Source organism: Saccostrea cucullata, unplaced genomic scaffold, assembly GCF_032062105.1.
Source record: "Saccostrea cucullata isolate Sc308-1 unplaced genomic scaffold, CSIRO_AGI_Scuc_v1 ctg3205, whole genome shotgun sequence".
NCBI lineage: Eukaryota > Metazoa > Mollusca > Bivalvia > Ostreida > Ostreidae > Saccostrea > Saccostrea cuccullata.
In genome coordinates, this window is record NW_026938243.1 from 23,887 (window position 1) to 95,975 (window position 72,089).

The window sequence follows — 72,089 nt, forward strand, 5'->3', positions numbered from 1 at the left end:
TTGGTCTTCCTTCCATGTTGTCCAACAACAACTGCTCACTTACATTCGGTGATGCTGGTTTTTTCCATCCCCCTGTTTTAGGTTTCAAAATCGCACTTCTTTTTTTCTTTTGCTACAATTAATGTCAATTAATTTTAATATAGATATTAGATAAAATGGTGACATATATAAATCTTAAAATCTCTTGGGCCTGCACAGCTATAAAATCAACTGCATGTATTTTAATTTGTACTTATAAGCCTAAATATCTTGTAAAAAAAATGTGCATCTAATAGTTGGGTATTTTTTGCATAAATACAAATTATCAGAAGAGTATCATTTACCTTTCTGTTTGATGTTCTGGTATTTCTTTTTTATTTCATTCACATCTCTGGAAATTATTGTACTTCCACTATGGGGAGAGAAAAAAAAACATGAATCTACTAGTATTTTAACAAAATTTGCTTTTCATTACAGCTGTGGTTGATTTTTAATATTCTATTTCAATGATTTATAAAGTACATGTATATGATACTTTGTAATTGTTATTTATAGCTTTCGGGTTTCCCCTTTTGTGAATTTTGTTATTTTAGGCCTACTGATGCACTATTTTGAAATCTTGAGACTGTTTAGTGGCTGTGCTGTGGTATGAAAACAACTAGGGCCTAGGGCCTACGCCTTGTACATGTATACATCAGTGTACATAGGTATAGCTGCATTGCTGGTAGTATGTTCAAACCCGTTGAAACTGCCACAGTCTTGTAATTTTTTTAAAACATCATTGGTTTTCTTTTCAATTGAAGATAAGTTTTTATAGTTTTGTGGAATTGTATGATGATTTGGGGAAATATGTTAACACTTACGCATTGATTAGGTCAGTGACCTCTTTCCAGGCTTTTGTCTTGTCTACTGTTGTCCTCCCTGGTCCGTCTAACTTTCCAAATAGTATCTTCTCCCGCTTTTGTACTTCTTCGACTAAAGTTATTTCGTCCCTGGGGTCCCAGTTTGATTTCCTCGACCTTTTCTTTGGAGTTACGGGAACTTCTACATCCTGGCGTTACTAATGTAAGCAGACGAAAATATTCTATCTCCTGAACATGAGAGAGTTCCACATTTACCGTTTACGCGCCAAACTCCGTGTGAGTTGCTATAAAAATTATTTTTATTTGACTAAGACGAATTTTGCTAAGATCGTTTTGTGATCCACTTAAGTACGTGATCTTAGCTAAGTCTAAATCTTAAAATTAAGACAAAGTTTTTGCTTAAATTTAAGACAGTTTCATGATCCCGGAGCCTGGTCTCCAAAAACCACATAGATATTGTCAATCAGAAACTCAAGCATCTTCTTGATGTCAACTTCAGAGTACTTGTGTGTGCAATCAGAATGTGTTTTAACAAAATAAATTTGCAAATGTCCAATGACCAAATAAGTAGAGAAGTAGAGATACGAGTTCCACTTTTGTTAAAAAAGCAAGAGTCATTGATATCAAAAAGCATGGACTTGATTTAATGGTGGAGAATGGTTGTGTATAACGTTGAAAAGTCATAAGTTTTCAAGCTCTTGATTTTGGTTAATTTTTTTTATGTCAACTTAAGAGTACTTACCTGTGCAATGAGCATCCGTTTTGACAAAATAATTTTGCAAATGACCAATTACGAGGTAAGTTAATTTACGAGTTCCATTTTTTATTTTTATTTTTATTGAAGAAGCATTTGAATTGGGGAATTTTTCACATTTTGATATAATTTTCAATTGAAACAAAATAAAAGGACATCGATTTTGAAAGAAGTGTAGTATAATTGATAAGTAAAGAAATGATAAAAATGACGGAAAGCTGCCTCCCCCCCCCCCCCAAAAAAAAAACAAATATTTAGAGAAGTACAACTATGTCATTTTCAAACAATATTATCACAGATAATTCAATTTATGCCTCTATGAGAAATATATTATATTTTTCACCTTAGGATTATTCCGCATATCCCTGCGCAGTCTGCAGGATATGTGCCTTTATCGCAGCGCAGTTATCATATAACCTTTCATTGCGAAAGCGCAAGCGTGTCCTTTCACGCAGAGTAAACAATCAAAATCTTTCATTTTGTTGCGCCATTTTTGTTAGCCTGGTAGTGCCTTGAAAAAAAAAAATGTTTGTGGAAAAGCCTTTAAGGGGACCTGCGTACATGGGGCCTCAATTATTGGTCAGCTTCTTAGCGGAGAATCATCGGTGCCTGTAATTTATGCAGTGGAAATTATCCCCATAGCGTGGAACCTGTTACGGTGGAGGCACAGATGGGTTTTGGCAGGGGTCGCTGTTTACCTCGACGACCCCCTATGGAAAATTGTGAAACAAGGGGACCCTTTTGCCCATGCATTTGAGAAGTTCTAGGAATGCAGTGATCGTGATTTCCTGTCAATTAAGGGCAGTATTGTTTTTGGTCATTATAACAAAACAAATAATGTTTTAACACTGTTTAACGTTGCATATTTGGAGCAGCTTTAGAATCATTGTTTATTTATACTCCATTTTGGTTAAGCTGCATGCCTTTATAAAATACAGGCTAACTGGCGGTGCAACAGCTAGGGCAGATCATTTTCATAACTTATATTTATTTACCATATGTTACTGTACCTGTTACCACTTCATGGGTTCTCCTTGTGATTTTTTCTTTCTGATGTACAGTAAATTCATATAATGGAAATAATAGCATTCATGTCAAAGTTATTTACGAAATAGTTATTTAACTTGTATCATTGCCCCGATTATGATACCTCCTTTTCATCGAGAGAATTGTTAGCTGTCTCAGCGAATGAAATCTCACCATTGCCTATCATGTGTACCTAATCTATTTACAGTCATTGTTATGCAGCTGCATCAAAATTGTGAATTTTATATGACTGTTTGATTCTACAATTTTATTTATCCTGTTTACACTGGAGTTAATAACCTGCCTGATCATGGAACCTGTTTACACATAATTTATGGCCGTGGTGCCCCTGGTGGTTGATAGAATCATTGTTTACACATGGAAATATTGGATTGTTTACAAACACATGCATGTGTTAAATCAAGTATTAAACTTTCTTCAGTGCACATGCACATGTTAAATCATTCCAGCAGATCAAACTTTCTTCTATAGTATATTCATAAGAATTACTAAATTAAGACATTTCTGTGTGTGCCATTTATAATAGCTCTATCATTGGAACATTGTTTTTCTTTTCTACTAATGGGAAATATATTTCATGTCATTGGGATTTGAAATCATTTCAATCTTCTGCATGATGCAGTGTGCAAATTTTAGATAAAATAAACCGAGAGCAATTGATTATCTGCACAAAATGTGTCAAAAGGGTTATCGGTAAATTAACCTGTCCGCTGATCTACACATATTTGCTTTTTATGAATCTGTGAGGTCAATTAGGTCACCACGGGATGTCAGCTGGAGTATCATGGATTATACTCCTGGCTCCGGATTGAGTCCATCTTCAGTAAACTCCATTTACTGTCCAGAGTATGTGGAATGTTATTTTGCTTGTGCATTTTATCATCTTTTCAAGGAAATAAGATCCAGTACACCATTTTATGTTCTAGAATATATATACATATATTCTTTGTTATATGCTCAGCTGAGGGCTATATGAAGAGTTGTGTACTGTTTCTTACAATATCTTGCATATCGAGGGAACAATTTACAGAATGTTTAACACAATTTCTCTAATGATGCGAAGATATCAATGCAGTTGATAACCATTTTTTGCAGCATTAAAACACACACACAAAAAAAAAAAAAAAGGGAACATTTGGTAATTGCCATATATCTGAACTTCTGAAGACATATTAAGTGTTTAACTAGCTGCCTTACATATCATTCTTAAAGGGCATTATCCCTGTAAGGAAGTCTCAGCAATGTTTAGTATATTTTAATTTAATGTTCAGCAAAATTCTTATTAGTGGGTTTTGAGACAAAAATGGTTCAAAAAAAAAAAAAAAAAAAAAAAAAAAAAAAAAAAAAAAAATTGCAATAAATGTCAATTACATTTTCAATATATCGTTTCACTCGTACAATGAGCAGTAGAAATTTTAGTAATGCTTTTTATATTTCAATTGAAATAATCAAACAGTACTATTTTCAACAGTATCATAGTATCAAAAAAAATAATAATAAAAATTAAAAAAAAAATAATAAATAAAATAAAAACAAAAAAAAAAAAAAAAAAAAAAAAAAAAAAAAAAGGAAAAAAAAATTAATTAAAATAAAAATTTAAAAAATATATATATATACATAATATGCATTTTAATAGTTAAATAAGTATACAGTAGAAAATTCAGAAAAATGTTTATAAACATTAAGATACTTGTGAAAACATTCAATATATTGTTCCTATATTTGTGAGAACATTCAGTATAACATCGATTAGTTTGGTTTGTTTTTTGTGAAAGTTTAAAATTTGGATTTATTGATTGTGTGTTGTTTAACGTCCCTCTCGGGAGTTTTTCGCTCATATGGAGGTGACACCACTTGCCAGTGGAGGGCTAAAAAATTTTGTCCTATGCTCGGCACTCAGGGCCTTTGAGCAGTGAGGGATCTTTTTCGTGCCAGCACCTACTGCGACACGGGACCTCAGTTTATGCGGTTTCATCCGAAGGACTGGTCCCAACGTCAGGCAGTGGGATTCGAACCCACGACGTGAGGATTGACTCCTTACTTCGCGTCTCTAGAGCAGACGCTCTAACCACTGCGCCACGCGGGCGACTTTAAAGTTTTGAGGGAAACATTCAGTTTAATGATTAAAAGTTTACCTGGGAAGATTAAGTTTAATTCTATTTAAAAATTTTGGGAAACATTCCGTTCAATGTTTCATTGTCTTTGTGCAAACATTCAATATAGGATTTCAAAGTTTCTGAAGAAACATACAGTGTGTTTCATTGTCTTTGTGAAACATTCATTATAGTTTTCATTTCAAAGTATTTGTCTCAAACATTCAGTATAATGTTTTAAAGTTTGTGTCGATACATTTAATATGTTATTTCAAGTTTTTGTGGAAGCATTTAGGATAATGTTTCAAAGTTTATGTCGAAACATTCAGTATAATGTTTTCAAAGTTAATGTCTGGGTATTCAGTATAAAGTTTCAAGTTTGTTTTAGAAACATTCAATATAATGTTTCAAAGTTTTTAATGGTAATATTCAGTATCATCCTTCATAGTCATGTATTAGTGTTTGTGGAAATATTCAGTACAATATTTCAATATTTTATGTTGAACAATAAGTATAATGTTTGAATTTTGATTTGGAAACATTTAGTATTATGTTCCAAGGTTTGATGGAAACAAGTATGGTGTTTCAAATTATTTGTGGAAACATTCAGTAAAATGTTTCAAAGTTTTGTGGAAGATGCAGTATAATGTTTAAGAGTTTTGTGGAAACATTCAGTATAATGTTTCAAAGTTTTGTGGAAATATTTATTATAATGTTTCAAAGTTTTGTGGAAACATTCAGTATAATGTTCCTAGTCTTAGTGGAAACATTCAGTATAATGTTTTAAAGTTTTGTGGAAGCATTCAGTATAATGTTTCAAAGTTTTGTGGAAGCATTCAGTATAATGTTTTAAAGTTTTTGTGGAAACATTTAGTGTAATGTTTCAAAGTTTTGGTGGAAGCATTCAGTATAATGTTTCTTATCTTAGTGGAAACATTCAGTACAATGTTTCAAAGTTTTGTGGAAACATTCAGTATAATGTTTCAAAGTTTTGTGGAAACATTCAGTATAATGTTTCAAAGTTTTGTGGAAACATTCAGTATAATGTTTCAAATTTGTTTTGGAAACATTCAGTATAATGTTTCAAAGTTTTGTGGAAGCATTCAGTATAATGTTTCTAGTTTTTGTGGAAGCATTCGGTATACATGTTATGTTTCAAAGTTTGGTGGAAGCATTCAGTTTAATGTTTTTAAGTCTATGTCAAAATATTCGGTAAAATGTTCAAAGTGGTTTGGAAACATTTAGCATAGTGTTTCAAATTTGTTATGGAAACATTCAGTATAATGTTTCAAATGTTTTGTGGAAACATTCAGTATGATGTTTCATTGTCATGTATTAGTGATTATGGAAACATTCAGTATAATGTTTCAAAGTCATGTATTAGTGATTGTGAAAACATTCAGTATAATGTTTCAAAGTTTATGTCATAACATTTGGTATAATGTTTTAAGTTTGTTTTGGAAACATTTAGTATATTTCAAAGGTTTTATGGAAACATTCAGTATAATATTTCAAAAGTTCTTTTGGAAACATTCAGTATAATGTTTCAAGTTTTTTGTGGGAAAAGTTCAGTATAATGTTTCATAGTGTTTGTGGAAACCTTCAGTATAATGTTTTCAAGTTTTTGAAAAAACATTCTGTCTATACTATTTTATACCTTTGTGGAAACATTCTGAACAATGGTTTACTTTTTAAAAAAAAAAAAAAAAAAAAAAAAAAAAAAAAAAAATTCATCTATTCAGTAGAAACATTCTGTTTCATATTTTGATTTGAGAGGAAAGAACTTTCAGTATTATGAGAAACTTAAAATAGATATTTAATAATTTGTTTCATGCAGTACATGTAGCATGTCATCAAGTCTGTTCTGAGAGTCTCAATATAAAATTGTTTCTCATTTTACTTGGGTTCCAGTATATATATATTCCTAGGCTTTAGTAGTGCATTAACTCATACACTATTTACCATGGTATTCTGTTACTTGTAGCAGTACATCGATGCTCAGGGCCAAACTGAACTATAAAGCGATCAACACCTAACTTCATGCAGTACCATCTAAGGCACAACATGGAGAGGCAATGGAGTCTACAAATTTCATATGGCGGAAATTGTGCATTATTGGAATGGTAACTGCAAAATTGTTGAAACAGTGCTCTCAAATCAAACCTCTAATGCTGACATATGATCAAGAGATCAACAAGATCATTCAAGAATTAAGGTGCTCTGGACATGATGTCAGCTGTCTTCATAGTAAACTATTGGAAAAATGATGCTACCAAAGTTTGAAATCCAAACCACCAGGAAGGACAAGCTACACTGCAATATGCTCAAGCCCCTCCTATGGATTCTATGTGGATATCTGTGTTGAATGGCAAATATCATTTATCTGACAGGTAATTCCAAGGAACATCATATAGAGTAGTCAGCATCTGTCTTTAATCTACTGTATAAATTAAGATGAGGCAATGCATTAGCTTCTTATGTAACATTAATTTTTGTATCATTAATGTTGTAAATCTGGTCATGAGGCCAGCAAATGGTTTATCATATATTGCAAAATGTACATCCTCTATTGTCATCAACTCTGTATAATTCAGCTCAATTTTTATGATGTCAACACTTAGTTGCTTTTGTAAAATGTATTTTAGTTACTGAGCTTAGTTTTGATGTACTTGTAATGTCTCCATAATCTGCTTACTAATGTCAATGAGCTCAGCATTGAAACCGGCCTGCATAGTCTTTGAGCTACATGTAAGATGATGGCTACTCATTAAAAATGTATGCTTAAATCTGCCAGCATAGACTTGAATTACTGTAAGTTTCATAGTTCAGCGGATAGCTGCTCATGTAAATTGTATGTTAAAATCGGCTTGCATAGTCTTGAGCTAAGATAGTATTACATAGTTCAGCGGATAGCTGCCCATGTATATTGTATGTTAAAATCTGCTTGCATAGTCTTGAGTTCAGATACATAGTTCAGTGGATAGCTGCTCACATAAATTGTATGTAAAAATCTGCTTGCATAGTCTTGAGTTAGATACATGAGTTCAACGGATAGCTGTTCATGAAAATTGTATGATGAAATCTGGCTTGCATAGTCTTGAATTAAGATACATGAGTTCAGCGAATTGGTGCTCATGTTAACTGTGTATAAAAATCTGCATGCATAGTCTTCGGTTAAGATACACGAGTGCAGCGGATAGCTGCTCATGTAAATTGTATGTTAAAAATTCTGCCTACATTGTCTTGAGATTAAGACCTTCATAATTGGCTTCCCTTGATCCACAATTAAACAGCTTACAGGTGAATGTTAATGTCTTTGTTGCATCAGAATTTGTTATTTGTCAAGAACACCTAGTCTTAAAAGTATGTGATATCATATGAACTTCAACTTTAATGTTGTTTTATAAAATGCTGTAATTTCTGTATTTTACTGATTTTATGAAATATTTTCTTTGATTTTTCTCCTTGTTTGGCGTCAACCCCTCACTGCGTGACACTACGTGAGGGCTTGTGGCGCAATTGTTTGGACGCCTCCAAGGATTTACTCATTTATGTTATATTTTATGCATATTTACATGTACTCTGATATGTTCACTGCATGTAAATTTCTAGTCAGTCTCAGGGGGATCACACTTGTACCTTTCACCTATGTACATGTAACCTGTATTGTTTAATATTAGGTGATCCCCCTTAATGATTTGTTTTACATTTTACTTTATGTCATTGAATTAAATGACATAATCGACAAAACTGCATATCTGTGTTTGGTTGTTTTTCACTGCACTATCAGGCTGATATTTCTTATAGGAGGCATAAAAAACAAAATGTGAATGTAGATACTTGGTAAGGGTTTGTTTTTGTGGAGGTAAGTTTGCATTTTAGTCCCTTGCAAGCAATCGTAAGTACTCGGTAATTTCTGTGAACATAAGTTATTTCTCCCATGCTTATATTCACGCTGTAGAAAAAAAGATGAAATGATGTCGTTGAATATATTCTCTGTAAATGCACAACTTACTTTATTATTTCAATATTTGCCAACATATACGTATATAAAAAAATATCGTTTTTCCCACAACAGCCTTATATCTTTTTTATAATGTATCTGATCATATAGATGCAATTTTTTTTTTTGGGGGGGTGACATTGAAAAACTTAAATACTGACCATGTAGAAAAAAATAATTTCTAACGAATACAAAAAAATTATTTAGTAATAATAACATTCCAAATATCAATAACGTTATGTGATGTTATTCAACGCTTTAAAACGTAATCTTTTTATAATTGCATTGCTTTTATTTTGAGTTTTAATAAGACTTTAGAAGGTATACAATAAAAAAAAATGGTATCAAAATATTCTTCAGAATCTGTTTTTTTTTCAGAATCGTTGAAAAAACGATTTTCCGACGCAACTCATATTTTAGAAAATATTTCCTTGGGTTTCTTAACGAGTTTTACAGCAGCTTTCATAGAGCGTTTAATTTCGCTCTTGATTACTCATTCTCAACGATTCATTTGACCCCCTCCCCCCGCTTGAAAAGTTGGAGGGTATAATGTACTCGGTATTTCCGTCCGTACGTTCGTCTATCTGTACGTCCGTATGTCCGTCTGCTACGCTTTAGAGTACCCATCTCTTATTTGCAAGTCTTCTTATACCACTGGGTGTTATTAAAAAGAACTTTCACAGAATCTTTATCAAATATTGCCACTGTGCACCTCCATTTTTACCTTTTCATCCGCCACATTTTTTGGTTTCCCGGCTACGTAAATTAAGGACTTTGTCTTCAGTTATAACCATTTGGGAGGCGGAGGTATTATTTAGTGAGCACATTGGTCACAGTACCTCGAGTTAATGCAGTGTCTCGAATAGCCCTTGTTTTTCAGCTTCTCACAATTAAAATATGTGATGAAAAGTTGTCTCATGAACTGTAATCAATTCACTAAAGATTCATTCATGACAGAAAGTCAAGCTTCATGTCATATGATTTCTGTGTTGTATATCATAGAGCTCAGGTCACTATTCATTGAACAAACTTTGTATTACAATGCACTTTTAAAAGTTACACACTTTATAAAAATTGGGAAGAAGGATAAGGAAATAACGAACATTATTCAATCTCAACGTCCATTTAACAATATACAAAAAAAGAGCAGAGCAAACACGGACCTCCGAAACATCAGAGGTGGGACAAATGGTCAGACATTGAACAAAAAGTGCACGAATTGATCAATATTTTAGCAAATGCCTTTATTATGTTCATATTTGCAGACAAGTTTAGGGAGGTTACTAAACCCCTTTACCCCCTCCAATCCTTCCGCCTTTGTTCCGTAGCTATTGTAGGTATGATGATATAATATATAATGAGCATTTTGGATGAACTGAAATTCATTGCTATAAGGACTTCCTTACATTTTAGTGTAGAAGTTTTAAGAAGTTTTTTTTTTCAAAAAAAAACCGTTAGGACAACTTTAACTAAAAATGCCAGAAACTGGGGTCTGAGTAAAATAATTATTCTGCAGAATATCAACTATCATTTTCCTTACCTTAACTAAGACGATACTTTAAAGAAAATTAAATTTTGTAAAAAAAAAAAGGAAAAAATCCATCAGATTTATCAAAAGGAGAAAATTTTATAAAGGATATTATGTAATTTTGCTTTATTGAATATATACAAAGAATCGTTCAGGGAAATCAAAGACAAGCTATTCTACTAACATTAGATCGAAAACGAAAGAAACAGTATGGAAAAGTCTGAAGCCCTTAAATGAAGTGTCAACAAGAAATGTGTGTCTTGTAAAGTTTACAATGTACATCATGCATTTTTTATTAGAAATATAGTATATGAATACTTCGATACAAAATCTGATACTAGGTTCTTGTTTTTGCGGCACTACACAGAAAGAAGGTAGTCCCGTGTTTAGGTGCACAAGGTTACGACACAATCAATAGTGGCACCATCTTCGATGCCAATTTCTTTTAGAGAAGCGTTGGACTTTTCCTCAGCGTAATGATACCCGTAATCGTTGATCCTGAATTCCATATCATTGATCTCCCATTTCGACGCATCACTCCATTTCTCAAATACAGTTTTCAAAGTGTCAGTCTGTAATTAAGACAAATCACATTCAATATCATTCATCTAGACTTGTTATAAGAAATAAGTGAATCCGTGCAAAATGGTATCTGATTACCACTTACGTTAATATTTCAGCGAAAAACTTTCATAGCCGTCCTGTGGAAAGTTTGATATGTGTTTATATCACCATGAGTTTTGAATGTCTTTAAAAAATGTTTTTAATCTACACGTTACACGATCTTACATGATTGCTAATGTGAACGCACGATTCTTCACTCAAAATAGTAATATTAAGGAATCGATGTTTTCAAAACGAAATACGTATGGCTTCATACTGATTATAGATTTCAAAGAATTATCAATATTATTTCAAAGACTTTTGGGAAAAAAACGAAATTGCTATTTTTGTAACTGAATACATGTAAGACTTATTTATCATTTTGGATTAAAAATTATTATCATTTCAATAGGAAATTCTTCGACCTTAGAAACGGATTTTTTCTCTCTATCAGAAGATGTACCGTAAAATTTGATTGAATTGGATATCATAAGATGCAGAAAATGGAAACTATTTAAAAAGTATGGCAGCATGGCATGATTTGAATTATGTGTTACATTTGTATATCCCTATGCTTTCATTGATTCAATGTTTGTGATTCAAAATAAACTCGCCAATTATTCCAAATTGAAACAATTTTTTTTAATGAAAGCAACAGAAATGAACACTGATAAACAAAACCCTGAAAATCATATCGAGTGCAAGTATAATTAATCGCCGACTACATGTTCATGTAAGCATTGAGAATTTTTTTTTTGATTATTATTTTTGTAAAACAATTTATTTTTGATAAATTGATTTTTTTAATACCACTATAAGCCGTAATCAAGAATGACAATCAGAGAAAAAATCTGTTAAACATCTATATCCAGCTTATTACAATAGTATAGGTCGCATTATTTGACAGCAAGCGGTAAATCTAGTCTTCCCGACGCCCGACTCTCGATGGTTGCAGTTTTTTTTTATTTTAATCGATTTCTTTTTTACCGCAGCACAGAATTTATTCAAATTTTCACGATTAAAACTGCAAACGATTGAGTCTGATACACGCACGATCTCGCACGTTAAACGAACAATCACACACGATACACGAAAAATTCTACACGATTGGTTTGTCAACAATAACGGTGCAGCCACTGTATTTCATTTCATTATCTTCTATATATATTCAATTTATATTCCGTTGTTGTGAAGATCGTGGGAAATATATTATATAAAATATTTTCTATAATATGAATATTTACCAGAAATTGTGATATTTAAACATTATCAATCTATAGAACTAACATTTTTGAGCAAAGTACCCACCTCTGAAACAGCAATTGTATCTGTTCTTCTGTCGGTTGTAGAATGAATAGAGATCTTCATTATTGCAGACTTGACTTTTTCTGCCCTTTTGGTTCAAACACAATTGGATTCTTCGGAGCGGAATTATTTGCTATAAACAATTGTCGCAGTATATATAGGACAGATTTATTATGCAGTGACGTCAATATTTAGGACCCTAAAAACAGGTTATGTAAATTAAGATGATCATATTCAAACGCAGTTTGCGAATGGAATGCACATTATCAAGGGTATATCAGCATAATTTTCTTTATTCAAATATGATTGCAAAACGTGTTTTAACATTCTAAGCTCACCAGAGCAGGAAGCTCAAGTAAGCTTTTCTGATCAAAACCTGTCCGTTGTCTGTCATTGTTGTCGTCATCGTTGTCGTCGTTTGTAAACTTTTCACATTTTCATCTTATCTAGAACCACCTGGCTAATTTTAACAAATTTTACCACACATTCTCATTTGGTGAAATCTTGAAAAATCGCAGTAGATATAAGACAGATTTATTATGCAGTGACGTCATTTGAATATCAATATTTTAGGACTCTAAAAACAGGTTACTCAGTATGTCAATTAAGATTGTTTGCGAATGGAATGCGCATTATTAAAAGAAGGTTTATAAAAAATCCTAAGTTTTTATCCTCTCATTAGAAATATATTGAATTTAAATTGACATTTTCAGCTTCAGCAAGGTCTATCAATAAGATAAAGGAAAGTTACTGAAACTTTAAAAAATTATCTTGAAAACGATCCATTCAGTACGAGGGTTGTACCAAAATTTTGTAGTCAAGCGTTTTGTAGGAACCCAATGTCATGTATTTATGAAACACCACACATATATCAAATTATCATTAACTTATAAACTTATGGACAAATATGGAGTAATTATTTACATTAACCCAATCTTAATGACACATTTCATTGTTTAGGTTGGTAAGGCGGCGCAATACCCTATAGTTGCTATTTGAAATTAGTATTATATATTTAAAATCCGACGGAAAACTATTTACTACTCTGTATTTTTTCGAAGGAAAGAAAAATTCTTAATTCTGTTTCATGAACTTTATTTCCTCAAATTTTAGCCATTATGCTTTAACAAATATGAATTTTATAACGTTTAATAATATACACCAGGTTGAAATCTGACTTTTGAAAAATGGCGGCTGCATTCGCACAAGCGCACTGGACTATGATCAAGTGTTTTTATCCTTAAATCACTCCTTCAGAAATGTACCAGTTATTTGTTTCTTAGACAAGGAAATGCAATTTTGTTTTAGTATTTAAAATGAATACCATGGTTTCTCTATGTATGTGAATAACGGAAACTTTGAAAAGGCTGGCCTAAAAGTTGGGCAAGAGTGCCACTGTGTAATTCCATTACAGATGACAGACGAAAAGCCCCGTAGAAATAAAGGTATTCAAATTATTATTATTTTATTAAGGTATATCAAATCTCGTTTAGTACGAACATGGATATTGCAAATTGACGGATATAGCGAATCTTCGATCTACAGCTATACAAATCTGATCAATTTCTAATATGGATATAAAGCACAAATTACGGATATAGCGAAGTTATTTAGTTATTTATATAGGTCCCAGTGACTTCGTTGTATCCGAGTTTTACCATATACTAAAATATCTTAAAAATAATCTGGAGAACAAATCCAAGATTATCATTTTTATAGGAAACTGATTGAAGCATCCTCAGGAGTTTTAGATTTAGGATTGTTCAAATTAAGAGTCTCAGAGTAAGGCCGTGACGACACTGGGTGAACAAATGTTTAAATAAGAAATAGGAAAAACCTTTAAAAATCTTTTTCTACAGAACCACCGGGTCAGGAAATACAAAACTCATGTGAAAGCATCCTCAGGTAGAGTAGATTTGAATATCCCTATTCCTTTTGCTTGTCCGATATGCACATATTCAAAAAAACGTTCCCTTTACATGTCCGAAGACAGAGTTAGAATTTATGAATCCTGTTTATATTGGACTGGCATAAGTTATAAACAAAGACAAATTAATGATATTTTGTGTGAATCTACAAGAAAAGAATGTCCACTCACTGAATTTTGCTGAAGGATTGAGCGTAGTTTCTCCATTTTAGTATTAATCGCGATAAAGAGTAGAAAAAAAAATTCTTATGTTGGTAAGTTGAATATAATTTTCGTAAATTATATTCTAAAAAAGTAAAAATTAAACTTTATCTTTGAAACAAAACTTTGCATAATATTTTTGTTTTGCACTTGTTTCGAAGCGTTTTATGTGTAAAAAATGGAAATATCATAAATCTCTGTCACATGATCAACACAATCATTTGACATCACAAAAAATGCTTTAAGATAAAACCTTATTTTCAATATTAACTCAAGTTGACTCCAATTTCAAACAAGGATTACATATTGAAATTGATATCTAGCTCAAAATCAAATGTATATTTTCAAAGCCTTCTAAGCCTCTTGACGACAGCCTTATCGTAACTGCGTTGTTCAAATAATGACCCCCGGGAATAGGATGGGGACACAATGCTTCTTCAAGTTTTACTTAGGAGTATATAACATAAGTCTTTAAAAAGTTTCTTCTCCAGAACCACTGGACCAGGAAAAATGAAACTTATTGTAAAGGAATCCTACGGTCGTGTATATTCATGTTTGTTCAAATCATAATCCCAAAAATCTGGTTGGCTAAAATGACTGATCAAAGTTTTACAAAGGAATACGTAGGAAATAATATACTCAAAATCTTCTCTTTAAGAACAACAAAGCAGTGATTGGTGAAAATAATATGGAAGAAGGATATGGAAATAACGAACAGTATTCAATCTCAACGTCCATTAAACAAATCTACAAAATAAGAGCAGAGCAAACACGGACCCCCGAAACATCAGAGGTGGGATCAGGTGCCATGGAGGAGTAAGCATCCCCTGCTGACCGGTCACACCCCCCATGTGCTCGTTGTCAAAATCAGGATATAACGGAAAAAAATCCGTGGTCAATTCAGTGTATAGATAATGGACTAACAATTGGTATGAAAAACGTCAGTCAGCATTTCATTCAATGATAAATTGTATTTGCTGACAAGGTCTTTGTATCGACGATAGAATTTACGAAATGATGACTTCAAACGAGACAATTGATATTCTTGTTTCATCAACTTGCTTGTCAATAATTTACCTCGTTTAAGAAATTGTTCATACGTAGAGCATGCTCTTGCATATCGAATCAACTGAGATATAAATACTCTGTATGCAGGTGATGAAGGTATATTGCTGCATAAGTAAGGGAAGTTGACGATAGAAAAGTGAAAGTCATCACGTTTATCATATAGCTTGGTTGTTAGATTACCATTAGTGTCTTTTTCAAGTAAAATATCCAAGAATGAAGCAGAAGTGTCGGACTCTCTGGAAACATCCTTAGTTAGAGTATATTAAATTTTATTCATATCATGACTTATTTTTATAAATTTGTACGCAGTTAAGGTGCACAGTAGAAATATGGACACTATTTTGTAATCAAAAATGTACTCATAATCGGGATAGCATTTATCTTTAGTTCAATATTTAAATAATTGTCATTATAGTTCATAACATTATATTGAGGATGATTAGATTTTAAATAAAGATTTGTCACGGCCTGCGACAGTCACTTGATTTTTGCACTTTTACTCGCAGTATTGATGTTGCCTATCAACTGCACTAGTGCTAGGGCAAGTTAAAATTTCAAGTTTAATGTATAAATATTTTCAACATGCATTGTAGTTTTTGGATAGTGCTACGATCCTATATAAATTATGGTCTGCGGCATGAAATATTGATTTAATTAAAGTATCACTAAGATTTCATCAGGATCCAGCACGTTTCATATATCTTAATTAATATTTCTAAAGTTGCATTTGAATAGCTTACGATGATCCACTGAGTGTATTCCCTTGCAAAAGATCGATTTATTAAGACCCCATGTAACCCTCATATGTGTTTACATTGTACATTAAAATATACCACAGTGTAAATTGAATATGCAATACACAGAAAATATATTAATAATATCGTGAAGAAGACATTGAATCCAAGTTAATTGCCTATAGAATTCTATAAATATTATTTGATATAGTTATAGAATATATTTTTCGCTGTGAAAATAGTAAATGATCTGACTCTCACTGCACACAATCTACATCATTTTTCAAAATGACGTCAAATTGACAAGTGGATTGCGATCAGTGACTTGTTAATAACTTGTTATGTGGGATTTCACTCACGACAAAACAGCATGCTGTAGTAAGATTTGATGTAACTTGATGATTTCTTACAGGTTAAATTAGCAAATCACCTCGTTTTGTGGTATTTTAAATAATTATTTTACGACGTATATTTTGCATGATGTCATAGTTAAGTTTTGTATTTACTAAGAAGTCAGCATTTGACTCAATGATAAATTGTATTTGCTGACAAGGTCATTGTATCGACGATAGAATTTACGAAATGATGACTTTAAACGAGACTTTTGATATTCTTGTTTCATCAATATGCTTGTCAATAATTTACCTCGTTTAAAAAATTGCTCATACATAGAGCATGCTCTTGCGTATCGAATCCACTGAGATATATATACTTCGTATGCAGGTGATGAAGTTATATATCTGCAAAAGTAAGGGAAGTTGACGATAGAAAAGTGAAAGTCATCACGTATATCATATAGTTTGGTTGTTAGATTACCATTGGTGTCTTTTCAAGTAAAATATCCAAGTAAGAAGCAGAAGTGTCGGACTCTGTGGTATCTTTTATCTCAAAATTACCAGGATATATCGTATCGATATCATTATTAATTGACAATATGTCGTCGATATATCTAAATGTCGAGTTGAAGGCCAAAGCAAGTTTTTTTCTTCTTTTCACGCACAAGATTTTGCATAAATTCTGCTTCGTAGGAATATAAAAATAAGTCTGCAAGCAACGGAGCGAAATTTGTACAAATAAGAATTCTAATAGATTGTTGGAATACCCGGTCTCCAAAAACCACATAGATATTGTCAATAAGAAAGTCAAGCATCTCCTTGATGTCAACTTCAGAGTACTTACGAGGGTCATTCAAAAATTACGCAGACTTGTTGCACAGAAAAAAATATTTGACGACATAATCGGGCAAAATGTCACACATATTATAAAAGAATATTTACTTATATGGCCCTGAAAATTTCATATCAAAATGTTGTTAATTGGTATCAATTTTGGGTGTTTTTACAGGACATATCATTAAGTCACGGAGCAGCAAAATATTTGACTTTATAGTCATTATTTGAAAATATGTGATTGATCTCTCATTTTCTAAATAACTTTCCCCTGAGTACCTGTACAGTTTGAGTTACCTTATCTTCTCAACATCCAAACACCATTTGTTGTCAAGCTTAATATGTATTAAACAAGTAGAGAATATTCATTTTTTTGTTTTAAAATCAATATCGCTGGTATTTATGAGTATAGTGTGATATTGGTGACTCTCAATCACGTTCTTTACAGTCCGGATGAAGTTTTTGTCATAAATCTTCTTCCAGTCCTTCCGTACAGCCTTTTTACAGAGGTCTTACGGTTTAAAATTGCAATTTACTTTTTGTGGACGAATGTCACAAATACCTTAGTTTACTACATATTTTATTAATATGCATATTTTCGATCTATTTTAGTGATATCCCGAGTATTACACATAATTTAACAAAAGTGTGATGCGCTGTCAGTTCAGGAAACGTCATATTCACAGTCGTTTTCAAGGGAATCGCATCAAAGAAAAATTACTATATTTCTGTTAATACTTTATATATCACGACGGAAATCTAAATACATAATAGCAGAATTATTTAAAAATATATTTGAGAGAACTGTTGAAAAATATCGCAAATGATAGTAACATAGTAGTCAAATATTGGATTCCGCATGCTTTTGCTTTAGATTTTTTCCATCATGCTCCGTACCTTTTCATCATCAATATCAATATACCGAACATTTTAGTAGAATGTTTTTGAAATACAGAAATTTTAACCAAATTTTTTTGGAATCTTTAAGATACATATTTCTGTGAAATCTTATAAATTTATGACGTCTGCAAGAGTAGACAATAGCACAGTCCGCATAATTTTTGAACGGCCTCGTATTTGTGCAATCAGAACCTGTTTTATCAAAATAATTTTGTAAATGAACAAAGACGAGGTAAGATAATTTACGAGTTCCATTTTTATTGAAGAAGCAGCTGTCAATAATATTGAAAAGCCTGGATTTTAATTTGTCGTGGGGAATTGTTGTGTATAAAGTGTAAAAGTCATAAATTTTTAAGCTGTTGATTTTTGCAAAGTCTTGTGATTTCAAATCGTCCAAAAGTTATTATAAGAATTTTTAAACATCCATATCTGATTCACACCACTTCGTGAATATATAGTTGCACAGTACTCTTGAAGTTTTTCTTTTACTACTGTCAATATCTTATTGAAAAGTAACGCAAGAGGCTTGGTTGAACATTTACTGGAACCTGCAATGTATATTTGATCGCAAGGATTCTTATAAAGTTTCGGAATCCAATATGTATAAGGTAGCTCAAAATCATTTTGGTTCTGTGGAATATTAAAAGAATTGAAACCTGACAGATGATTTTGAAGACTGTATTCCTTTGAAAGAGAAGTTTGAGTATTTGTAGGATTATCACTTGTAGAATTAAATCCAAGTTCTTCTAGAATGCAATTTATATAACGAGCCTTAGAAACGAAAACAATTTTGTTACCTGCTTTGTCGGCAGGAACCAGTACGCAGTGATAATATCTCTAATTCTTTTTTCATTTCTGGTTCATTGAACACAGAAGGATAGGTGGCTTTGATTTTGTCCTTCAATCTTTTAATACGTGACTTTAACATGGATCTGATACATTTAATCCATTCTAACAAGGTGTCAATGTCTTCTTTTTCATATCTGGCCCATCGTCTGGCGTAATTTTCAACACAATATTTAATATTTATGAAATGCCACGCCAGTTGAAGGAGCGGGGTTCCCTGTATTTATGCCCTTTTAAAATAAGTGATCTAAGGTCTCCATTACGCACTATATTTATATAACCTGTAATAACATGTCCAGCAGGACTATAAATTGGGCAAGAAAAAAATCAGTAATATTTTGGAAAAATCCTTAAAAGTTTTCTTTTAAAGAATGGTAAAGTTATATTTGTATGCTTTATTGATATAGTGACATACTAAAGTAATAAAAATTGAAATCCCACTCCCACAAGTACACTTTTCAATACTGAGCGGAATTGTGTTTCTTAACTCGCCAATGTGCTCAGGTTAGCGATGTAGTCTATGAGCCTCTTGTGTCACTCCTATCGAACTTATATGCTATTTTTTTTTTAAATCTTGTATAGTAGATTGTGATGCAACAAACTATATAAATATTAAAAGTAAGTCAGTATGTAATGATACCATGTCTCCTTTTATTGTTAGCATTCTGCGTGAATTTTTTTTAGCTAAGATTCACACGTCCCACTTTTTTGTCAACCTGTTATTTAAGCCAAAGAATGTATAAAGAGAGCCAAAATACGAAAAAAATGTATTTCAAAAAGATTAATTTATGAAAGAAAAATTCCTTTTTAGATTCTTTGTCAGATAAAGGTCAGTAAAGAACACTTTCAACTGTCTAGCAAAACAATGCTTTTGCTATTAACACATTAATCGCTATAGTTTTTATCAACAGTATTGAGCTGCAATGAATTTCTGCTGAATTTATTCCTAAGAATTTAGAAACATTGAGTCAATTTTCAAAGATCTAAATTTTGAAGCAGTAGTGCTACATTATATCGGTAACTGTACTCCCTTAGATTTAATCTAGGCCTATATAAGCTATACACATTAATGGCATGTTTTATTGTGTTGTAAAATAAATAGACTAAACATAACGAATAAAGTTTCAGAGACAGAAGAAATGAATATTATGTACAATGAGAAGTCAACAAAATATCAAAGTTTACATTTGGTATAACAAACTCAGAATATCAATGAAAGAGTGCTCATTACCTCTACGCACTGAAATGAAGATTTTTAAAAGATAAACTGCTATTTGTAAGTTTTATGTCATTGATCGGAACGGAAATCACTTTTTTAGATAAAGAAAATGCCTTGCCCTTTAGGTCAGATACATACAGATTTATATTGAAGTGAACTTTCAAGACCAATGCTGAATTATTGAAATATATTTTCAGGAATACAAAGGAAATATTTGCGTTGGATCTTAAAAACGAGGTTTGAGTTGAGTCATTTTAGTCAGTGGGTTGCAATAGGGCAACTATTAAGCAAATTTTTAAGGAGTCTGATACATCTTGTACCATGTGTGATATCAATAGGGAAGAAAATGAACATCATTTTATGAATTATCGTATATATATACGAGGGTCACTCAAAAAGCTTTATCTAACGTCATTTCATATCTAAATTCGGGTAAACATACATTTTTTTCCACAAGAAAATCGAATAAATAGAAAAAAATTGGAAAAAAATCTTCTTGTTTATAAATGTTAATAAAGATATAGAAAGGCAAAAATGGAGTCACGGAAGAACGTAAAAATTTACTAAATTTCTCTTTATAGTATCTACAGCTGTACTTCTAATAAATGGTGCAGGAACGAATTAAAATTTACGTGTAAAAAATTACCCGTTGGCGGCGGAATAGGCACGGCACGGGCACGGCTAAGACAGAGAATCCGTACGGTTTTTAAAAAAGCTGCACGGGTTCTGCATGTTCAATACACAGACACGGTTGGGGTCTAAAAGAGAGGAATCCTCACCCACAGACACCCGTGTGGAAGGATTCATGCTTATGAGCTAAGAATGTGTCTTTTTGCCGTAGTTAAACGATATTAAACTAATATGTGTTGATTTGAATTGTATTTATTTCAGTCTCGGATAATAACTTTTGAACAAAATGCAGTGAATATTATCAAGAATAAATAAGTAAATTTTCAATTTTCATGATCTTCCTGTATTGCAATGTTGACATTGAACATAATGAAAAAGTCAAAAATCTTACATGAATACGTCTATTTATTTTCTGTTAAAGATTTACTTTATCAGTTACAATCCAGGCTAGTTAAGAGTTTAGGCTAGTTTAATTAAGATTTTAATGATATTGTGCAATATTAATATTCAATTGTAATTTAATCTAGTAGCTAAGTTTGCACAATCTGAGAAAGAATTTAGTTAAAATAAAACTTTCACTAAAACAGTGATGTCACATATAATATAAACTAAAAAAAAAGATAAGTGAAAGTCCCACAAAAGTCATCCATATGCACCAAAACTTTTTGATTATGTTCAATGTCGACATTGCAATACAGGAGGATCATAAAAAAGACTCTTGCTTATAGGTGGGGAACAACATATGCAAGTTAAGTATTCTGTAACATGTTATCTATGTCTTCTTATATTATAAGAAGCAATGTCTTTTGTATTAAAAGAACATTTTAAAAAATATTTAAGAAATAAAGTATATTTTTGAACATTTATCGGGATATGAATAGGGGTTGGTCACGAGATCAAATTCTATGAAGCCTGAAGGGCTCTATGGTGTATTTGATCTCCTGTCAACCCTTATTTTAGCCCGATAGATGTTTTTAAATGAAACATTTATTTTATACATTTGTATTTACATAAGTAACCTTTTCATATTTTATATTTGTCTAATTACGGCTTTAAGGAGGGCGACTAAAGTTTTATTGTGTGAAAACAACAATAGCGGAACTCTTCATTTTTATAGCATAAATAAATAACATTTAACTTCAGTGTACATGCAAAGGGGCAAATCTACCGTCCATGTATTTTAAGAGGCCGTCTAAAAATACAGGTACATTTACTATAGGATTATATATGAAACTGTCAATTTTTAGCAATATAAAGCAAATTATACAAACACTACTGAAACGGAAAGCTAATTCCTATATGTTTATTATAGCGAAAGTTATCACCCTTCTTGTTTGTTTTTTAAATTACTTATAATATACATCAAAAATAAATACTTAATTAGAGTTGAATTTGATTTAAAGCTGTAAATTATAATAATTGTATGTTACTTTAGTTGGGTTACTAAAGATTGGTTGATTGGAAGCTTAATAAGTGTTTTAATTAGTTTGTAAATAAATAATCAATGTGTAATAAAGATGATACTTGAGATAAAAGGGTTGTTTACAGCTTGCGATGTTCACGAGGATCGGTTCTTGAGGTAAAACTCAACAAACTAGTGAGAGTGCATGTAAGTGTGCGGACTTCCCTGCTTTTACTGTATTGGGATAAGCAGTAAGTGTGTGGTCATCCCTGCTTATTGATTAACACAGTGTGTGGTCATCCCTGCTTATTGATTGACACATTGTGTGATCATCCCTGCTTTGTAACTGGCATCTAATAGAAGCAAGTGTGTGGACCTCCCTGCTCGTTGCTGCGCAACATCAGGTGTGTGGACATCCTTGCCTACATTTTGAGGTAGAGCATTGGTGTGTGGACATCCCTGCCTACATCTTGAGGTAGAGCATTGGTGTGTGGACATCCCTGCCTACATCTTGAGGTAGAGCATTGGTGTGTGGACATCCCTGCCTACAACTTGAGGTAGAGCATTGGTTTGGGGACATCCCTGCCAGTGTCTCTGGGCGAGAACCGTATTAATGTCAAGTGTGTGGTCATCCCTGCTTGTCACTGTACAAGGGCAAGTGTGCAATCATCCCAGCTTGTCTCTTGTGGAAGTGCGCTGGTGTGTGGACTTCCCTGCCAGTGTCACTTGTTTGTTAGCAGTAAACACCTTATTTACGCTGTACCAAGTGATAAAGACTGCGCATTGTACATATTTGCAGCATCTCAATGCTATCCGGTTTTTATTGCGGATACAACCCTGCGGGGGTTCACAGGCAGTGACCTTCCTTGCACGTTACATAAAATTTGGTAGCAGTGGTGGGATACCTTGAGAGAGCTGTGCCAGGAAGACGTAGACAAAGATATCTTATAGAGGAAAGGCCTGCGGAGCTGAAGGAGGAAAGTATCAGGAATAGAAGTTTAAAGTCGTCGACTCTAGTGACCCTGCGTGTAAAAGACAAAGTAAGAGACTCGGGTGTTGGCGAATCTCGCATCTGCGGAGAATTGCAGCAGTCAAAGGACTTTACAGAGATGATCAAGACGATTCTCTTCTTCCTGGGATAACAAGAAGGGGATCCATAGTTAGATTTTGCAAGTCCTCATAGGGGAGAAGACGCGCTAGCAGAGTTTCCAGCGCAAAGGCAAATGATAAAGCCAGCAACGTATGATGACAGTGGACCTTGGTTGGATTATCATGCGCATTTCGAGGCATGTGCGGAAATACGTGGATGGAAATATCATCAGAAAGGATTGTATTTAACAGTTTCTCTTCGGGGAAGTGCACAGGGAGGAGTGTTAGGTAACATGCCAAATGGAGAAAGCCCGATAATCAAACACTTGTTAAAGCCCTTGAAGACAGATTTGCACCCCCGAGTCAAAAGGAGCTATACAGAGTGCAGATGTGTGAGCGCGCCAAAGAGCTGGAAAATCTCTTCCGGAGTAAGAACAGGCTATTCACTGACTTGTCGACTTAGCCTACCCCAGTGCAACAGCTGAGATTCGGGAAACGCTCTGTAAAGACCAATGTGTGGACGCATTGGTCGACTCGGAAATGCGCATCTGCATAAAGCAGGCGCGTTCTAAACATCTTAATTGAGCTATACCATTGGCCGAATTAGAAGCTTACAACAGAGCTGAGAAAAAGAACTATGCGCCCTCAACTACCATTGAATCCACAGATGGTAGAACTGTCTCAATGCTTGAATAATTAAGTGCAAAGTTTGAATCTACTCATGTATGCTATACTTATAATTGAAAAAAAAGTTTATTAGGGTAAATAAGGGAGAGAACCTTTAACGAGGCTGGGGGTGGCAGCCATTTTCAGACTATTTCGATCTCCTATAAAAGAAGAGCTCTATATAAAGATATAAAAAATGGTAATATTCTAAAACTAAAATGTAGGAATTTTTTCTTTGCCAAATAATAGATGACAGCTTAATATACATGTACAGTTGTACCATATCTAAAAAAAATAAGTTAATTCTGGTGGTAAGTTTTTGGTTTATTTATTGACCCCCAGCCTTCTTAGCTGCCTATAGAAAAAATACGAATTATTTGCATATGTAAATACAGTTTTAAGTAATCACAAGGAACAAACTTTAGCTAAATTCAGAACATAAAATCATAAACTTCCAATTGAAACAGGAAGATCGAATGGATCTGAAAGAGTAAATCGAATAGTTTTTATGCAAAAATCATGTTGTTGAAGAATTCCATTAAACTTTATACTGTAACAAGTATTAAGATGAAAGAAAAATATATATTTATTAAAGCATCTCACTGCAGCGGAACCCTACTATTTTTCTTGGGTTCTCGTCCCTTTTTATAACTGATATTGTGTTCGCGATCTCTCGGAAACAGACCCAAATAAAAACTTTTCTTAACAAACCATGCCAAAATCACATACAAAACATATCAAACTCACAAATTAATGACTGTGAACTATTGTTTAAATATGATCCATTAATTGGATCATACTGAAATCATAGATGACAAATAAGGAAGAATGATCCTGATGTGGTTGTTTTTTGGTAATGATTCTGCTTTGATTTTCTTGTGATTCTGACATGTGCCATTAACTTAAAAAACAAAGGAACATGAGTTTGAAATGATTCGTTAACTTTTACTACTAAAAGTTTGTGTTATTGATATGGTTTCTTAACTTAGTCTTTAAACTCCATACGAGTTACAAATGATCTGTTACCTTCTCCGTTGAGAATTATGAGTTTTATATGATTTGTTAACTTTGTCAGAATTTGTTGTATGATCCTGATATGGTTTGTTAACTTTGTCATCTATGATAGGTGACAATGAAAGCTTTAAATTCACTTTAGCTGGGAGAATCAAACAACATGCATACATCAATAAAAGTCTTATTTAAAAGAAAACAGGAAAATTAAGTTTTTATAATTAAAATGCACACAGCATGCACAGGTATAGTTACAAAGACAATAATTTTTTGACGTTGTATGAAATGCCAAACAAAATCAATAATTCATATTTAAATTAGCACACATGTATTTTGTTTGAATAATGCAGCCAGGATTTTATTAAAACTCTTTCTCTTCATGTAATATTTGTGATCCACTCCCAACCTAGCTTTGAGGCATTAGATTAAGATTGGATCCCTGGTCAGTTTCAGAGTCATAGTATGCAATTCTCCTACGGGCAGCACGCTGTAGTACAGCGGTTTGCGGCTGATCTAGGTCAGAATTTGAATTCTGATAAGCAAGATGTGCGCGTTTTCTTGTCGCTGATTTAAAAGAAAAGCCTTTGCATCATATGAGCAATAAAAATAAGTGCTGGAATATTGACTCTATACTCGGTGAGTATAATTTATTAATTTTATTATTGACCTTTTTTAATTTTTTTGTTTCTACCAACAAGTGAATGATTTATTTTATTTCGTTGTAAATGTGTAGAAGAGACATAGAAAAGCTTTACTAAATTTGAATTGAAAAGTTAATTTAAGCATCAAATTGACCTCGTTGATTCAAATATTTGTTGTACATGTACATATTAATCGTTATATAAAATGTTTATTTATAAAAATGAAATTCTTTTGCAGCTATACCGCCGACATTTCCATCTTCATCATACAAGTGAGCTTCAAAAGATTATACCAGGATCATGGTTTTAATACGATCGAGTTGGTAGCTCTACAACAGATCATACCAGGATCATGGTTTTTTGCAAGTTGTTAAGTTTAACAGATCATCTCAGAACCATGATCCATTAGCTCATTTGCATGTGAAATTTTCCTATACCGAAATCATATCAAAACCATGATTTACATATGAGTTGTTAGCATGATCCGATAGGCTGTTTTTCTGTTTTGGGATCTCTTAATCTTCATGAAACTTTCAGATTTTATAATAAAAATCTAGTCATAAAATATTTTGTTTTGATTACGCCAATTCCGGTTCTGATGTCTGCATTTTTGTGAATTTTAGAGAGATAGTTTGTGAGCAAGTTTTCTCTACGTGTGAACGGTTTCTAGAACGGGGTGGGTTTTTGACGGGCGGGTTGGTGAGACCGGAGTGTCAGCAGTCTCGTTTAAAGTCATCTTTTGGTGGGTTCTATGGTGCGGTGACCTTGTCAGCAAGTGCAATTTGTCATTAAATAAGGTGCTGACTGACGTTTTTCATGCCAATTGTTGGTCCATTGTTTGTACACTGAATTGACCTTGGATATTTTCCGTTGTTTCCTGGTTGTGACAACGGGCGCACGGCGGGTGTGGCCGGTCGGCAGGGGATGCTCACTCCTCCATGGCACCTGATCCCACCTCTGATGTTTCGGAGGTCCGTGTTTGCTCTGCTCTTATTTTGTATATTTGTTTAATGGACGTTGAGATTGAATACTGTTCGTTATATCCATATCCTTCTCAAATCGGCTGAAGATAGACACTTGATATTTTCAGTGACAATAAAGCAATAAATATAAATGTGTTGAACGTATTGTATTTCGTATTCAAAGAAATTGCTCCGTATTTAAGCTCTCTGTGCCGAAAAAAGGCATTTCGAAATTTCAAAATTTACAAAGCTCCTCCTTTAATATCCCTTCACCTGTAGATAATTTGTTATAACATGTGGGGGAAAAATGGTGCACAATTGCAGGATCATTCATCCAATATCACAAAAGGGGCTGACTTCTAAAAGAAGAAGATCTAGAGTGACCGAAATTATTTTCTGTATAGGTCAAAGAATATTTAGAATTTGTAATACATCATTCGGGCAAAGTTCAAAAGGCCAAGAGGATGATCGTGAGAATTCAAAAGTCCAGAAGTTGTCAGAAAATACATATTTTGAGCTCAAAACAGGTTACTGGGAACATTGAGTCACCCAAAGCATCGCACTTATATTTCGTTCATCGTCGTCACTTTCATACTAAGAAAAGGCTTATGTTTTAGATATTGGAACTAATTTGAATGGTAAATGATTTTAAGTAACTAGAGACGTCCATAAGATAACTATAATTGACATTAATATCTAGTTTATACAGTGGACCTTCAGTTATCCGGACGCCAGATATCCGGATACTTCAGTATCCGGACGTTTTCGCATTGGAACGGAATTTTTTAAACGTTATTTTGTTTTGTTAAATGGTGATTCATATAACCGGTTGCTTCACATATCCGGACAAAGTGACTAGGAACCAAGGCGTCCGGATAAATGAGGCTTCACTGTATTACTAAATTTGAAAGTGATGATATGAACATTTTCTCGCTCAGCTTGTGAGGGCAAAATATAGGTTCAACTTGTATTCATCCTCTGTCCTTCGGCCTTAAAAGAAAACAATTTGTAAAGTTTAAAATATTTTACTGAAACTCTCAAAATTAAAAAGTAGCAATGACATAAAACATCCCGAAAATAAAGAAAATAAAACAATATAAGACATATAAATGATTGAATGTATAAAAAATAAAAGATATGCAAAAAATTGTTTTCTTCCAAAAAAGTTGAGCTATAAAGTAAACTTCGTTCATATATGAAAATAGTAAACGAAAGAGAAACCTTTTCGTTAATAACATTTATATATATATATTACTCTGTACACGATATCAAATACATTTTGTATATATGTTTTATATTTTGCCCATCAATGAATGTACAATTGTCATAAGTTGATTTGATATTTATGTTGTTAAATAATAATCAAAGAGATACTAATAAACTGAAAAAAAATTCTGTGGCGGATGGATTCGCCCTTTGTACCAGGACAGACCTGTGTCAGTCTAGAACTACAAGGCTTCGTACATGACGTTTGTCCTAATGGCGTACTTCCGGCCCTTAATCAGTTCCGATCCCTCGTGAAGGATGTCATGTTGGAAAATCAAAACTGAGCCTGAAAAGGTGGATGGATGCTATAATCAGATACTGTTTATTTACAGATTGTTGTCAAACTAAATCTTTTTGTCTTTTAAGTACTTTTCTAGGTGTGATTTAAAACACTCAGTAAAACAATTTTTTTAAAAAATGCTGAAGTTAGCATGTTTTAAAATATATCACTGTGTGAATAAAAATGTATAGAGCACTGTGATGTTTTTAAAGTCTGCTAATTTTAGCTCTTTTTAAATTTTTGTTGTAATGATCGTATTCAGACACACATTGATAAACACCAACACAAAATATACCATCCTGAAACCATATAAAAGTATATGTAGTTATACACAACAGATTGACATCATTTAAAATTTCTTTCTGTGAAAATTAGCGACATCAATCAACCAAATTTGTAAAAGATTTATTAGGACCCGACACTCCAAACCACACTTTAAGGAGATATGTTTTTTGCATAGAGCAGAATAATATCTGATTTGAATTATGCAAGTAGTTGTATAGTGTTTCGATTATTAAGAAGCCTCATCGGGGGTCACAGACATAAATCATGGTGATTGGTTTAGGTGAGACCGGATTATCTCGTCACCTATATTCTTGTGCTTGCTTAGCAATGATTGGTTGAGAATTAAATAAAGTGTTGCATTCTGGATCTCTAAGAATGGTGTTCCTATATTTTAGAATTTTTTTTTCAGACCTCCAACGCAATGGTTAAATTTAGTAATCAGTATTGTAGGTTTATGTAATGACTGTTCTTTAGTCTTTTTGATGATAAGTTTTGATCTATTTGTAATGACAGTTTCCTTGAAAATATGATCAATTTCCGAAGTAGAGTAGCCTCGCTTTGATAAGTGCGTTTTGAAGTCATTAAGTGTTGCATGTAATATTTCAGGGTCAGTGGTGTTTAAAAAAATATAAAATGTTAAAAAATGTTACCGATCCAAAAGTTGAAAAATTAAGTTACACAAGTCCTATAAATCAAGGCATAAGCTCTATGCGTATTTACTTTTCTTTTAAATAATAGGTTTAAGTAAATTACTCCAAACAGTGATTAAATTATACACTGTAATTTTATCCATCCTTCTATAGTTACATTGTACAAAAAAAATAGGAAAGATTGAGGATTTCTTTCTAAGTTGTAAAAAATATTATACTCTTATACTTTACCCGTTTTGGGTATCATCTCCACTCCGCCGACTTTCTTTCCCGAATAACTATCTAAAAATAACGTACTGCCTCCTCCAAATCCCTGCTCATTTTTTAAATAGAAAAAATATAGGAATAGAGAACTTTAAATATTCACATCAAATAATCTTCAGATCAAAACAATTTCTTTTTTAACCTGCCTGGTTAAGATATATTTGGATGGAGAGATAACTTTTGGTTCTATTGTCCTTCACTGAGGAGCCGTCAAAGTGAGGCTTGAAATATTCACCTGGATCATACCGCAAAAATATTAACCTGCTTGACAATGAAAAAAACTGATTTTAATTACTTAAAAGAGTTATAACTTATAATTTTATGGTTCTATGGTAATGGGTACACGGACCTTTCATCAATTTCTACAAGTTTCCTTCCTTTCCATTCTGCAGGTAAGAACTTCTTGATTCTACCCAGAATTCTTCCTGCTTCCTCTTTGGAGACCCAGCTATTTCTAGAACTATTTCTTACATGGCTTGCATAAATCTGCCTATTAGGTTTTGAAAGGGGAAAATTATATCAAGTCGTCACAATGCAAAAGTTTCTAGAACATTCATATCGAATGGTAAAAATTGACATTTAGTGTAAAAATAATGAATCAACGAGAGAGATTGTCTGGAAACATAAAACGTTTACCTTCCGCTGCCGACATTGCATTTGGCAAGTTCATATCCTCTCTTCTCCGAATCTATTATGTATTTGTTACACTCCTATTAAGATAAAAAAAATCAAGGTTCCTTTTTCGGGAAAGAACAATTCAGTAAATTGCTAGGCAAAGCTAATCGATAATCAAATGAATTTACGAAGCATGGTTCAAGGTGGGGTATGTCACTCGCGTTTTGCAGTAGTTAGAGTTGCGGAGTAGATAATCTACCCTTAAACTGGAACCAATGTCACAAAATTTTCAAACCTTTAAAAATAAAAAAAAGAAATAGCAACTGCTAATCAATCAGTTAAAAGCACGTACATGTATCATGTTTCCTTGTTATTAAATGTAGTGAAGCTTGTAAAACTTGGAATTGTAATTACATACTGCGACTTCATATTTTCAGTTATTTTTAGAGGTACTTTTCGTCAAGAGAATATGAAAAATCTGAAAAAAAACGTATCTAAACATCGCCGTTCATAGATTTATAGACTAAGCAGTACTAAATAGTATTTCTCCAAATATAAATTTTCAATTCTCTTGTATTCAATTGAAATATTACTGAAAAGATAAGTCCACGTTAAAAACAGATATAGACAAGTAAAATTATTTTATTTAATGTTCCGCCCTAAATTTATAACAATAAGCCTTGTATCTTTAATACATGAGAAAGTTTTGGGTTTGTCCACTTTATATCATTTAATTTCTATAAAATACTTGATTCTGATTGGTATAAAAATTCTTTTGAACCTGCATCAATAAAATCTAGAGTTCGCTTGTACTAAGCAGCCGGAACTACTTCTGCAGTCTCTACATGTATATATTTCGCGCTTCCAGATTACTTCTTGGAGGAATAATTAAATACTTTTACTTTAATAAATATATTCCTGAATTTCGAAAGCTGTCCGTTACGTTTTCGACTTGTTTTCTATTTCGTTTCTTTTTGAATTACCCCCCTTTGCTTATCAAATCAAATCGTCTGCATTACAACAATACAGTTTTGGGAACGAAGGAAAGAAATCGACATACTTTTGTTAAATGTTTGGCTTTGTGGTGTCTGGTATGAACAATAGAATTCTTAAAAAAACTTTTTTATGCTACCAAAGAGAGGAAAACCATTAATCTGTTAAATCTTAGGAAACGAATGATCGCGAAAAACGACTCTGCATGAATGAGTACAGATTCTTTTAGGATATTTAAGTAGCTTCCCTTTAAATTTACAAACTTGGATAACTTACCGGGGAAAATATACCGATGGGGATAACACAACACGTACGTTTTTCGTGTTAAAGAACTGTAAATTATTTCAGAGAATGTTGGTAATGCCACGACAATATTTGAGAACGTTTCTTCGTTTGAGCCATTTTGAATTTCAGCAACGTTAACGTTGTTGTGATGTATTCGTGCGCACTGTTTTGATACGTAAATTTCATAGAAAGGTGAAAGAAAGATTGATTTCATTAATTCAAAAGCATAATTAAATGATGAGAAATGAATGCAATGTTTTTCCTTTAATCGATGTATCAAAGAAAAATTTGAACGGAAAACTTTTTCAGTGATGAAGTTTTCCGTCCAAATTGTTTTTGATACATCGATCAAAGGAAAAAATATTACATTCATTTTTTTTTAAGTCAAGAAATCTGCCTACAGGCTACTCTTATTTAAAAAATTGTATCACTTCAATCAGCTTTTTCAAGCAAATATAAAGATTTATTATAAGTATTAATTATTAATAATATTTTGGTTTCCTTTAAAATTGAATGTCATGTTTTCAATATGCTATATTTTCTACACTTTCTGTAAAATAATTAAAACAAGATGTGTTTGTAAAATACTATGCGCCCGGCGGTAACAAAGTTCTGAAAAGCTATTTTCAGCATTAAGGTCACAGTCAAGATCTCAAGGTCATTGACCTTGGTGTCATTTGGAGGAACCTGATTAGTGGAGTTTGCATACCAAATATTAAGTCTCTATCTTTCATGATTCAAAAGTTATGGCGAATGTTAAAGTTTGCAGAAAACAGCTTTTTTTAGCATATAGGCCACAGTCAAGGTCACAAGGTCATTGATCTTGGTGTTATTGGAAATAGCTTAATTGGTGGAGTATGCATACCAAATATGAAATCTATATCTTTAATGGTCCAAATGTTATTGGGAAGGTTAATGTTCAGGACAAACCAACAAACAATCAAGCAAACAAACAGACAAACAGACAGAAAGCACAAAAACAATATACGCCCTGGATCTATCGATCCGGGCGCATAAAAAGTAACATTAAAGTGATTATGACATCATAGTGAGTGTAGCACAAGCTTAACACATGATGTCATACATCATTATTATGTACATTAAGTCGCCAGACCGAATCCCACTGCGGAGACCCACCCTTCGGATTGGAACGTGTAAATCGAGATTCCGAATCGCAGTAGGTACTGGCAAGAGAAACTTCTTTCACTGCTCAATGGCTCCGATCGCGAGTGCCTAGTATAGGCTTAAATTGGTACCCTTCATTGGAAAGTGATGGTATCTCAATATTATTAAAAGAAAAACTCAAATTGGGGCATAAAACAAATATTCAAAGTTGGAAGGACGGAAATCAATCTACAATGACAAAAAAAGCAAATAAAAATCAATTTTAATCTTAATTTTCATTTGATCTTTAGAAATAAATTTGAACTGACTTAAGAGCCAAATATGGTAAAAGTGCTTGCATTTAAGCGACACTGTGATGTACAAGGTGGAAATTTACAAATGTACAGTTTTTGCATGACCTTTTTTTTAATTTTGTTAAATTCCTTAAAGTATTAGTCTTCAGAAAATTACAGGTTTCAGAACATTAGAATTAATTTTTTAAGGAGAAAAAAAGTAAAAATCATTTAAGTATGCCCCAGACCGAAAATATTGCTCAATTCTACTTCCACCACATTGTACGCGTGTGCAGAAAAGTTGAATAAGTTTCCATAGTTACAATGGTCTCAATTAAGTACCAAGAAATGAATGTAAGCAGACCAAACAATTAAAGGCAATATTTTTAAAACATTGCTAAAACATATTTTTTACCTTGCATGCTCAAGTTGAATGTTGTTTAAAAGTTTGAGCTAAAAATAAAAAATGACGTGACCTTGACAAACACGAGGTACGGAAACAGCGAAACAGAAAATAACCCTTGTTTTTCCGGCACTTTTATCGTGCATTTTTTGCCTTGAAGTTTACTAGTCATATCTCAGTTATATACTCATAATTTTTACAAATCTTTCTCTGTTTGCTATAAATATCTTAAGAGAAAGATATGGTTTTTACTCATTTGTGTACTTTTAAAGGTTTTGTAATATTTTTGGATTTTTACTTTTTAAGCGGTTAGCTTCGCTAGCCGCTATATGGCATGTGTTGGCAACCGGAAACCTCCATAAGGCGCTACCTATCGACAACAGAAACTTCAACAAAGCCTCTACCAATGATTTGTTTCTAATACATATAACATATGTTAAATAAAACTAAGACTATCAAAACAACATAATCTTTCGGTTTTTAATTTTTATCTGATTTTGTTTGTCAATGAAATAAATTTACTGTTGTATTTTAAAATTTTATGTTTAGGAGCATTTGGTGTCGAGATTAAATTTCCGTGACGTCAGCTGCATGATGGCGATCGGGCCCTGTGACGAAATTTGAAGTCAGCATGAAGTTTAGCTGATAACATTATCAACGCGTTGGATTTAAACTTAAGGAAGAAATATATAGCGAGAAATATAATTTTGAACCCAATGCTACACGAAAACTAGTAGGCATATCCGATTTATGTGTTAAATTGAAGCCTGAGTTGAACAGGGGGTCAAAATGGCGTTGCACACCTTGTGTCTCTAAACTGTACATAGAGGGGTAGAATGTTTCGATATTTGGCTAATTTAGAAATTTACTGATAAAAATGCAGGTGGCTGTGATTAATTATAAGGCACCCCTCATGAACAATAAATATTTGATCGAATTATGCTACTGGCACAGAAAGGACAGGTTAATTACTGGCTTGAAGGTTAGTACAGACTGCAAAACATCGGAGAATCTCTCGATCGAGTTTCATTTTCCTTGCCAAAATATTTAGCCATCCCTTTAATAAACTTAAGTAATACTTGTACATGAAGAAAGCTTTATATATGAAAAAACTGAATACATCTGCAGGGCTCTCCATCATTTGAAATTTTACTGTGTTGCAGAGTTTACGTGAAGCACTAAATTTTTGCGCTATTTTCGAGATCAAATTCGCAACTGAATTACTTTTCATTAAACTTATATACATGTAGGAACATATGCGCACACTTTTTAAAATAAATCACTATTTCGATGTACAAATATTTTCGTCATACATATTGATCAAAGTAAAAACACGTGCTATGAAAAGCAGGGGAAATTCTGATCGATACAATTAAACTAATTACCACTTTTGAAAGTAAGTTTGTTGTACTTTTTTGTCAGTTTTTTTTTTTATCAAATTACCGAATTGCAAAGGAAAAAATAGGGAAACTTCAGGAAAGGATGATATTCTTACGAGTTCTTTAAAAATGTGTCGCATGCATAACATTTTAATCGTTACTGTGTCGTAAAAAATTTTGCTGTGTCGGGAGCAACATAGTAAAACAGCTCATGGAGAACCCTGCATCTGTAAGCTGTACAGTTATATATTACTTCCATAATGAAACGTTTGTTTCCCCTTTTTTTCAATTGAAATTATTTAAAAGATGATGAAAGCTTTGTTTCCAGGGATAAATTCTGTACTCAGTCTTATCATTACAAACGATTATAAACGTCACATTATTTAAATATAATTTGCCAAATACTCAGTTTATGTTCGTTTATATATATCGTGCTTACAAGACTCTTTTTTGAATTATTGTCATGTACCATTTACTAATTCGAACAATTATTGTATTTAAAGTCAATAGTGTACATTTCTTAAAACTTTACTATCTTGTTTACTTGTCTTTCTTCCTGTGAGAGAAATAGTTCATAATTTTAATAAACAGATGTACTCAGTATCTGTATCAAAATACAGAATGAATAGTGATCGGTCTCAAATGAAAAACGTATCCTTGAAAGTTCCGTTGCCTAGGAGAAATAAGCATCCCCAATAACGGGTCACGCCTGCTGACCCGCAGTGAGACTACAAAATTGAAGCCCTCCGAAATTAAATTAATTTACAAATTCTCTGCTAGTCCATCCGTTTTTCTCAGACTAGCCAGCTAAAGATTTATGTACAGAACTCCAAATATTTTAATCTTAAGAATTTGAATTATCATTACCGTCTTCCTTGGAAGACGGTATTGTATAGTTGAAGTTTTTTTACAGTCGTCGGACTATGCACTTCCTCTCTTTTGTGATTGGTAGAAATTGCATGATAACAAAATTTTTAATTATTTCATTGGTTGAAACGCTGTTCAAGGTAAGGGAGATATTTTTCTGATGATACATTTTTTGTACAATTCCAATCTTTAAAAAAATGACAAAACGAACAACAAAATCATCAGTAATTAATTCTTAATAACATAGCGTTTTTACTGTTTTATAGTGATAAAAGTGTTTTATAGTGATAATTAAAAAGGTCTCTTAAATTTCATTATAAATAAAATTTGATAGTTATTGCTTGCAGGCTTTACAGTTTTTTTATTATTCTTTTCCCCTTTCTTGTTTGAAGAGTGAATGGGAATCAGCCGAGGTTTGCCGAAAGCTCTCGTCCAGTCAACGTTTATGGAGATGACCGAGCGACAACCGTGGTAGGGCTAATGCCCATAAAAAAAGCTTATTTAGAAATACAAAATCAGGAAATTCAAAAGAAGTATAGATCTGTTTACTATTTAAAATTGTTGCTACAGACGGTAAGCTTTTTTGTAATGCTCTACTTGTTTTATTTTCTTTTTGAGTAGGCTTTACAGTTACCTAATTTCAGAGTCAATAGAGCATGAAAGACAATTAAATTTGCAACATCAACATTTTTTTTCGTTCTGAGCACACTTCGACGCCACCAATGAAGACAATTAGGAAGAAATTTTTGAAATTGAACTTCCTGTCTTTAAAACTGAAAATCTCAGGTTGATAATTTGAAACATACATTTGTGACATCAGTCTGATGTTATTTGTTTTTCCATTTAGTTAAGTACTACAAAAGTCAGTGTGTCTGCTTCTTCGCTGATGACATTTGACAAAGATATGCATGCTTACTTTAATATCATCACTGAATGCATTTTTTGTTATTCTACACTGTACAGTCAAATTCCATGAAAGCATGCTAACCGCTTTTCAGTACTTTCAGTACTTTGATTTAATATACCAAAAAACTATATCGATTCTTCATTTAGAGTAGAATTTCAAATTGTGTATAAAGTTAAAAGTCATAAGTTTTTAAGCTGTCGATTTTGGTATTTTGGTCAAATTTCAAATTGTCTTAAAGTTCTGTGGAATTTTTGAGTATCCACATATCATTCACACAACTTTTTGCATATGTAAATGCACAGTACTCTTGAAGTTTAAGCTTCACTTTTGAGATATATAAAGAAAGAAGCTTTGTTGAACATTTACTTGAAATTGCAATGTATTAACATGCACAAAAATTTGATATATAATGTTTGATACATACTGTTTCACCTTTTTAATTAAAGTTGGGATATCAAATTAGGTCTGTGCATTTCCTTAAATTTATTCCCCCACTTCATGTCAGTCTGCCCGTCTATTGCGCTTTTGGGAGTCCATCTCTTATCCAAAACTCCTGTCTTACATGTACCATTAAATGAAATTTAATGCGACTTCACAGAATCTTTATCAAATGATGCCCCTGTGACTTAATTTACTTTTTGGTCGGACTCATTTTTTGGGTTTTACATAGCAAATCATGGATACTGTCATCATATTCGTAAGGGAAGTGGAAGATTCATTAAAATTGTCTATTTTGATAAAAAATAATCTTCTCCCCAAAATCTTTTTTTTTTTTGGAAAAAGCACAATCACCCCCTTTCTCTGGTAATTTTCTACATTTAACTTACAGAACAAAAATATTACATCATAAATCCAAATACAATTGTAGGTTTTTTTTATATTGTTATAAGAGTCCATTTCTTATTTATCCTCGTTCACATGTGTGGATCTCGAAGGGATGGAAGAAAGTGTCCAGAACCTCCCGAATTTGCAGATTATTTAACATTTTAATGTACTGAAATAGAGGCGATGTTAATTATTATTCTAGGTATCTGGGACAAGTAAATAATTCTAGGTATCTGGGACAAGTGAAGTCCCCAGTGAATCTAAAACGCAACCTCAAGTCGCATAGACAAGAGATTATTAAATGGGGAAAATATACATTTATTATATCGATGTAATACGGTGATAATTACACAGTTATGTTCAAGAAATGAATTATTCCGTAAAAATATTTTTTTTCTCAGACAAACATTAATGCAGAAGACATCTATCTTTATTTTTTTTTCACAATTTCGTTTGATAGAGTAAATCATCCTCTGAGATAATCTGAGCACACGTAAAGAAAATATAGGATAACAATATACATGTACATTTTTTCATTTCCAGCAGTAACGTACATTTTTATGAAAAAACGAAATAAAGTCCAACAGTAACTTAATTTTAAAGACAAAGATCAAACAATACTGCAGAGAATTTATGTAATAAAACCTTTGTAGTCTATTTTTCGACTCTCTCTCTCTCTCTCTCTCTCTCTCTCTCTCTGTCTGCGTACTTGAAAAACGGTACATCAAGTTTAAGCTGCAGATTGTAAAGATTATAATTGTATGAACCTGCAGTTTAGTATTCGAATTTTTTTTATGAACCTTTGTGCCATTTTAATCAATAAACATAAACAATATTATAATGAATAATTTGAATTGCAAAAAAATAATGGACTTAGAAAGGATTGTCTTACGTACGTGTACCTTAATAGTTAGATGTGTAAAAATTATTACTTGATTCAATATGTGTACATACCACATATGTAAACTTTTTATACATCATTTTTGCTAGCAAATCTTATCAATATCAGAGTATGTTTACAGTACGGTCAACGCGGATTAGGCATTAAACCGCGCTCCCCCCGCGGTGTTTTGATCCTTTCCGCGATACACCCCCGCGGTTATTTCATCGCGGTCCTACCTGTAGCCAGGTATGGACCGCGGCGGTGTGACTTACCGTTGACTGGCACATCGGATTGATCTTACCTGTACGGCCGTATAAATCTATAACTGCATATTGTTCGGTCTGTAAAATTGCAGGTTTTGAGTAAAAAAAAAATGGTGCTGTTAAAAATATCATACAGTGATACATAAACGTACTACCCGAAGAATTTCAAAAAAAAAAAAAAATAGCGCATGATTGTTTTCCCAAATTATTCTGATGTTTGATAAATGTAAGTTTTTAAAACAGGTTTAAAAAAAAATAAATTATATCCTCAGCATAAGCATAAACTTTATTTCTCTAAATCAATGACTATATACCGTATATCACTTTTACAATGAAACGCATAGTATATGTTTCGATAAATATTCGATAAATGGAAGATCTAGATATTCTGAAACATGTTTATAGGCAATGTGCAGTAAATCTCTCTCTCTCTCTCTCGTATTATTATTATTTGTGTTTTTTTAAAATCGGCAAAATTCACTTTAAACTGCAGCGCATTTCCGCTTGAAAGCATACTTGTAAGTACGAACAATGTTCATGAGAAAAGCGTGTTAAATGAAAACACTGAGTAGTAGAAATATTTGTATGCATTTTAAAGTGTTACTTAATGAACTCTTAATGTGCAAATACAATAAGAAAAAAACTTTTTTAAAAAAATTCCGCATAATAATAGTATACAGATGAAACGGGGTGCTTTGATGTGCATACCGTTGTGCATAATAAATTGATGTATCGTCCTTTTACAATACATGCATACATATGTAAAGGAATTAATATTATTTCTACCATTTACATGTACACCTCTATAGCCACCCCTGTCAACGTATGGGATTAACTACGCAATGAAATACATGTACATGTAGCTTGTCGTAATTTTTGAGGGACATGTACACAGTACATGTAGGACAGCGTTAACATTCCTATTTTTTGTATTTGTAGAAGACCGACATGTATACAGGGAAAGTCATTAAGATCAGGGGGGGATTATAATCATGATAATCTAGCCGGTTTATGAGTTTATATTTTAAAACTGTCAAAATGTTGCGAAAATCCAAATCCTTTGTCTTTCACAAAGGTGTTAAATTATACCCAGTACAGTGTCACTGTGAGACAGGAAATCCCTCACCGCTTGAACGCGCACAATACACAGGAATCCACCAGTTACTAAGGAGACCACGATTAGTCCGTGCAGCTACTTGTACACTGTGTATACATGTACTAGATTGATCGAGGACAAAAAATTACTTACCAATGCAAAATGCACAAAAAATGTTGTTCCGATATTGTTTGTGGTGTAAATGAATTTCTTTTTCAGTAATTTTTTATTTACGCGATGTAAACAATGGTAAATAGTCCTTGAAAGAATTTTGCAGGAATAAGCTTGGTAGTTTTTTTTTTTTTTTTTTTTTTTTTGCACTGTTTTCGTTGAATTTTCATACATGAATACATTATTTTCTAAATCAACTTAGGCCTTAGCTATTTTCTAAATCAATTCATCTACTGATATTGGGAAAATAACCCCCCATCCAAAGTTGTGATTGTGCTGAGTTTTGTGTAAGACACATTAAGTGTCCCAGTAAATAAAGGGAGAAGGGGGGTGATTGTTATATCAAAATTAACTTTTTACACGAAAGTAATCATGGTAATCTGCATATCTTAAATTTAAATAATTAATTCAAATATGTTTTAAATTATATGATCAATGTAAATGTCATTGTGAAGTATGTATGACAGATGAATTTTACTGACCCGTTTTCGGGCACGCACGTGTACACCAGGGGTAGGGCTGGTGCAGGGGATCGCACCTTGTCCAGTGTACTGCTGTGAGGACCAAGTATGCGTACCAGGTCTAGCTCTAGACAGTATGTAATTTTATTTTATCTCCTACGGATTGGTAGGTGTCGCATAATATTCGTTCCGGGTATTTCACGTTCCGGCCGGAACCTTAAAATCATAATATTGGTTCCGGATTTTACTGTAATATAGGTTCCGGCCATGAGTTCAATCTTCGAATCGCGGTATCTGTCCAGATTTCATTCCACATTGAGTCATGGAATTAGTGGGGGTTTTTCTTGAGGTTTTAGCATCGCGCAGCGACATTCTATTTTCGTGCGTCGCGCAATGTTTTGTACTTAGCAATTTTAAAAAATAGATGAATAAATAGCCTGATGATACTCTTTCTGATACATATGACTTTGGTCCCATTATAAGGCTTTGTTTATCTTATGTATACAAATCGGTTATCTACAACTCAGTTCCTTTTGTTTATTTAGTGCATGCCAGGTGTGAATCTCTCGCTTTGAACAATGCACACAAACCCGTAAAGACAGGTTAAGAGCATGGTTAGGAGATAAACAATTTAAGACCGGGTTTACGAAAGACTAACATTTAAAGAAACACAATGTCAAAGAATTAATTAATTGATAATTTTTTTATTTCAGAATTCGATAAAAGTAAAGAACAAATATTGATAATTATATACATGTATTTACGGAATTAAATTCTCTGTTCAAATGATATTATACGTGTTGACAAGTCGAGGCTCAAACACGGCTTCCATTCCTCATAATTAAAGATTTTTTTTTCATAATTAGATATTATTGATGAAAAGGCATGATATATGGTTTATATTCCATTTGAAATATGTATATGATTCACTGTTGAAGAATGTTACGTATATGGTTTATTTTCTTCTAAATTAATCTTCATACTACATGTACATATTGTAGGTACAGTACATGTAGTTCATGATGATGTGATTTATTCTGTAATGAAATAAACATGAAAACATAAGAATACGAGTATGGTTTATTCCCTTTAATACCAAAAAGCCAAGCACGTGTAGTTAATGAAAATGATAATTTTTTTAATCGTCGGAAGAAAAAAAAACAGTAATTGAGATATGAAAAGTAAAGACAATATATGTTGACTAGCTCGGCTTTTTATTTAATACGATCAAAAAAAATATATATTTTTTTTCTTTTCTTTTCTTTCGTCTTTTTTTTTTTTTTTTTTTTTTGCTATCTGTTTGTTTTAAAGGAATTAAAATGCACATTAGTGTTACCTCGAGGAATGTCCTAACCACCAAACGCTTAAGATATGTGGTAAAAATAATTATTTCTGCATGGGTGTTTGAATACATAAAACACGATGAAGTTGGTAAAAATATGATCGTTTTATACATGCCATTCATAGGCATCGGAACCGGAGGGGGTGGGAGTAGGGAGGCTTAGCCCCCACTTTTTTTGCAAAAATAGGCATAATATAGACATCGTACATTGGGGCGTAGGTTTACCCCCCCCCCCCCCCCCCCCCCCCCACACACACACACACACTTTTTCAACCGACACGTTGTAGTGAGTTTAAAAAAGGGTAAATGGTAGTGTTTGGAAAAAATACTGGCACTGGAAGAAGTTCTATCATACCCCCCCCCCCAACCCCAACCCCCACGAAATAGAATTTTCGTGTTTAGACAATTGACACATTTTCCTTTTTTGCTTGTCGATTTTTTTTCTTTCACTTAAGCCCTCCCCCCCCCCCCCCCTTTCAATTTGCTTCTGACGCCAATGTCATTATATTGAAATAATCTCAACTGCTTCGGAGAAAAAATATTAAATAAATACATGAAGGTTAAAAAAAATGTACATTTACACAGGTACATGTAGGTTAAAGGTAAACTGCAATAATGTTCATGTAGCTGCGCTACGTGTTTTAAAAATCTCACCTCTTCTCCAATTTAAAAGAAAATGGAGATTATATTTCAACAGCCCCACAAAATGAAAAGTTGTTTATCAATATTCCAACATTTTGTTATGGGGGAGTTTCAATTATAACAGTTGCAAAAATGTAAAAGTTTTGTTTAATTTTTATTCATTAATTTGCAAAACATGGAATAGAGTTCTATTTATTTTTTTGGAGCATCACTGTTGTAAAATTACGTAGCAGGATCATGGCATATTGTAGTAGCTGCAGATCTGTAGCTCTCCGAAAATAATAGATCTGTAGCTCTCCGAAAAAAAATATATTGATAGAACGGAGAGCTACAGTGCCACTCATTGAAAAAACTGTATATTTATTGCGCACAAAAAGGTGCGCTCAGTTCTTGATTAATTCTTCCAAATTCTTACTTCAATTGAAAATAAGGAAAGATTTCAAAAAATTTCTTTTTCTTTATCTTCTATCAAGTACTCTCGTAGTTGACATCCGAACGAAGCATATTGGACCGAATTATCTTTGAAACCAAAATGGAAGTATAAATAAGTGAAATGTTCGATGATTACAATATCAGGGTCAGGAGGAATATTAACAACAACTATGGGGAATGTTTGGTTGTGGAAACAGCGAAAGAATATGTTAGGAACACACGGTTGGTAATATTTTGAGATTATTGTTTTAAAAACATAGAGAGATAAATCGAGAACCAAGCGCACTTTTTTGTGCGCAATAAATATACATTTTTTTCAATGGGTGGCACTGTAGCTCTCCGGTCTATCAATATATTTTTTTTCGGAGAGCTACAGATCTGCAGCTGAGATTGTAGATGCTTGTCTGCACAAATCGTGGCAATTGAAGGTAAGACGGGACCACAATTTATAGGGAATAAAATTATATTTTTTAATTAAAAATATTATACATGCAGAACAAAATGGATCCGTAGAACCAACTGGGATAGCGGAAACAAGTGTCTAAGGGGAGTGATTTTTGGGAAAACAGAAGCTAACATGGAAATACAAGTGTAAAGAAAGAATGTTTTAAAATGTTCTCAATAATACCCAAGGTCATGCAAACATGATTTATAAAACAAGCTAATTCAGAGAATCTATGTCCCCCGCATTACGGAAAAGAAGAGCATGCACGAACCGAAGGGGGGGGGGTTAAGACGGGTGTGTGTTAGGGAGTTATGGTATGACATTTTATTGCAAAATCGTAAACGCTTCTTGAGATATCGTCCATGGCCAGAAATGAAAGTTTTACACCCAGAAAGAATATACAAATACATGTATATGAATTAACGATGTTGACCTTTGAAATTTTGACCTCAAACCCAATAGTTTAGAGGCCTTCCTCATAATTAGGACATAGGTGGTTGTGGTATAAAATTCCGCTCAAAGGCTACTCTCCATAGATATCGCGTGGAAACGAAAATGTTAAAAATAATTTATGAATTCATTACCTTGACCATTGACCTCAAAATCTTTAAGGCTTTCTTTAGGCCATAGGAGGTTTTTAAAATTTCTTTTCTATAGCTCAAAGGTTTTTTGTCTGTATACCTGTATTTCGGGCTGTCTGTCTGTCTTTTCCAATCTTTGACTATGATAACTCAGACTGGAACCCAAATTATGGTCATATTTCTGGGTGACTATTACTGAGAGTTATTTTAAAAATCTTTTGCTATTTTGAAGTTTTTTTTCCACTTTGTGTCGAAAATAAGTTAGCCCGGAACCAAAATTATGATCATATTTAACGTTCCGGGTTAGCATTACTGCGTGCATTTTCAACTATTTTTTTGCTACTTTGATGTTTCTATTCCAATTAATGACGAAAATAAGTTAGCCCGGAACCAAAATTATGATCATATTTAACGTTCCGGGTTAGCATCACTGGGCGCATTTTCAACTATTTTTGCTACTTTGAAGTTCCTTTTCCACATTATGACGAAGATATGTTAGCTCTGAGCCAAAATTATGATCATATTTAACGTTCCGGATAATCGTTACTGGGCGCAATTTTAACTATTTTGCTATTTTGAAGTTCTCTTTCCTTTTTATGACGAAGATAAGTTAGCACGGAACCAAAATTATATGATCATATTTAACGTTCCGGGTTTGTTAGCATTACTGAGTGCATTTTCAACTATTTTTGCTACTTTGATGTTTCTTTTCCACTAAATGACGAAAATACGTTAGCCCGGAACCAAAACTTATGGTCATAATAAACGTTCCGGGTTGCAATTACTGAAAGATATTTCATATATATTAGCTACTTAGTTGTTTGTTTTCCAGTTTTTGAGGAAGCCAAGTTAGCCCGGAACCAAAAATTATGCTCATAATAAACGTTCCGGGTTGCAATTACTGACCCTGAAAGATATTTCATATATTTTAGCTACTTAGTTGTTTGTTTTCCAGTTTTTGAGGAAGCCAAGTTAGCCCGGAACCAAAAATTATGCTCATAATAAACGTTCCGGGTTGCAATTACTGAAAGATATTTCATATATTTTAGCCACTTAGTTGTTTCTTTTCCATTTTGTTACGAAGCTAAGTTAGCCCGGAACCAAAAATTATGGTCATAATAAACGTTCCGGGTTGCAATTACTGAAAGATATTTCATATATTTTAGCAATTAGTTGTTTGTTTTCCAGTTTTTGAGGAAGCCAAGTTAGCCCGGAACCAAAAATTATGCTCATAATAAACGTTCCGGGTTGCAATTACTGACCCTGAAAGATATTTCATATATTTTAGCTACTTAGTTGTTTGTTTTCCAGTTTTTGAGGAAGCCAAGTTAGCCCGGAACCAAAAATTATGCTCATAATAAACGTTCCGGGTTGCAATTACTGAAAGATATTTCATATATTTTAGCCACTTAGTTGTTTCTTTTCCATTTTGTTACGAAGCTAAGTTAGCCCGGAACCAAAAATTATGGTCATAATAAACGTTCCGGGTTGCAATTACTGAAAGATATTTCATATATTTTAGCTACTTAGTTGTTTGTTTTCCAGTTTTTGACAAAGCCAAGTTAGCCCAGAACCAAGATTCATGGTCATGATTAACGTTCTGGGGTGTAATTACTGAAAGATATTTCATATATTTTTGCTACTTAGTTGTTTCTTTTCCATTTTGTTACGAAGCTAAGTTAGTCCGGAACCAAAAATTATGCTCATAATAAACGTTCCGGGTTGCAATTACTGAACTTCCTACTTCAAGTTACCATCACGTGTAGATGTAGAAGGGGCGGGGGTGTTAGCTCCCCCTTAGTCACTTAAAGAATTTAGTTAAAACAATCGAATTAAATTTTGATCCACTCGCATACTCGCTTCCCTTAGTGTAGCTACTAGCGAGTATGCAAGCAAATCTAGCATCTAAAACCATATTCGAATACATGTTTTGTATAATCATATATGTGACCCCCCTCCCCCCTACAAAATCAGGTTTGGAGACGATTAAAGTTTTTATTTTCCTTATTTATTAAGAACATTTCTGAGTTAGTACTTCTTTATTGGGTGTATCCCTATTCCTTTTTTTAGAAGCATGTTTTAATTTAAGACTGACATGTTTAAGTATTTTTTTAAAATTCATTTGAATCGATTTCTATTGCATACATATATCTTTAGCAGATTAGTCCATTTTTATCCAAGTTTTGTGTAAAAAAAAAAAAAGAGATTAATATAATAGAGTTATTTGTGTACAATCTAGTTTACATTTAGCAGAAACAGAAAAACGGAGCTACATGACAATATACAAGTAACTTTTCTTTCCATAGTTGTTTGTATTATTGGATAAGTATTTTAGAAAAGATATAAGGCATACATGTAACATCTTTTCTTGTTCTTTGTCCAAGTTGATCAACAAACTCTCTCTCTCTCTCTCTCTCTCTCTTCCACGAAGAGGAAGTCACCTCTATAAACTTTCTTTAATTTTTTGAATATGTGTTGTTTCTCTGCTGTTTTTATTATTTACATCGGCTTAAACCAATAAATGCAGCAGATTGGTTTAGATCTTTTGAATGTATCCCCCCCCCCCCATCCCGCCGTTTTTGTCCCAATAAAAAACAATAAATTGTATATTTTTATCTACTTGGAAAGGGCTTGAATAAATCTTTTTTGATGTTTTAATCTTTAAATGCATACATGTCAATGAGCGCATTCTTATTAACTGTTCTCTCCATTTCTATTTGTACAGGTATATACATATATTCACACGGTATGATGTTCATAAATGGATTTAGTTCATTAAAGAAATCATTAATTTACAGTAAATAGTTGATTTATTTACACAAAAAACATTCTTAATTGTTTTCCTGACACCAGCGTTTCTTAAAATCACCTAAGATATGACAATGTCCGCAGTCATCTTAAAGTTAGGACTAAGATTAGGAGGTCTCCTAAGATAGGATAGCTTCGATGGCCTCACTTAAGACTAAGATATGTCGTAAGTTCGTCTTAAGAGATGTCTTAGTCCTAAGATAGCTTCATAAGCATTCCTGCAGGTTTTCATTTTAAATTAAGATTTTACATTCCCATCGAGTTCTAGAGCGGAAATACACGTTTTATTAGAATTAAAGAGAAACCTTTTCTTTTTTTCCAAATAACTATAGTTTTTGAAAGTTCGTAAAAAATCTATTATATCTATAGGAAAAGTCATTCAAAGATGTCTTTTGAAAAATCAGGTAGGCGATAGAACAAACGTTCGCGGTTGCCTTCCCCACTAAGACTCCTTTGTTTGTTGAACACATTCAACAAATTGTTAATTAAAATATAGAAAATTTTATACCAAGCAAATCAAGTTTTTTGTCAACTGTTCACTGCAGGGGAAGGGGTGGGGTGGGGTGGGGGGGGGGGGGGGGGGTGAGTGAGCAGACTTCACAATGCTATTCATATAAATAGTAAAATACAGATCTGTGTCTGTAATACATTTCTTCTTGAGTGTTATTTTTACTAATGAATACAAATGTACTTAAACTTACGTGCATAAATAAAAATGAGTTGAATTTTATTCAAACGTTTTTAGCCGTGTCATTGAAACATTTCCAAGTTGATCATGTGCATGTTTTGTTGACATATAACATTAAAATTTAAAAAAAAAAAAAAAAAAAAAAAAAACTTCACCTGACGAAGAAAAATAATCAACAAACGGGAAACACTTTTCCTTCGTATTAAATGCTTAAATTATAAATTCCCTTTTTAGATCCGGCATGCACTCGTTTCCCATTATGTTCTTGTATTTTAATTTATTTTATATTTGGTTTAAAAAACGCAACTACATGTATGGGTGTTTAAAAACTTGTAAGGAAATTAAAATATTATACCTAATAATTAAAGTATTTTATGGTAAATATAATTAATCTATCACCATTATCATCTGATCAGGGTGGTCATGTGTGCTTACGGCGATTCGCAAGACTGAGCAATTATTCGTATCGATAGAAGCCAAGTCTATCGTAAAACAGCACGATGGGGGGTATATCAATGTAAACAAGTTTCACACCTTCTTTTGTTTACAAAGAATCAAAATAATCAACTGGAATTTCATGGATTAATATAATATTTAAATCAGAGACATCAATAAATATATAATGTCTCTGGTAAAAAGACCGCATATTCTGACTTGAAAATGTAAACACATACATGTATGTATGTCTTACGATTAAATCCTGCTGTATCATATACGAAAGTATAAAAGAAAGAAGAAAATTAAAATTAACAGCCAATATTAAATATAAATAGAGAGTTTAATAGGGTGCTTGGTTGCCCGGAACGTTTTTTACGGCCGGAACCAATCTTACACGGGCCGGAACGTTTATTATGGCCCGGAACCAATATTATAGGTATTTAGCGTTCCGGCCGGAACGCCAAGTTACCCGGAACGTATATTATGCGACAGTAGGCCATCAAATTACACACGCATACACACCCTACTGATTTCAAGAACATTGCCCCAGAATAAAGGAATGAAACTTAACAGACGACTCGGAGAATGCTGGTTACATAAAATCTTCTGCGTATTGTACTCCTATATTTGAAGATTAATAATTTTAAAGCACTTTCATCATTTATGAAAAATTAATATGAAAAATTAATATTGAATATCATGAATAACACACGGGGTGTTTTATCTTGCATTGTCGTATAAATATATCACATACAGTAATTTATATCGAAAGTTGTGGATCTAAATAGAATGAACACATATTAAAAAAGTAATTCAAGAATTAGTAAACGCTGTTTGAAAATTGCTTTGATGATTTTTATAATTATTTAGATAAATGAGGGTGTATTTCTTTGAAAAATTAATTTTTATTTTGTACTTCAAATATTTCAGCTTCTATAAATTTTAAAATGTCATTAATTTCGTTTTATTTTGTTAAATGGTTGATATTTTCAAAGGGAGGTAACTCGCGTTTTAGACCAAGACTGTTTCTCACCTGTAATCGCTAAGATGCACCGCGACGGTGTGATTTACCTGGATTACTGAACCGCGGGGGCACGCGGTTTTTACCTGAGACACCTGTACTAACCGCGATGAGATTCACACCGCGGGGGTGTGCGGTAAATGCCTAAACCGCGTTGACTGTACTGTACATATGTAAACTGTTTGCATTTTATACATTATTTTTGCCTGCAAGTATACATTTCTTATAAAAATAATTTTAAAAAAATCTTATTATGTCTCAAACTTAATTACTAATATTTTTTTCAATAGAGTCAGTATGTATCGAATTATGCAATTTATTATCAAAGGTAAAGGCATTAACCTGTTTCAATTTCGGTAATGGGGGGGGAGGCTTTGATCAAAATTCCAAAACATATAGTTTAGCTTAATTCAGAAATACATGTACATGCACATGTACATGCAATCATTTTCTTACTTTCCAATTATGACTTATATCATTGAAATGTTGTAAAAACTAAAATTGATTTCTTGTAAGAATGATGCATATCTCCTAATCTCCTACAATACCCTATCAATCCATGCATTAATCCGTGCAAGTATTCATTAATCTATAATTTGTTTTATTCTGTACTTTGACGCACTTCAATATTACATTATATATGTTTGAGCACAGTGGACAATGTTTTTGCACCTGCGTAATGCTGCGTTGTCAAGGACTTAGTCCTGCGACTAAGAGTATATTTTACGACTAGACTTACGCCACTTGGTTAAACACAAATTACGCCCGACTAAATTTTGGCGTAAATCCCGGAAGTACGCCTAAGTTAAGGCTTAAATCTACGACCTCTGATGAAACGGGCCCCTGGTGTTTAAAAGAAAGAGACATTGCATAGTGGAAACACTGAACATATTTATTTCCGCTTAAATAGATTTCATTTAAAACATGATAAATAGCGTGCACCTTACTTATTAGACAATAGCTTCGTTATTTTAAGAGCGTGGTGTGGATTTTTACCCTAAAATTTGATTTCTAGACATTATATTTTTTTCCCTTTCTTGAAACGCCATAAATCGATCACCTCTAAGAATTTTATTTTACCACATAAGAATTCAAAGCCTGAATTCTAAAGTAAATCTCTTTGATTTTGAGGTCAAAAAGTCAAAAAAGAAGGTAAGATATTCATTAATTCTCGAGATATCGCTTGGAGAATTAAGTGTTACAGACAGAAATACTAAAAGTGGTGTACAAAAAGGAGCAAACATCTGCTCATATGAGACAAATTATGAAGAATTAAACATTTTTTTTTTCATATTCTTCTTTGATAAATGGATGCAACTTCATTGATGAATAATTTCAATCTTTTTGAGATGCATTGATTTGTGGAGATTTTACATAAAGTTTACATGTATATTTATATATGATAGTTTGTAATGATTTTAAGAGCAATGTCAAAGAAAATGGATATTTGAAATTGAATTTCCTTTCAAAAATAATTCAGGACAACCTTGATTGTTTGCCAACTTCTTAATGACTTACCTCCTCCGTAAACACATTATGAAGAACAAAGGCTAGTTTTTCTTTAGAGATGTCGGGTAATTTGAGGTCCTCTTTGGCTATTTCCATAATCTTATGAGAAAGCCCTGCGAAAGAATGATTTTGTACATACAGTAAAACTTCTCTAAACCGGCCAGCTGCCGGACTGATTAAAATGGCCGGACTAGAGGGTGGCCGGTTTCCTGAGAATCTAACATACTGAAGAATTCAAAAAAATTGTGACAGATGCTAGGAAAAATATATAATTGGTGTCAGTCATAATTATCTGTCGACTTTTATTTATTATCGGCAGACACGTAATGTATTCTAAAGGTTTTTAAAAAAAGCAATTATTATAATTGAGGATAAATTCGACATAAGTGCTGATTTTTATTTTTAAAAAAATCAAAAAAAGAACATAAAAAAACATGGAAAGTTACTTTTATAAACCGGTGCAAAGAAATAAACCATACCCTTTACCTTAACTAGACTATACATGTATACAGTATCCATGTACTGCATGTATCTTTCTATCGCTTACGTCATTAAAAATGTGTCAGTGAAAAGTAGGTAATTAAAACATTTCTCAGAAAAACTTCTCTTATTTTAAAATATGAAATGTATATTTTGATAATCATTTTATTTGATTTTCTTTTTTAGCATTTTTTAACAGTGTCCAATTCTAAGGCCTCTTATGTGTATTTAAAAAGATGATGCAATATGGCGTGCGATAATTTGTTGATTCTTTCTGTGATTTAAATTCACTAGTTGCTCGAAATTTTATTAATTCAAGTTTAATTGATGCTTAATTAAATGTACACAGCTTAGACCGGCCATTTACGTTGTCTGGCAAGATGACTACCCCCTTCAAAACAGTTAAACAATAGAAAACCCTCAGAGGCCATTTCAGTTTTTCACACCTCTGACTTCTGGTGGGTAGGCTATTTTTCACACCTCCAGCCGGTCATTTGGCAATGACAGTTATATTTCTTGCAACAAGAAGTGGCTGGTGTGATGAGGGGAAATTTACTATGTGTCTTAACTTTTGTTCTTGGAAAAGTGGCTGGTGTCCGGTTTTCAGGGGTGGCCGGTTTTATGAGAGTTTATGTGTAAAGAAATGTTAAGAATTTTTCCGGGACTTATAAATTCGGCCGATGTTCAGGGAGAACCGGTTTCCAGGGGGGGCGGTTTTGAGAAGAGAATGATTATTCAGTAGGAGTTATTTATTTTGTTATGGTAAATTTACCCAGAAGCATTAGATTTAAGTCTGAAAATGTAATAATTGCTGGATTAATACCTGCTTTCAAAAAAGAGCCACATAGTATCAATAGTTTTTTAGATCCAATTGTTAATGAATTACAAACACATTGGAAAGGAGTCAGGTTAGACACAAGTTTGTTTAATTCTTCATCTGTTTTTCGAGCAGCTCTGCTCTGTGTGTCTTGTGATATACCAGCTGCTCGCAAGTGTTGTGGATTTAAATCACACGCTGCACGTTTGGGTTGCCATAAATGTTTAAAAGTCTTTCCTGGTGACTTTGGGGAAAAAGAGACTATTCAGGTTTTGACAGGCAGAATTGGAAACCCAGAACAAAATATACTCATAATTTACATGCCAGAAGGGTTAAAAACGCAACAAGTAAGACACAGGCGGATAAACTTTCTAGGGAATATGGGACTTATTATAGTGTGTTAATAGAGATGGAATATTTTGATGCAATACAATTTTGTGTTATTGACCCAATGCACAACCTCTTTCTTGGAACGGCAAAAAAAATGTTCAAACTTTGGGTTGAAAGTGGCAAATTGTCCCCGTCAAACTTGGAAACTATAGAAGAAAGACTAGAATCTCTAAATTCCTTAACTGACATAGGAAGAATTCCCACTCATATTTCTGGAAATTATGGTGTATTTTCTGCAGCTGAATGGAAAAACTGGACAACCACATTTTCACTCTATGCTTTGTGTGGAATACTACCAGAGAAAGATTACAAATGTTGGGAAAAATTTGTATTAGGTTGTCGTTTTCTATGCAAACCATTTCTAACTCTCACTGATATTCAGAAAGCTGATCTATTGTTACTTGACTTTTGCAAAACTTTTGAAAAGATTTACCCATTAAAAGAAGTCACTTGTAACATGCATCTACATAATCATTTAAAAGATTGCTTGTTTGATTTTGGTCCCATGCACGTTTTCTGGTGTTTTTCTTTTGAGAGGTATAATGGGGCTTTTGGACACTTTCATACAAACAATAAGGCAGTAGAAATTCAATTCATGAGAAAAATCATGACTTCAAAATTCTGCGATAACTTTAAAGATGTCGTGCTGTCAACTACCGAGGTTGACTTTTCTGAAGTATTCTTCAATTTCAGTAAATCTTTGTCGGAAAAGTTAAAGATAACAGATATCGTAAGGTTTCTAAAAACATCTGAAATTGGGGCTGACTTCCTTTTTGATGAAGACTTGATGTCTTTTATTTCATTACCTAAGGTTTACAAACTGGCTGCACTTGACAAAGAAGACATTGTGTATCTCATGTCTTCATACAGGAAAATGTTTCCTTCTGTGTCTCTCAATATTGATAATATGGGTGAAATTATTAAGAAGTTTGGATTGATTACAATATTAGGTGAAAATTTTGGATCAAAACAAATTAACAGAAAATTAAGGTCATCAGATGTTTTAGTTAATTGGACAACTGAAAAAACAACTTTGAGTGCTCTCCCCTAGAACTACGTCCATGTAGGGTAGATTTTTATTTCTCTCACACAGCTTTGATTGATGGAAAACATATTACAAATATTTTTGCAAAAGTTTCATGGTACAAAGAATATTCAGAAAGATACAAGTACGGAAATGCACTTCAATTGTGGCACAGCAACAAATTTGAATCCGTAGTCGATAACTGTTTTCTTCCCATTCAGAAGATTCATAGTAGATTCTCAAAGGGACTTACTGGTGTGGGAAAGGATCTTATGTGTATATGTCCTATTCCTAGGAGAGTCCTTAGTGACATAGATCATTAGTGGTATCAATAAAATTGTGCAAGTACATATGGCATTGTTTTGGTACAAAGTATTAGGAGTAGAAACAAATTTAGCTGATATATTGTCACATTGTTTTTTTTTTAGATTACATGTGAGCCAGTTCTGTTGGAGTAGAATCAAGTTCGCTTGATGTTCTACCGTGTCGTAGAGCTACTCCAGATTTTTATAATGATAGTGATAGTTTTTTTTTAGATTACATGTGAGCCAGTTCTGTTGGAGTAGAATCAAGTTCGCTTGATGTTCTACCGTGTCGTAGAGCTACTCCAGATTTTTATCCTGATAGTGATATTTTTTTTTAGATTACATTACATGTGAGCCAGTTCTGTTGGAGTAGAATCAAGTTCGGTTGATGTTCTACCGTGTCGTAGAGGTACTCCAAATTTTTATCATGATAGTGATATTTTTTTTTTAGATTACATTACATGTGAGCCAGTTCTGTTGGAGTAGAATCAAGTTCGCTTGATATTCTACCGTGTCGTAGAGCTACTCCAAATTTTATCATGAAAGTGATGGGTTTTTTTTTAGATTACATGTAAGTCAGTTCTTTTGGAGTAGAATCAAGTTTGCTTGATATTCTACCTTATTGTAAAAACTATTTCAGTTTTGTATTAGTTTTAAGTTGATTTTTTTCACTGATCTTACATGTTCTAAGTTATTCTTGTTGAAATTAATTGAAATTTACCTTGTAGTGCTTTTTTAGTTATTTATATATTAAATTGTGTTGTGTAGAGCTCTTTTTTATTATTAAAAATATTCTTTTTGACAAATAATCCACATTCACTTTTTTTATACTTGTTTTTTTTAAATCATGTTGTAGATTATTTATGTTTTATATCAGTCTTAATCTGTATTAGATTTCCTATTTTGATTTAGGCAGATAAGCACTGACCCTAAGACCATAAACTTAGAATAGACTTCTAATTTTGATATTTCATATTTTGAGTTTGGTTGACATATTAGCTTAAAATTTTGCAATTTTTTATAACAGTAAAAATCAAATTTATGATTTTATTTTTGTTTCCTTATATTATCAAATTATTTTCAAAAGTTATACATGTACTAGTTTTACATTTTGACATAAGTCTGTTATCAGTTTATGGTCTTGGGACCTTGTCATATTAACGAAAGAAAAAATGAAGAAAATGTAAATCAGAATCATCATGTAGAATACAACATATTTGCTGTGTTAATGTGTAATTTTATAGTTTGATATTTCAATGATATTAAGTAAACATATACCAGGTGGTTCAATGAAATAAAATGTTGTAAATGTGTAAAGGTTTTCCTTCTTTCATTTCTTCAGCGGAATTATAAAAAAAAAGCTGTGATAGATGTACATGCTTATTTAAATACATTTTTATGAGCTATATATGCTTTATACAGTGTACCTTCAGATATCTAGATGCCAGAAATCGGAATGCTTCAGTTTCCAAATGATTTTTCATTTGAACAGAATTTTTAAAACATTATTTTGTCAAGTTTAACTGGTAAGTCAGTTCATCCAGATGCTTCACATATCTGGACAAATTACTTAAGAATCAAAGCGTCCGGATAACTGAGGCTCCACTGTATTAAAAAGCATTCAAAAATAGAAACACAGCATGAAGCTAGTTTCTAAGCAAAAAATAAACTTGACCGAGAAAATATTATTTAACAAATATTATTTAACAAAGACTATGAACACTCTTTTAGACAGGTCATGACAGAAATTAATTGTGTTGGTAGACAATCACACGTTTAAGGAAAAGGAATATTGACAGCAATGTTCCTGAAACATGCATAAAGAGTAAAGCAATTTGTCTAATTTTAGTTGAAACCAAGTTAACCTACATTATATATTGACTAAAAGTATCAAGCCATATTGAATTCTAGTTTTTTGATGACTGAAGGGTCACGGAAACTTGACCAGAAAGGAAACTGAAATTTTGAAAATTTGCTGAATGTTGAACTGAAATGTCACTTAATGTGGATTGAAAAATGACAAAATGTAGCTGAAAGGTTATTGAACATTGGCTGGAAAGGTCACTAAATTTTGACTGCAAGGTCACTAAAACAAGACTGAAAGGTCACTAATGATGGCTGAAAGGTCACTTAATTTTGGCTGAAAAGCCACTGAAAGTTGGCTGAAATGTCACTGAAAGTTGGCAGAAAGGTCACTGAAAGGTCACTGAATGTTGGCTGAAAGGTCACTGAAAGTTGGCTGAAAGGTCACTGAAAGTTGGCTGAAAGGTCACTGAATGTTGGCTGAAAGGTCACTGAATATTGGCTGAAAGGTCACTGAATGTTGGCTGAAGGGTCACTGAAAGTTGGCGGAAAGGTCACTGAAAATTGGCGGAAAGGTCACTGAAAGTTGGCTGAAGGGTCACTGAAAGTTGGCTGAAAGGTCACTGAATGTTGGCTGAAGGGTCACTGAATATTGGCTGAAGGGTCACTGAAAGTTGGCTGAAAGGTCACTGAATATTGGCTGAAGGGTCACTGAATATTGGCTGAAGGGTCACTGAAAGTTGGCTGAAAGGTCACTGAATACTGGCTGAAGGGTCACTGAATGACGACGTAAAGGTAACTGAATGTTGACTGAAATGCTAACTGAAATGTCACTGATGTTGACTGAAGTGTCACTGAAATGTTGCTGAAATATGTCATTCAGTTTTGACTGAAAGGTCTTATTTCTTCCTGTGATGGTTGGTCATATGCACCCATGAATAAGATGTCGGAGAGTAAATATTTTCGGAAATACAATACAAAATTCTGGAAGTGAAATAAATCGTAAAATATATTCAAGGTAATCCGAACCTCAGGTTTATAAAATTAGCAGTTAAGTTATCAAAATAATCATAAAGGTATCTCTTAATCCACAAAGTTATGTAAATTTATCATTCAACTGGCGTCGGAATTTCATATATAATATGAATTGTGTTAAGAATTACGCCAGAAGATGGGCCTGATATAAAAAAGACGTTGACACCTTGTCAGAATGGATTAAATGTATCAGATCCATGTTGAAGTCCCATATTAAAAGATCGAGGGGCAATATGAACACCATCTATCCTTCTGTGTTCAATAAACCAAAATTGAAACAAAGAATTAGATAGATTACATGATCAGTACGTACTGGTTCCTGCCAACAAAGCAGGTAACAACATTGTCTTCGTTTGTAAGCTCATTATATTAATTGCATTCTAGAAGAACGTGTATTTAATTCTACAAGTAGTAATCCTATATATATACTCATACTTCCCCCTCTGAGGAAGTAATTCTGCAAAATCACCTGTAAGTTTTGAATACTTATAATATTCCACAGAGCCAAAATGAATTTGAACTACCTTATATATATTGGATTCCGAAAATTCGTAAGAATCCTTATAAACAAAGATATATTGCCAGTGAATGTTCAACCAAGGCTCTTTCGTTAATCCTCACTAAGATATTGACAGTAGTGAAGGATAAACTTCAAGAGTACTGTGCAAGTAAAAATTCTAGAAATGGTGTGAATCAGATGTGAATACTAAAAAAAAAAAATTCTAAAGAACTTTTGGACAATTTGAAATCACAAGACTTTACAAAATCAACAGCTTAAAAACTTACGATTTTTCAACTTTATACACAACAATTCCTCACGATAAATTAAAATTCAGGCTTTTTGATATCATTGACAGCTGCTTCTTTAAAAAAATGAAATCGTAAATAAACTTATCTCGTCATTGGTCATTTGAAAAATTATTTTGTTAAAACAGATTCTGATTGCACACATAAGTACTCTGAAGTTGACATCAAGAAGATGCTTGAGTTTCTGATTGACAATATCTATGTGATTTTGGAGACCAGGTATTCCAACAATCTATTGGAATTCCCATGGGTACAAATTGGTACAAATTGCGCTCCGTTATTAGCAGACTTATTTTTATATTCATATGAAGCAGAATTTATGCAAAATCTTTTACGTGAAAAGAAGAAAACACTTGCTGTGGCCTTCAACTGGACATTTAGATATATCGACGACGTATTGTCAATTAATAATGATAATTTCCATTCATACGTCGACACGATATATCCTGGTGAGCTTGAGATAAAAGATACCACAGAGTCCGACACTTCTGTTTCATACTTGGATATTTTAATTGAAAAAGACACTAATGGTAATCTAGCAACCAGGCTATATGATAAACGTGATGACTTTAATTTTTCTATCGTCAACTTCCCTTACTTATGCAGCAATATACCTTCATCACCTGCATACGGAGTATTTATATCTCAGTTGATTCGATATGCAAGAGCATGCTCTGCGTATGAACAGTTTCTTAAACGAGGTAAATTATTGACAAGCAAGTTGATGAAACAAGAATATCAACAGTCTCGTTTAAAGTCATCATTTCGTAAATTCTATGGTCGATACAATGACCTTGTCAGCAAATACAATTTATCATTGAATGAAATGCTGAATGACGTTTTTCATACCAATTGTTAGTCCATTATACTCTGAAGTTGACATCAAGAAGAGGCTTGAGTTTCTGATTGACAATATCTATGTGATTTTTGGAGACCAGGTATTCCAACAATCTATTGGAATTCCCATGGGTACAAATTGGTACAAATTGCGCTCCGTTATTAGCAGACTTATTTTTATATTCATATGAAGCAGAATTTATGCAAAATCTTTTACGTGAAAAGAAGAAAACACTTGCTGTGGCCTTCAACTGGACATTTAGATATATCGACGACGTATTGTCAATTAATAATGATAATTTCCATTCATACGTCGACACGATATATCCTGGTGAGCTTGAGATAAAAGATACCACAGAGTCCGACACTTCTGCTTCATACTTGGATATTTCACTTGAAAAAGACACTAATGGTAATCTAACAACCAAGCTATATGATAAACGTGATGACTTTAATTTTTCTATCGTCAACTTCCCTTACTTATGCAGCAATATACCTTCATCACCTGCATACGGAGTATCTCAGTTGATTCGATACGCTAGAGCATGCTCTACGTATGAACAATTTCTTAAACGAGGTAAATTATTGACTAGCAAGTTGATGAAACAAGAATATCAACAGTCTCGTTTAAAGTCATCATTTCGTAAATTATATGGTCGATACAATTTATCATTGAATGAAATGCTGACTGACGTTTTTCATACAAATTGTTGGTCCATTATTTATACACTGAATTGACCACGGATTTTTTTTTCCCGTTATTTCCTGATTATGACAACGAGCACACGGCGGGTGTGACCGGTCGGCAGGGGATGCTCACTCCTCCATGGCACCTGATCCCACCTCTGATGTTTCGGAGGTCCGTGTTTACTCTGCTCTTATTTTGTATATTTGTTTAATGGACGTTGAGATTGAACACTGTTCGTTATTTCCATATCCTTCTTGTAAACTTTTCACATTTTCATCTTCTTCTCAAGAACCACTGGGCCGATTTCATCTAAACTTGCTATAAAGTATCCTTAGGTAGAAGGGATTCAGGTTTGTTCAAATGAAGGGCCATACCCTTTTCAAGGGGAGATATTTATGAATTAGAAAAAAAAATAATGCCATTTAAAAAAAAAATCTTCTGCTCAAGAACCACTGGGCCAGGAAAGATGAAATTCATGTGACTAGATTTCGATTATATTATAAGTGTTATTCTATTAAAAACAGACATGATAAGTAAATAAAATTGAGATATATGAGAGCATAGAAAATATTCCTTACTTTAATGTATTTCTTTTAATCAGTTTTTTCCAATAGTATTCCAAGTTTCTGATTTTGAAAGTTATATTTTATAAATCGTTTTTATTTGTACAGTGTATACTTTTAATAGAATTGAAGATATTTATCATATTCATTTCTCCTTCATTGTTACATGGACAGCAAATATTTCTATCTATTAAATTTTATAATTTTCATAAATATAAGTCCAAATAATATCTTTTGGCATATTGTATCAGGAAATCCTCTGATTTCAATTTATCCAATGATTGGAATCATTAGATTTTGTTATTATCAAAGTTTTCTCTTTCATAGTAAGGTTTCTGGTTTTCCAAACATGCAAACTGTTCATAGTTTCCCCCCATCATTGTTGCTTCTGTATTAATATCGTACCCATGTGATTCTCCCCAAGATTTTTTGTTAGTTTTTGTCTGCTGTATCTCGAATTATGGTGTTATACCTTTTAATTTTCCAATAAACAGAAAATGGCAGAATATTATCTGAGATAGATGATACCCCTTAACTTTCTGAAGAAAAAAATATTACTAGAAAAAATTTCCAACATTTGAAGAGTGTAAGAGAGCTGTTGGTAACATTAAAAAAGAAAAATCACCTGGAGTGGATGACCTTCCAAGTGAATTTTATCAATGTTTGAGGGAAAACTTGGGCCCTTCTTTTACAAAGCCCTTTAAGATATTTTCTTAAAGGTGAATTGTCTAACACAAAGAAACTTTCTCTTATATCTCTGAATAATAAAAAAGGGGCGAAAAAGATAATTAAAAAAATTATATACGATAAATTTAACGAACACAGAATACAATATTATTGCCTTTGTCTTTGCATAAAGATTACAGAATATATTATCTATATAAGCATATCATATAATAATATATAGATAAATAATACATATAATCATATAAGCTAATGAAACGCACTATGAATAAAGTACAAGAATTTTGGAAACATGCATAAACAGAATGCATTTTGCTAATGCATTAAAAAAAATTAAATTATGTGTAAGGAACTCTATGGTACAAAAATCACAAATAAAGCAGAAAGATGCTTCAGAATCTTCATTGGGCATGATAAGGAATAATTATAATGTTATAATAAAAACTTGATAAAACTTTATAATGATATTGAAAAACTTTTTTTTAATCTTGGAAAAGAACAAAACTAACGTCTTTTGCTAAATTGTGTATCATAAAGACCCTTGCTTTATCTAAACATACTTATGTGGCTTGATTGCTAAGTCTTCCTGATATTGCTTACATAAAAATAAAGACATTTGAGAAAGAGAGGGTACAAGGCGCGGAAATTTCCTTTGCTCTGAGATAAAATGTTTATCAATTTTCAAAATTTATGAAAAAGTTATATTTATTTAAAATCATGTTTTCAGTAACGTCATCTTCAAAACATGTTATTATTTTTTTTTACTGAACGACTTACATGTATCTCTTGACAATCTTATTTTCAAAGTAGACGGTTAAGCAGATAAGGTGGAAAATGGGTTTACTACAGTCATAAAAAAGTAATTTTGAACATGAATGGGTAAAGTCTCTATTCTTCGTTAATACTTAAATAAGTACATAGTTATAATGATCAAGGATGCCTCTTCCAAAATTGTGAATTTCATAGCCGCTGGGTCAGGTGTTCTGGTGTAAGGAGAGTATTTTTGATTATAAAGTTAAAAAAACAATAATTCTTTCAAAATCTATCTCTCTGATTTTGAGTATTAAACAAACTAATTATATAGTAATGATGACCAAGATTTCTTCTTCGAAATTGTGCATTTCATAGCCTCTACATCAGGGTTTTTTTTGTAGTTGGGGAGGGGGGTGTTTTGATTATTAACTGAAATACGAGGGGCGTTCAATAAATAATGTCATTAGCTCGATTACATACAACATAGTAGTCATATGACATAAAGCTTTACTTTTCTCATTATTAAATCTTTAATGAATTAATAAAAGTTTGTGGCCACTTTTCATCACATAGTTTTATCGTGAGAAGCTGGGAAACAAGGGCTACTCGAGACACTGCATTATAAATGAATGGTAAAGAATCAGTAAACTAGAGTGAAAGTAAAAGCAACATTGATGCTACTGTAAAACTTGTTAAAAATCCCAAAGAAATATTCACTGAAATATGTGACTTTTACAGCAACCGATGCCTGTTTTATAGACAAATTAGCAGGTGGAATTCAAAGATAAAAAATTATATCATGGGCATCAAAAATGGGTACCTTCCTTGCCAACAAAAATTATAACAACTTATGTACTGTTTGTCAAATTTCAACAAATAATATTTGATATTGTATGATTGACTTTAAGACACATAACAAATTTGATTGACATTATATTGGGAGTAGTTTGCACTATTTTTAAGAAATGTTTGACAGTAATTAATCTTGGTACTCTAAGGTCACCCTGTATTTTGAAAAAAATAGTAAAAACTACAGCGTGAAACATTGGTCTTAACAATTATTTCAAAATATCAGTAATTGTTATAATCCACGTTTGTTTTATATTCAAACAGATATTGGAACATGAATGTATTGCTTAAAACCATTAAAACAAAATTAATCATAAGATGTACTTGATAAAAACGGCGAAGGTCTGTCAAGAGCAAAGGTATGCAAGAGCACAAAAACAGATTTATATGCATTTTTCTTAAATATTAGTGGTATTATTGTTCAAATTCGTATTCGGTGAGACAGTTTTATATCTGGAGGTGTCTCGAAAGCAGTTTTTTTGCAAAGAAATCGAAAGGTTTATCAGAAAAAGGACCTAGAATCAGGAATCCACTACATTGAATATCTTTATGACAGCGTTTAAATCCGCATGCCTTAAAGAGTAAAGGGGTTTACTGGATAAACAGAAAGTTAATGTTTTTCACATTAACAATATTTGGCAGATCTTTGATCTTTTGACTTGTTTCTATTTCCAAACTTGAATAAAACACCTTTCAGAAGGAAAAAACAAGTCCTGAAAATCATTGGATCTGCCATTTTCCAGTATACTAAGGGTCATACCCAAAAATGAGTTCTAAAAACAATCAGAAAATGGATAAATAATGTTACGGACATGTGTTTGAATTAAAATAAATTTATTAGTAAAATCATGAAGACTAAATCATTGAAAAGCGTCGTTTGCTTCTTTCTGAGCCCCAATGACATTATATATTGAACGCCCTTCGTATAACTTTAAGTGGGCAAAGGTTTCGTAATGAACGTTAGACAGAAAACTGTCTGCAGGTCGTTAACAAAATGGTGTTGGTAGAGTACGGATATGGAAAACATTCTTACATAAAAGTAAGACTAATCTGGTTCGTATTCAAAGGATTTGGATAGGAAAAGAAAGGTACTCTTACGATTAATACTGGGCACACTCGCCGTGTGTTCATTGTAATTATCTGGGGAAAAATCAAACGTAAATTCCGCTAGTGTAGAAGTTATATACTAACAAAGTATGAAAAAAAAAACGTCCGTCAGCATTTGACTGAATGATAAATTGCATTTGCTGACAAGGTCTTTGTACTGACCACAGAACTTACGAAATAATAATTTTCAACGAGACTGCTGATACTCTTATTTCATAAACTTATTTGTCATTTTTTTTTACCTCGTTTTAGAAATTCTTCATACGTAAAACGTGTTCTTGTGTATCGAATAAACTGAGGAGATATGAACTCCATATGCAGGTGATAAAGGTATAGTGCTGCATATTAAGAGAAGTTGACGATAGAAAAGTTGAACATAGACCTTGGTTGGTTGATAACCATTAAGGTTTTTAAAATAATATATCCAAGTATGAAAAAGATGTGTCTGACTTTGTGATATCCTTTATCTCAAGCTCTCAAGGATATATCATATTGACATAGGAATGAAAACTACCAACATTGTTAATTTATAATATTAATCGATATATCTATATATGGAGTTGAAGGCTGCTGCAAGTGTTTTCTTCTTTTCACGCACTTCTAAGTAGTAAAAATTTAAAAATAAATAGATTTCAAATACACATTTTCAATATGGTCTGTAAGAAATCATGTATTTTTCATTTTGGTTAAATTTAGCTGTTTTTTTTAAACCATTGTACACAATAAAATATATTTATGTTTTTGCACATGTGCAATGTAGCCTTATCAATGACAAAGTCATGAGAATTTTCGAATCATGTACGACTAGATTTACGCTACTTTGTGAAACGTAAATTACACCCGACTTAATTCTGGCGTAGTGTCTAGAAGTACACCTACATTTACATGCAAATATTTCCAATGACTTTGTCCGAGATAAAATAAGCAATTGTAAATGTAACCCGCATGAATGTTTTGCCGCAGTACCAGAAAAAAAACACGTGCAGGGCGGGACAACACCTAGAGAGAAGCAGGCTTGGAGCCCGTGGATTGGCGAAATCAAAACATGTAAATATAAGGAATAACTGTCAGATTTTTCAAATTCATGAAGATGATCAATGGATCGTCTTGTGTGATAATTTAATGCATAAACGCCTTCGGCAAATTATTACACAAGCCAATCCATTGATCATTAAACGTTAAAGTGGTTTATAAGGTGTTATATAACTACCCCAACCTACCTTGGGTAACTATTATATTTATTCCTTAAGTGTATAATTTGAGGTGCTGAATTACAAGATTTGAAAGCGTTATGAAACACATTATTGTGAAGCATAGAGGCAGAACGTTATCAATTATAAAGTGGCTCAGAGAAATGGGGTGTTTTTTGTTGATATCTTGTCGCAATATAGCTATTGATAGTTAAAATATTCGAAATGAAATGGTGTAGTGCTAGGAAGGATTTTTGCTTGTAAAATGAATACAGCACTGTATATAACTAAGCCAAGATGGAAAAGGTTCTATAAATGTATAAGGAAAATGAAAAAGCAATGACAGATCTACAAATAGAAAAAATGCAATATCATAGTACATGTACACATTGATTTTGAATTAATACGCTAAAACACAATATATTTTAAAAACGTCTTTTTTTCAAAAGTATGGAAAATACTTGAGCTTATAACGTGGACATAATAAATAAATTACAAAAAAATAGATAAAGTACATTTACCTTTCAAGTGCTGACAACAGGTGTCCTGGTAAATCGTAAGAGTAAATTTCCCGCAATGACAGGAATGGGCCCGTGCCTTAGTATTTAAACAAGGGGTACAGATGCACTGCCAAATGAAATGTTATGTATAGAATTCATGAATGGAGGCTACTAACAAATATGACATAAAGGTAAATAACGGCCTAGCTAGTAATTAATAAAAATAATATAAGAAAATAATTTAATAAACATTACCCTAGCCACCTTACATTCCTTATTTTTTGCAAGCACTTATGACTGCGAAAGGACTCTTTAACGTTGAATCGCGAGAAGTATAATTTGTTAATGGACGGTTTGTCTTTACATTTTACATTGATTTTAGCACCATGAAAATAAAAGCGAGTACATGTAATTATATTCCAATATTGATATGCTTCTCTCGAAATAATTAATTTCTAGTGTACATATAGGAATCTATAGTACGAGGGGCTATCACAAATTTCGATGATTAAGGCTATAAAATTAGTACTATGTAGTCTGTGATTTCAAAAAATTATATGGAATACAAACAACAAACAGTAAAGAAATTTGAAAACTTTTAGCTTGATACGTTCATATTTGCCAAATTACTTTTAAATAAAAACAACATTACATGATCACCTGGCGCTGTCGGTACATGACATCCGACAACGTCATTGTTTTTCAAAGTGGACTTAAGGTAAGTTACTCCTGAAATTTGTTATATAAAGGATTTTTTGAGAAGTATATTTTGGCTAAGTACTCAAAAAGTGTAACTCAAAATCGCCAAGAAAATAGGGGGTCAGTGTGCATCCTACTGATCTACGGTACATTTAAGTTGACCTTTTTGAACTTAAATTTCATCTCTTTGGTTAATTACTTTAACTCTTATCATATTTGATCACATTTAAGCATGGCAATAAATATATTTTTATTTTACGTAAAATAGTTTGAATAATATTCATCATTAAACATATCTTGCAAATTAATGCTCGTAAATTATTGTGTGACCTTTTTGCACTAAAAATAACATTTTTGGGGTAAAAAAAAAAACTTCATAGGCAATAAAAAGTTTTCTTATATCAAACTTTTTATTACTTTAGTGCTGATCTGTCACAAGTATCGAGTAGTTTAAAATAATGAAAGAAAAAGGTGTGGTCAATGATGTTAATTTTGAAATATTTGTCAAAATATGTGATTTTCAGGCAAAAAATATTGTATATTTGATCTTAACTTCTTTAAAATATTTTCATTTTTTGGAAAAGTTTGTTGAGGGAAGGTGTAAAAATAGTCTAAAAATATAAAATGAGACCTATATTAGATATATTTTTAGCAATATCAAAACGGAAAATATTCTCCAAGTAAAACTATGTGAGGCTAAATTTCCATTACATTAAATTTTATAAATGTGCAGATTTGCAGAATTTTCTGCTAAATATCCTTCCACCAAAAGAAATAGTCCCTCATAAATCCTTCTTTCTTCTTCATAGATTTTTGAGCAGTTTTTTCAATCAAGGTTAAAAAATTTACATTGATAAATTTAAATATATAATAAAAATTGAATTTTAATAAGTGGTTTTGAAGTAAAAGCTTCTGCGTGAACTTTTTCTAAAAAGCTGACGCGTGACTTACCTTAGGGTAGGATTATTCTCTGGATTCTGACTAGATGAAATACTCAAAGTATATTTGTTGATATGAGTAATGTATTTAGATGTAAGAGATTTAAGTACAGGTTCACGTAAGAATCATGCAATAGGATATGGCAAGTTTTGAAATTTTATCAAATTGTCATAAAAAATGTCAACCTTTCCAACCTTATTTTAATTCAAACTTTATATGAAATAAAAGACAAACAACAGAAACACACATGTCATGAATCTCAAACTTGACAAATTATGGTTGCCATAAAAACAAACAATTTAATTTTGCCACATTTCTAAATTTCAAAAAGTGTTCTTGCTTTCCTTTGTTAATTAGCATGAATTTCACAATTTGACTTAAATAACTACTTATATTATGCCAGATCTCTTTCATTTATAAACATATGAGTTTTTAAAGCAATTGGGAAACTTTATGAACTGCACCACTTGGACAGATTAAATAAAAAATTACCAGACATACATGTCAGTCATCAGCCTATTAGAAAAGTTCAGTCTGAACCTTGAACTGCAAAACTATTTATTATAATTCATTTTTTTTAAACATATATCGATTAAAATATTTTATTTGTTCAACACTCTGTTAAAAACTGCTCAAGAAATTCATAAAAGCAAGATTAATGAGGGACTATTTCTTGAAATGGAAGGATATTATAAGCAGAAAATTCTGCAAATCTACAAATTTATTAAATTCAATATCCTGGAACTTTAGCCTCACATATTTATACTCAGTGAATATTTTCTATTATTACATTATAGGAATTTTTTAGGTCTCAATTTATATATATTTTTAAACAAATTTTACACTTTACACTGAACAATCTTTACCAAAAATATAAAGATAATTTATAAAAGTCAATATAACATTTAAGGGGGATCTACAAGCCATATTGGATCTAGTCGGGTGAAAACTAAGAAATAACAAGAATGTGCTTAATATTCTACTTAACTAGCCCAAAGTTACTCAAAGTGCTAATACTAGCCCAAAGGTGCTCAAAGTGCTAATGCACTAATTACCTACTGTTAGAGACCAAAATAAGTTCAATACAATACAATATAAATACAATAATTTCTATAGCGCATTATAATAATGACACTCTAGTGCGCCTCACATTAAAATAGATATAAGCTTACAAAATGGCGAACAGATTACTTTAAAAAATACATGATACATATTTGTGCATAAAAATAGGATATCTAAAAGACTTTATGTATACTAAAAGACCATAAAAAATTACGTTGCGTGGGAGTCACTTTAAAAAATTTACAACTTATGAAACATTTTATAAAATAATAATAATGAATATTAAAGGAACCTGTACTCGATCACTAGAGCACAAATTAAAAAAAATATCAAAAAATTTTAGATCAGTTCAGTGTCCTTTTACATTAGGTATATATATCACTATAAAAAAATATTTACATTCCCTCGTAAGCTCGTTCAAAGAGGTGAGTTTTAAATCCTTTTTTAAAAGCGGAAAAAGATTTGGAATTTTTAAGATACAGAGGGAGAGAGTTCCATAGTGAGGCGGCGACATGTCAAATCGACGACTGTCGTACGTAACAGTACGTAACCTTTCCGTAGACAACGTGAAGAAGTTTGGATTAGGAAACTAGGGACAGCCTTTCCCTATGGATGTAATGACAATGTCGATAGTGTAGGAAATCTAACAAGCCCACAGTGTAATAATGTAAATGTGATGGGACTTTTTAACAATACTCAGAGACGTAAGCGTAGTCATGGACATCGTTCGTACAATAAACCTGCAATACACGACGTCTCTTTTGATTCATTACTACCTTATGTAAATCAACAGTTAGGTCTACATCATATTCGAACCAAACTTTACTCTGTCCCTTTGAAACTCTTAAATTGTCTTCTTGAAAAGACCAAGGAACATCCAAATTTAGATTCCTCGACACCTGAATATAGGCTCGGTTCTGTGATTATGGATATTGCACATCATAGGCTTTTTAAACCCGCACGTTTCACGGAAGAAAATGCAGCTAAAACAATCCGTCTTTTCCTTAAACTTCAATATGCCAATAAAGGAATTGACGCGGTAAATATTAGTAATATTCTTAATCACAAAAGGGTCCAGTCTTATATTCCACCATATTTCAAGTTAAAGACTACGCCTTGTATTTCCTACAAATATACATCGACCATTGCTTCCAAACTTTTCAATTACAAAAATACTTTACATGGCCTGGATATCGACTATCTGAAAAATAATCCCCTTTCGTGTTCATGTTCTTCTTCGCCCTATAACTATAGTCCTGCTGGACACGTTATTACAGGTGACGTAAATATAGTTCGTAATGATGACCTTAGATCACTTATTTTAAAAGGTCCTAAATATAGGGAACCCCGATCCTTCAACTGGCGTCAGAATTTCATAAATATTATGGATTCTGTTGAAAATTACGCCAGACGATGGGCTAGATATGAAAAAGAAGACATTGACACCTTGTCAGAATGGATTAAATGTATCAGATCCATGTTAAAGTCACGTATTAAAAGATTGAGGGGCAAAATGAAAACCATCTATCCTTCTGTGTTCAATAAACCAGAAGTGAAAAAAGAATTAGATAGATTACACGATCAGTACGTACTGGTTCCTGCCGACAAAGCAGGTAACAACATTGTCTTCGTTTGTAAGGCTCATTATATTAATTGCATTTTAGAAGAACTGGGATTTAATTCTACGAGTGGTAATCCTACTTATACATATACTACTCTTTCTAAGGAAGAAATTCTTCAAAATCACCTGTCAGTTTTGAATACTTTTAATATTCCACAGAGCCAAAATGAATTTGAACTACCTTATATATATTGGATTCCGAAACTTCATAAGAATCCTTACAAACAAAGATACATTGCAGGTTCCAGTAAATGTTCAACCAAGCCTCTTTCGTTACTTCTCACTAAAATATTGACAGTAGTGAAGGAAAAACTTCAAGAGTACTGTACAACTATATATTCAAGAAGTGGTGTAAATCAGATGTGGATACTTAAAAATTCTAAAGAACTTTTGGACAATTTGAAATCACAAGACTTTACAAAAATCAACAGCATAAAAACTTACGACTTTTCAACTTTATACACAACAATTCCGCACGACAAATTAAAATCCAGGCTTTTTGATATCATTGACAGCTGCTTCTTCAACAAAAATGGAACTCGTAAGTTTACTTACCTCGTCATTGGTCATTTGAAAAATTATTTTGTTAAATCAGATTCTGATTGTACACATAAGTACTCTGAAGTTGACATCAAGAAGATGCTTGAGTTTCTGATTGACAATATCTTTGTGGTTTTTGGAGACCAGGTATTCCAACAATCTATTGGAATTCCCATGGGTACAAATTGCGCTCCGTTATTAGCAGACTTATTTTTATATTCATATGAAGCAGAATTTATGCAAAATCTTTTGCGTGAAAAGAAAAAAACACTTGCTGTGGCCTTCAACTCGACATTTAGATATATCGACGACGTATTGTCAATTAATAATGATAATTTCCATTCCTACGTCGACACGATATATCCTGGTGAGCTTGAGATAAAAGATACCACAGAGTCCGACACTTCTGCTTCATACTTGGATATTTCACTTGAAAAAGACACTAATGGTAATCTAACAACCAAGCTATATGATAAACGTGATGACTTTAATTTTTCTATCGTCAACTTCCCTTACTTATGCAGCAATATACCTTCATCACCTGCATACGGAGTATCTCAGTTGATTCGATACGCTAGAGCATGCTCTACGTATGAACAATTTCTTAAACGAGGTAAATTATTGACTAGCAAGTTGATGAAACAAGAATATCAACAGTCTCGTTTAAAGTCATCATTTCGTAAATTCTATGGTCGATACAATGACCTTGTCAGCAAATACAATTTATCATTGAATGAAATGCTGACTGACGTTTTTCATACCAATTGTTAGTCCATTATTTATACACTGAATTGACTACGGAATTTTTTCCGTTATTTCCTGATTATGACAATGAGCACACGGCGGGTGTGACCGGTCAGCAGGGGATGCTCACTCCTCCATGGCACCTGATCCCACCTCTGATGTTTCGGAGGTCCGTGTTTGCTCTGCTCTTGTTTTGTATATTTGTTTAATGGACGTTGAGATTGAATACTGTTCGTTATTTCCATATCCTTCCAACTTAAGGAACATCCAAAAGAAAAGAACACTGTTAACGCAAGGACCTGGAAGGAGAGTATATTTTGAGAAGCTAAGACAAGTAATTTGGAGCACGATTGTTTGATGCATTGTATACAAACAAAAGTATTTTATATTGACTTCTGTATTGGACAGGGAGCCAGTGGAGATCTTTCAAGATTGGGGTCACGTGATCAGATTTCCTGGTACGAGTTATCAGCCGCGCCGCAGTATTTTGGACTTTTTGCAGTTTATTCACAAGTTGCTTTCGCGAAAGCGAGGGGACATTAAATCTCATTCGTCTGTCTGTCTGTCCGTCTGTCCGTCAGTCTGTCAGTCGGTCAGTCTGTCAGTCAGTCCGTCACAAAAACTTTAACCTTGCCCATAACTTTTGATTTAGTGGAGCTATGACTTTCATATTTCACATATGTATTTCTTGTGACAAGACCTTTCTTTGGGTACCACCAAATTTGACCTTTTGACCTTGACCTTGGAGTTTGACCCACTTTTACACAAAAATTCCAACATTTTACTTTGGACATAACTTTTGAATAGTAGGAACTAGGACTTTCATATTTCACATGTGTATTGTATGTAGCGATGCCTTTCATTGGATAACAGCAACCTTGACCTTTTGACCTTGACCTTGGAGATTTATTTACATATGGAAAAACTTTAACATTGACCATATCTTTTGAACGGTGAGGACTTAGGCATTCGTACTTCACAAATGTTATCCTTGTGAGAAGACCTTTCATTGGATACCATTAACTTTTACCCTTTGACCTTGACCTTGGAGTTTTAACAACTTTCAAAAAACTTTGACCTTGGTCACAACTTTAAACAGTAGATACTAGGACTTTTATATTTCACATACATGTATGTATTCCTTATTGCAAGACATTTCATTGGATACAAACAACCTTGACCTTTTGACCTTGACCTTTGAAATTTTCAAACTTATAAAAAAAACTTTAACCTTGACTATAACTTTTGTACGGTGAGGGCTAGGGCTTTCATACTTCACTTATGTAATCCTTTTGAGAAGACTTCTCATTCGATACCAACAACTTTTACCCTTTGACCTTGACATTGGAGTATTAACTACTTTTTTAAAAAAAACTTTAACTTTGATCACAACTTTTGAACGGTAAATACTAGGACTTTTATATTTCACATATGTATTCTTTGTGGCAAGTCCTTATTTGGATATCAACAACTTTGACCTTTTGACCTTGACCTTAAAGATTTGCGTATTTATGAAAAAACCTTAAACCTTGACCATAACTTTTGAACAGTAAGGGCTAGGGCTTTCATACTTCACATATGTAATGCTTGTGAGAAAAACTTTCATTGGATATCAACAACTTTGACCATTTGATCTTGAACTTGGAGTTGACCTTCTTTTCAAAAAACATTTTACTTTGGCCATAACTTTTTAACGGTAAGGATTAGGGTTTTCATCCTTAAAAAAATCAACTTCAGTGTTACTTTCTAAGTAATTGACATATGATAGTATCTTCCTATTACACACAATGCTAGTATGTCATAAAAAAATAACATCTCACCCACAAAGACGCCGTAAGCGGGGGACCACAATTCTTTGAATTTGCTTGTTCTTGTCGTTATCCAAATTTTTTAAAATTTGATTTTTCATATGGGTGTCTTCCAGAGATCATGTGCTTATTTTAGTCCACCATTCCTCTGTCACACAGAGTTCGAATAACAATGATTTTAGAATAAATGCGACCATACTAATATCAAGACAAGAATTACTAAGTAATAATAATTAGGTTATATTATTTACTACTTTTATTTGTTGCATCGCATCGTCTGATTAATAAAAAAACGCGATTTTAACCTCACTCCAGCAAATCGGGAAAAGCTATTCTGTTTACAACTCGAAATCCCTCGTTAATATTGTTCCACTAAGCACATGGTTTGCATGTGCATATATCTGCTGTGGATAAATCCGTTTATTACCATGATTACTGAGTATATTTAATTTTTATGGAACAAGTCTTGATAATTTGTTGGTTTCTTTAAAACTCAAGAAAAAAGATAAAAATGTCCTAAACATATGTGTTTACAGTGAGTCTTTTTTCTGTGGCGATAGAAGTTATTTTCAAATGGGGCACTGCAAGGAGGATGCTTAGCATTTAATTTGAAAATGTTAAACAATATACAGTGCATGAAAAATAAACTGTAATTACATGTACATGTCTTACAACCGAAAAGTTGGTACACATGTCTATTTTGTTTAGAAGTTAGATAGAAAAAAATGGCAGTTACAGGAAATCCTTCAAGCACCTCACATAAATAACTAGAATGTTTGCAATGACCCTTACATTGTATGGAGTAATGTTTGGACACAAAAACGCATCATGTCTCATTATGTTGACAACGTTGTAAGCTCTTGCTTATTGAACATACGAAGCTTGATAAAATATAATGAGTCGTTTTTATGAAATTTAGAAGCGAGCACAATGTTTGCAAAGAAAGGTCCATTGCATATATGTTATGTCTATCATCGAAAAAAGTGAGTGCTAAACCCCCCCCCCCCT

The 72,089-nt window shown here is 32.7% G+C and overlaps 1 protein-coding gene and 2 long non-coding RNA genes across 4 annotated transcripts; 2 read left to right on the top strand and 1 right to left on the bottom strand.

Moving 5' to 3' along the window:
- Positions 1-1,887: 1,887 nt before the first annotated feature.
- LOC134249757 (uncharacterized) lies at positions 1,888-8,491 on the top strand. 2 transcript variants are annotated; one of them, XR_009988349.1, is made up of 2 exons: positions 1,888-3,489; positions 6,721-8,491. It is a non-coding gene; the product is annotated as an uncharacterized LOC134249757 (long non-coding RNA). The 2 variants fall into 2 exon arrangements; XR_009988350.1 differs by having other exon boundaries at positions 6,724-8,491.
- Positions 5,081-6,423, top strand: LOC134249758 (uncharacterized). The gene is made up of 2 exons (XR_009988351.1): positions 5,081-5,824; positions 6,255-6,423. It is a non-coding gene; the product is annotated as an uncharacterized LOC134249758 (long non-coding RNA).
- Positions 8,492-29,522: 21,031 nt separating the features above from the next.
- Positions 29,523-49,932, bottom strand: LOC134249759 (uncharacterized). The gene is made up of 4 exons (XM_062732105.1): positions 49,846-49,932; positions 30,022-30,095; positions 29,735-29,875; positions 29,523-29,646 (listed from the first exon to the last, which is right to left on the bottom strand). The coding sequence occupies exons 1-4, from the start codon at positions 49,930-49,932 to the stop codon at positions 29,523-29,525; spliced, it is 426 nt and encodes a 141-aa protein (XP_062588089.1).
- Between the last annotated feature and the right edge of the window lie 22,157 nt (positions 49,933-72,089).

What these genes read in the sequence shown, in the direction of transcription:
- LOC134249759 (XM_062732105.1), bottom strand. Translation starts at nt 49,932, where the DNA reads ATGGAAATAGCCAAAGAGGACCTCAAATTACCCGACATCTCTAAAGAA. An exon ending in ATAATGTGTTTACGGAGGAG is followed by an intron (nt 30,096 to 49,845) that starts GTAAGTCATTAA and finishes TTATCTTAATAG; the next exon opens with GAGTGTAACAAATACATAAT. An exon ending in TGCAATGTCGGCAGCGGAAG is followed by an intron (nt 29,876 to 30,021) that starts GTAAACGTTTTA and finishes AAAACCTAATAG; the next exon opens with GCAGATTTATGCAAGCCATG.